Source organism: Triplophysa rosa, linkage group LG6 (genome assembly GCF_024868665.1).
Source record: "Triplophysa rosa linkage group LG6, Trosa_1v2, whole genome shotgun sequence".
Lineage (NCBI taxonomy): Eukaryota > Metazoa > Chordata > Actinopteri > Cypriniformes > Nemacheilidae > Triplophysa > Triplophysa rosa.
In genome coordinates this window covers 26461237-26527444 of record NC_079895.1, presented here as the reverse complement: position 1 = coordinate 26527444, position 66208 = coordinate 26461237, and the positions used below count along the sequence as shown (strand labels likewise).

The window sequence follows — 66208 nt, the reverse complement described above, 5'->3', positions numbered from 1 at the left end:
TCTCTCTCTCTCTCTGTCTCTCTCTCTCTCTCTCTCTCTCTCTCTCTCTCTCATGCCATCAGAAAGTAGGGCAGGGAAATCTGTGCTCTGACAAGCTTTCTGCTCTCTATCGCTTTTTGTCTGAGTGTGTGTGTGCGCATTTGGGCAGCTGCCAGCGTGCTAGTCCCAGTTCCCGGGCATGTTATGCCACATTGCCTCATGAGAGGATAACCCCCCCCTCCCCAGCCAAGTCCATCATGGCAGAGACTGAAAACAAAGCTGGCATGTCTTTATAATGAGAGGAGCCGCTGAGAGCTCACATTAAGATTCACAGCTCATAGCGGCACTGGGTCACACAGAAAGGGGAAATTCACGGTACTGCCTCAAAACACTCCCACGGTGATATTCTGTGAAGCCATCATATCGATTTATTATTATAACTAATGGTCTAAAACTGCATTCTATAACACTGACTGTGTATTAAAGTGATTTTAGTGTGTTGCGAGGATGAAGGACGACATGATTCCTGAACAAAGCCCTTAACATCACTGTCACGCATGCTCTCAAGTGGCTTATTGCTTTTATTAAAAGTCAGCATGAGCATATCTGCAGCGTATGTGTGTATACAGGCAAGTGTTTTATGACAAAGAAAGGATATTTTATGTGGTTCAAACGATAGATCTGACAGAGAGATGAGCTGTAGGTTAGATTTGTGTCACCTGAGGGCCGGGGGTCACCTCTACTGAACAAGACCCCAGCAGACCTCAGCTGACAGACACAATGCATTGGAGATGTGCCCTCTATTAGCGTCTGTCTCCTCAGCTTATCTGATGCCTCGCTCTTCTTCTTCAGAAATAATTACAGTTCTGCATGGCTGAAGTCTCAGGAGAGCACCGGTCGCTCAAGGGGCCATTTTTAATCACCCGGCATGAAATCTTTACCATAAGTGTCAGCAGATAAATCTGTATTTGCATTGAATGGTTTAGGTTACACTAGGTGCACAAGACAAAAAGAAAAGAATGCGTAATATGCATCGTTTCGAGCTGAGGAAAACCAGCCACCGGCAATAGATATATGCGGTGTATGTGATTTTTGGGTCAGTGATGTGACGCTTCATTTTTGTGTGTTGATCTTGCGTTACATATATTTATGATAATGTGATTTTAATTTCTGATTTTAGGATTTAAAATAAAAAACGGTGTAACTCTCCAGTTATTGTATTGAAAGTACAAAGACTGAAATTCGTACCAGAGTAGCTTGTCATAATCTTGATTAATATGTTTTTATCAATCATTTTATTATATTTTTATTAACATTATATTCTTTTTTAAGTACTGCTATAGATGGTTTCATCTTAACAACATAAACAAACGTTACTGCGCATGCGCACTTTTGTGACCCCAACTGAACTTCCGGTACACATTCACAAACAATAGAGCGCCTGTAGGTTATTTCTGATAACAGTCAAAAGAAACCGTTACTTGGCTAAACTTGTCTCTCCAATATTTTGAATTTAGACTGCGATACCAAGCTCAACCACCACAGTGTACCATACGGTTTCTTTAAATGCGTCCGAACTACAGTACCCATTCAACAAACTGTTTATGGAATAAAATGAACATACAACAAAATTCAGCAACTCGTTTATTTAATACAATTATTGTACAGTTAAATAATAATACAAATTAATATTTACATAAATTAATAACATATAAATAGTTATATTATTAGACACTAGCCTAACACAAACCGGAAGTTAACTGCGGGCATTTTCCAAACGGCATTCATGCGCCCTTGAAGGGCCCTTGGCGGACGCCATTTGTAGGGTCGTTCCAAATGAAAGTGAACACCTGAATCCCTTCGCGAATGGCCGGACTTTCAGAAGTCCGTTAACGAAGGGTACATGCCATGGTCACTTCAAGGAAGAAAGTTTCATTCACGTGATCTTGGATTACGAGTTTTTTGTTTTTTATTACGAGTTCTCGCGACGCATTTTGAAGCACATATGGTGCGGGATTTTAACGTTACCTAAATGTAAGTACAATCATTTAGTTTGTATATGTTTTACACAATTTTTGTCAGTGATAAATATGGTTAAAAATGGTTAAAATATAGTATAAGATCATTTAGTTTATTGGAAAGTATGTTTAATATGTTTAAAAATGGCTACTTGTTTATAGGTTTCCTTTATCATATAACGTAATTTCCTTTATAAATACCAAGTGGAGTGAAAAGCAAGGTGAAATATATTAGACATGAAGTATAAAAAATGTATTTTCAACAAACGAGCGCTGGATTCAGAGTGCACGTGCGTCGTTGTCAAGGTAACATTTGGCCAGTCGTTCCCTTTGTGAAGTGAGTTCCAAACACATACACGCCCTACACCCTTCAAAGAGTTCACTTCAAGGGCTCAGCCCTTCGAAGGGAGTAGGGCATAGGGATGCTCACTTCCGTTTGGAAAATGCCCAGTTTAAACAAAGTATTTAAAGAAAGCGTACGGTACACTGACATCTAGCGGCTGAGCTTGGTATCGCAGTCTAAATTCAAAATATTGCAGAGACAAGTTTAGCCAAGTATCGGTCGGTTTCTTTTGCCTGTTATCGGAAATAACCTACAGGCGCTCTATTGTTTGTGAATGTGTACCGGAAGTTAAGGTGGGGTCACAAACGTGCGCATGCGCAGTAACGTTTGTTTACGTTGTTAAGATGAAACCGTGTACAAGACAAGAAGTAAAGTCAAAAAGAATTGAATCTGATAATATGATTTTGAAACTGAATATAAAACACTTAAAGGTTTTAATAGAGAAGTCTTAAGGATTCAAATCTTCAAGGAAGCCTTAAAGAAGAGTAAAGTTAAGCCATTGGCCTATTTAATGTGGAGAATGAGGTCAGGTGTAACCCTCAGGACATGCGTGTCCACTCCACCGTCTCTCTCTCTCGACTGGCTCATCTCTCTTTATTTGTTCAGTTTTTTCTTGAATGTCACCGTGTTTTTCAGTCTTTCACTGTTCATTATTCCTCTGACACATGCTTTAAAGCAGTCAGCTGGTTTTGAGGTGACATTATATATGAATGAGCTCATTTGCCTACATTAGCATAATCTGTGAGAGCTCTGTGTCTGTCTGGACCGGTTGGGTTGACTCAAGGCTGGGTTACTGTTTTAAAGGATAGAAATGAGATGTTTTCAAGTTAAAGTTGTTGTGTCATTATTTTGTGTTTCTATCCGTCTTGTTGGTGTTTATAGATGCATTTGAACATTTAAGTGTTTTGCTAAATCTGTTCTTGCCATTCTTATGTTACTTGTTCAGCCCCAGAGAAAATGTAGCGTTGAAGACGATTTCTGCATTGTGTTTTAAGTATGAAAGTAGTATAAAATGGGCCTCTTATAATTGCTTAAGAGACATTGAGAGGATTGTTGAAACCCATGAAGATGGAGGTGTAAACTGAATGTATATTGTAGAAGTAAAAGAATCTGGATTTGGTTGAATTTGATGAGAAATGTTTTGAGATCTTTAATAATATTGACTTTTGATTGCAGACTTGACTAATCTCAGTCTGCATTGTTGAGATCTCTTGTGAAACTCTAATGACGGAGACATTTGCGATGTGAGATATTTTTGAGATCTTAAAGGGATACTTCACCCAAAAATGAAAATTCTGTCATCATTTCCTCGCCTTCGAGTCGTTCCAAATCTGTATACATGTCTTTGTTTAGGATGAACACAGAGAAAGATATTTGGAAGAATGCTTATAACCAAACAGATCTCGACCCCCATTGACTCACATAGTAGGAAAAAAAACAATGGCCCAGAACTGTTTGCTGTCCTACATTCTTCAAAATATCTTCTTTTGTGTTCAACAGAATAAAAAAATGTAAAAGTATTTTTCCTACTATGGGAGTCAATGGGGGGCAAGATCTGTTTGGTTATTAACATTCTTCCAAATATCTTCCTCTGTGTTCATCAGAACAAAGACATTTTGGAAGGGTGAAGTATCCCTTTAAAGACATCTCATCTGTGATTTGTCTTCTGAAGCATCCCGTATGAGTAACGCACGTTTATTTTCGAGGGTTATGAAGCTATAAGGTGCCTGAAATTGCTCATGCATTTTTTATCAGGAGCCATTTGTAGTCCTGCCTTGTTCAGTCATCGCCAAGGTGAAAGCCGTCAGCCAATCAGAGTCTGAAATCACTGATCAGAGGTCAGCTGAGGTCATCGATTAAGCTCGGCATGCTGGGAAAAATGACCAGGATCTAATTAAAGCAGAACATTTCAATCTCAGGATCGATAGTATCTGCTGTAAAACTGCTGCTGTCGACACACGGGACATTAATTCTGTGACTAATGTCACACACGTGACTGAACAGTGCTGGATTTATTGCTCGGTTTGCAGTTCATTGTGTCAGGAATAATGAAATCATGACATGAATCAGCTGTGTTGCCAGTGATGTGACGCGAAGCGGAATGTTTTCTTTGTTTTCAGATTGTGGATTGAATGTTCATAAGCAGTGCTCTAAGATGGTTCCCAACGACTGTAAACCGGATCTGAAGCACGTGAAGAAGGTGTACAGCTGTGATCTCACAACACTGGTCAAAGCTCATAACTCCAAGCGACCCATGGTGGTGGACATGTGCATACGAGAGATCGAGTCACGGGGTGAGCAAACAGCTCATCGAATGTGTCCTTCAGATTTAGACCTGAATGTAAACATTTTGGCGCGATATCTTGAAGGGATGATTCACCCACAAATGAGAATCAAGTCATCGTTTACTCACCCTCAGATTGTTCCAAACCTGTATACATTTTTCTGTTTTGGAAGATATTTAGAAGAAAGTCAGATCTCTGTATTTATTTTCCCTACTATGGGAGTCAATGGGGGGGGGGGCGAGATCTGACATTTTTCCAAATTTCTTCCTGTGTGTTCAGCATAACAACGAAGCGTATACAGATTTGGACCAATCAGAGGGTGAGTAAACGATGACAGAATCTTCATTTTTGGTTGAAGTATCCCTTTAAAATGACTACATTTCTCGCTCTCCAAAATGATTGTTGGTGTATCATACATGTGCTATTAACTCATCTGATTGTTTTATTTATTGTAAAATTGTGTTCGTCATGATCTTCTGTGTCAGGTCTGAATTCAGAGGGTCTGTATCGAGTCTCTGGATTCAGTGAGTTAATTGAAGATGTGAAGTTGACGTTTGACAGAGGTGAGTGGCTTTATATTCTTTTATGTTCAAGATAGGGCCGTCAAGCGATTAATCGCATCCAGAATAAAAGTTTGTGTTTACATAGTATATGTCTGTGTAATGTGCATATTAACTTTGTATTTATAAACACATACACAAATCAATTTAAGAAAAATATAAAATCGTTTATATGCAAATTCATCTGAATTTTTTATTAAATACATATACATTTCTGTGTATGTTTTTGTATTTATAAATACAAAATGAATATGCACAATACATATAATACAATACACAGTACACATATTATGTAAACACAAACTTTTATTCTGGATGCTGTTCATTGCGATTAATCGTTTGACAGCCCTAGTTCAACACATGCTTTACCAGTGTGTGTCACGCTGATGAATCACACACGTACACAATGATGCTTTTTTAGGTCACTCAGATGTAGAGCTCGAGGGTTTATGTAATGTGAAATGAGCTGCTTTAAACGTTCAAGTTGCACATTTGTGAGAGGATTTACGCCCATCTGTTCACATTCCCACACAATACTGTTTCATAATGACGCTCGAGTGCCATCACTATCAAACATACCGGGAAAGAGAAGATGAGCTAGAGAGAACAACAGACGATGGGGGCGGTAATGAAGGAGGTATAGAGAGAACAGACTGAAAAGTGGCTGTGGAACATGATGACATCGAAAGATGAGATTTAAAGGGCCGGTTCATCCAAAAATGAAAAATCTTTCATTTATTCACCTTCATGTCATTTCAAACCTGTACGACTAGCTTTTTTCTGCAGAACATATGTTGAAGAATATTTGTAACCAAACAACATTTAACCCCATTGACTTCCATTATATGAAGGCAAAACCACATTACTCAAAATATCTTCTTTTGTGTTCCACTGAAGAAAGAGTCATATCCAGGGTTTGAACCATGTGAGGGTTATCATACAATAAGTTATCAGACTCCAAATATAAAGTTGCGATAGGAATTTTTTGGACTACATTTTAAAGCTCAACAGCAGATTTTGATCCAAACGCTGAAATACTGTCAACACATCAGCATCACAATACAGAAATACTCACATGGCCTCCGAATAATCCAAAGTTCTGCTCTAGGGTTCATTCAGTTGTCATGATGTACAGTAAAGGCTGCGATCTCTCTGGAGCTCAGCGTTTCTTTGGTCTGCGGATTTCTAAGTGTGTGTGTTTGAATGGTTTGTGTTCAGACGGTGAGAAAGCCGATATCTCTGTGAACGTGTATGAAGACATCAACATCATCACAGGTGCTCTTAAACTCTACTTCAGGGACTTGCCCATCCCCGTCATCACATACGACGCTTATCCACGCTTCATCGAGGCTTCCAGTGAGTCACACACACACCATCTCTGTGTCTGCCTGACAGTGTTGTGCATCACAGATGTAGTTTCTGCTTTAATGTTTCCTCACAAACACGTCTTCTTCGTGATGTGTACACTCTCGCAGAAGTTTGACGTTGATTCTGTACGTGCGAGTGTTGATGTGGTCGATGTGTTTCTCACCGGTCACACGTGTTCGTGTGTTTCAGAGGTCACAGACCCTGATGAGCGTTTGGAAGCTCTTCATGAAGCTCTGAAGCAGCTTCCGCCCTCACACTGCGAAACTCTGCGCTATCTTATGGCACATTTAAAAAGGTAAGAAACAATTCAGCACAGTTCTGTAATATTTCAACGATAAGTAATTATTTAAACAAAAGTATTATTCGCTATTGACTATTAACTATTACTTTCTTTTCATTCTTTATGATTTTGGGACATTTGGATATTATTTATATTTTATATCAAAAATGTTGTATCTTATTTTTTCGATTTTTACTTTGAATACATGTTCATTGTTAAAGTGTCCTGAATTCACTTGTATCGCTTGAATTTGAGCGATTTCGATTCTTAGCGATTCCCAGTTTCGAAGTAAAAAGTTAGCCTGGTTATTGACTGCTTTGCAAATATATATATATATATATATATATATGAGCAGAGTTTTGTGTTTGTAGCAACCATGTTTTGTCTGATTTATTACAATTTGTATTACCGTAGTTTAACTACATCATGATTAAATTGTTACTATAATGAAACTATGGTAAATTTGTGGTTGCTGTGCTTTACTGCAAATACTATAGTTAAACCATGATTACTATAGTAAAATATGGTTCATTTAAAAAAAAAAATTCCAATCTGATTCCTGACCTTTCGATTCCGAATTGGAATTGATGGAATTGATTTTCGATTGCCAACCCTATGTACTGTATGCTGACTTTTCTTTTTTTTTTGTATCTTAGTAAAACATACACAACATATTTAAAGCAACTTACAAAAGAGGGAACATTCAATATTTTGATTTATGAGCCGGTAAATCCAGACAAAACCTCCCACCTCTCTCACGTGTTTTGAATCTCCACTGTAACATATTTGATGTCCTATAGCACACTTACTGTAAATACTGTATGTGTGTGTGTGCAGGGTAACGCAGAATGAGAAAGATAACCTGATGAACGCTGAGAATCTGGGGATCGTATTCGGGCCGACCCTGATGCGAGCACCCGATCTGGACGCCATGACGTCTCTGAACGACATCCGCTATCAGAGGCAGGTGGTGGAGTTACTCATCAAGAATGAAGACATCTTCTTCTAGCTTCTTCTAGCAGCTGCTCTTCTCTTTTACTCCGTCTGGACTTGAACATGAAGGACTCTTGTAATATATCACTTTTTTTGGACCAGTACTTACTAACCCCCCCGTTCCTCGTCTGATGGATAATGTTCCTGTATCTTGCATGTCTTCCTCCCCATTTTTGTCGGGGTTTGTTAAAGCTGACGGTGGGCGCGCTGTGCTTCAGCATTGCTCTTCTGCTGGAGTCTGAAGGATCGTGCTTCTGTTGTTCTTGCCGTACTACAAACAGGCGTTTTGTTTCTTTTTTGTAAAACGTCGTGCATTTGGATAAGATACAGTCGTTTTTGGAAACACTTTATTTGAAGAGCCGTAAATAAGGATGATGTCAAATTGTGCGGCGTAATAACCCTATTCATATGATCTGTATAGTCATTTATAACGCTCAATCAACCTGAGGTTGTGTACTTGAATATGAGGTTAGTTTTGTCATAATCCAGTGTGTATGGGTCAGCGGATAAAGTGTTGGCAGTGATTTTTCAGAATCTGAATGGGTTTTATTTTCTGGTTGTTTTTTATTTCTTCCGTCAGGTTTATCCGACTCTGCCTTCACACGCCAGACCTCCAAATGAGAGTCAAAAGACTTCTGCAGTAAACACATTCAAACACAATATTTACAGTCCGTGTTCATTTCAGAATTCATGATCTTTAAACCTGCCTTTAGAAAAACCTCTTGCACTCTTAATGTGACTTCTTGATGTTTTTGGTTCTGTTTTTGTAATTGATTTGAGCATGAAGACATTAATTTATTAAAATGTACTTTTAGAACTGTGTTCTGGCTTCATCAGTTTATTAAACACAAAACAAAAATGTTATTTTCAAGCCGCAATCCATGACTTTTATGGTTAAGAAAACAAAAATATGTACATAAGAACATAAAAATGCAAAATTGTCCTCTTACCTTACCACCTTATCTTCTTACCATGATTCACATCACGATAAACTTGATGATTTATAATTTGATCCGTCGGGTCACGGGAAATAATGTTTTAACCCACTTAAAGATACAGGAAGTTAAGTTGCCTCTTATATTAGTGAGGCACACGTAAATTATTTTTTAATAGATTTATGAATATTTTGGACATAATTTGGAATTTTTTAGTATATAGATTGTGGGACTTTATTTTATATGTTGTTTTAAATTCTATATACTTAATCACATGAAATACATTTTATCCATATCACATAATCTCATACTACTATACAAGACTTTAGTATTGAGTGCAATTGTCCACCTCAACCATTAAACCCAAAAGAAAATTAGAAAAATGGCTAAACAAAAGTTCTTTTTAATAGGGAATCTGTTGTCAAAAGTTACAAACCGACATGTATCTTAACAAGCCAGCCCCAAATATGCTTACTATCTAAAAATAATTAAAATCTGCAAATCCGTTTTAACATTTACACATTTTCTAAATGTTTTGTGTAGTTAGTTTGATTAAAAGTTTTGAAATATGTAATCAATTATAAAGATGAGGTAACACACGCAGTTTCTGCCAATCTCATATTAATCTTGAGTACCTATACAGTGGTACTGCATACGTCGTATCTTCGAAAAGTATTTAGTTTGATCAAATTTATTAAAGACAGACACAGCTGTACGATTATTTCTGGAAAAAGACGAGCTGCTGGAGGCGGGGAGAGGGGACGTCTGGTTTTCATGTCATACTGCGTAAACATTTTTTTTAAATCTTTAAATATTGCACAAAATTAACAGAAAATAAAACTGCCCATATAATACTAAGTTTGACCTCCGGTCTACTGTATGGTCGACATTTAATGAAGGTAAAGGACATCCTACTGATTCTCATTAGAAAAAGAAGCACTATTTGCTAATGAAACGCTTTGTGTCTGTAGTCATGAAACATGACTTTAAATAAAGCAGAACTGTATGTTTAATATTTCATATTTAAAGTGACACTTTAGCTGAGGTCCACCGAGCCCCGGGGTCTGTCTCCATCATCCTGATTTATTTAAAGATGAACAGAGACATGAGTGGTCCTGAGGCGGCCCCTCCTCCCACTCACAGCTGTTGTAATTGCTGAATGTACATGCAAACACATCAGATGAGATTTACATATTAATCCTGAATGACTGCAGTGACTGAAATATTTCCAGCCTTTATATCACCACCCGTACGTCATTACGAGTCAAGCGCGTCCCTTCCACAGAGCTGTGGTGCATTGTGTCTGGGCTGTTTCAGATGTTTCACATCAGATCTTCTGTAGAGATTGCATTGTTTTCTGGACACACGGCTCTCCCTCATTTATGACCCTTCTGTCAGCTGCCCGCTCTTCATTTTCCATGAAATCCCATTAAATTAACCTCCTTTGTTCAGGCTGGTAACCGTGAAATGACCGTCACAGATCCTGTCGTAAAAAGACATGATGCTTGACAAACCTCCATCGGTCTGTTTTTTCTTTTTGTGTAGCTTGCTGCTTTATCACATAGTGCTGTGAGATTAAAAACTCACAATTCCTCTGGAAATTTTACAGATGCACACAAATGCAATATAGAAATCCCGATAAAATATCAAATCAGTCTAAACGTCGCTTACAAATAAAGCTAGGCTATCATGTTATTCCAAACCTACAGGACTTTCTTTCTTCGGTACAACACAAAAAAAGATATTTTGAAGAACCAAACAACACTGGCCCACAACTTCCATTGTTTGAACACAAAACCACTGAGACATTTCTCAAAAGATCTTCTTTTGTCTTGTGCTCATATACAGTACATGTTTTGGACAACATCACAATGAAGAAAGTTATTTTTGGATGAATTATCCTTTCAAAACAGGCGGCCTTCAAGAATGTTTACAGCCGCGGAAAAAATTAAGAGACCATTCCGAATTTTAATTGAATCAACATTTCTAGATCTATTGTGTTCGTTCCAGTTCAGTGTCTGTTGAATTTCAATAAAATCAAACCTCAGGAGTGACATGAAATCATCCAACAGCAATGTGAAAGACTGACAGCATGACAAGACGCATGAAACTGTGATCAAAAAATCCAGATTATCACTTAAAATAATAACTTTTGACCTTTACATGTAGAAATATGACTGTTGTGTTGCTTAAAAGGGAATATGAACTTGTTTTCTTTGCAGTAGGCTATTTGAGGTCTGAAAAAATACAGAGCATCGTTTCTGTTATTTTCACCTGTTTCTCTCGTTTTCATTTTCAGCAAATAGATGCACGTATATAGAAACAATATTTTTTATTAGAAATTTGGGATAAATATTGTTCGTAGTTCACAGAAGGGAACAAAAATACGAATTTTACCTAAACACATATTTGAAAAGAATTTAGAACATTTTTCCACGGCTGTAAGCTATATCAGTAATCTGACTCATATCTTAAAATAGCCCATTTCATTTTCAGTCTCCAGTGTGAATGGATTACTGTATATCTCCAGCTCAGATTCACAGCAGTGCCTTGAGACAAAATACACCAAAAGACAATCATTTATTGAGAGAGTTCCTGTAGGAATGAGTGATTCATCTCTGTTAGTAAAGAGTCGGGCACAAAATGTGCTTTCCACATGCACACACACACGACTGGAGCACAATAATAAATCACAATTTCACAGGCTATGTATTCGTGTTTGACCTGTGAAATAAGTGACCTATGTGGGCCGATTTCCACACGGCGCTCTCTCTCAAAAGACATAAATATTGAAATGACCTCAAACACTCTCATCCGTCGACTCTCGCATCTATGGGTCCATTCTCAGGAAATACTGCCGGTTGGGAAAAACAATGAAAAATCTTTTGTGAGATTAAACAGTTAAATAACGAATTATCATCGTGACGTATCTGTACCCTTAATGCCAGAAAAGCAAACAACAAAGTAATGTAATTCACTTCGGCGTCCACAGACTGAGCTGAAGCTGATGTTTGGAAGATCAAACTCTCCCAGCACGTCGGTAGCAGATGTTCAGCATGGTCCCGTGTTTCCACAGAGCTGTTGAAAGGCCGGTAATCAAGTGGAAGAAGCAGATTAGGAGAAGGGCAGTCTGTTTGCTCCTGCTGGGATGTAAAGGGCTCTTGTGGAAAGCTGCATGTTTGACTCTTTCAGTGGGGGTCTCCTGTCCTCAGTCAAGGTCGAATAGCTGTAATATTTGCAGGGGTGGCGATCGGGGGGCTGGATTTCAGGCGGGGGCGGGCGGGGTACTGATGTCTCTTAATTCAGAGCTTGCCAAATGTGACACTCCGGCCCTAAGTAAGATGAATGGACGATGGGAGGACCGCGGTCGGCTCGCTCCAGCAGCAGCTCAGCCGGATGGGGGAGGATGTTACACCGCACAGGGGTGGGGGTTGATCTTCCAGATTTTGGGTTTGGCAGGTAATTTTACTGTGTAGGGTGGGCCGGTGTTATTGTGGTTTCGGAAGGTGTGGGATCAAGGGCAGTGGGTGTGTGGAGCTGGTAGGAGGCGAGCAGCTGTGAAATCTGCGAAACCAAATCTAAATCAATGCAGTCAATGTGGAGTAATGGAATAGGACACACGATTTTCCACCCTGTGTGTGTACCCGCATTTATATTCCGCACGTGTCTTTGCAGATACATGTACCCATAAGAAACCTTACGATGGGAAAACTAAATCCTTGTACAGTAAGGGTAATAGATGGCTTTGTCATTATTAGTTTACTAAAAAACGCTGCAATTGTTTGTTCTTTCAGCCTCGGACAATCACATTTATTCAATGTAAAATTGTTATTTTTTCACCCACATCATAGAAACAGTTCCTTTTACAAAATATAAATATGATTTAACTCATAAAATGTGTGCGTCTAATTTTATTGCTTGTAATTGGGATGAAGTAAACATCTGTATATTTACATACATATTGATTTACGATAGGCCTATACATTTTAGTTCGCTATAAAATATACTGTAAATTTGCTCATGCAAAATAATGTCAAACGCAGGTTTTGAAGGTAAAGGTATGAATAGTTACGGTGAATATCTCCATAATATTATATTACAATGTTGTAATTTTATAGTAAAATACAATAAAAAAATGTTTTAGTAAGTCAAAAATACAAATCACAGTGTAATACAGTAAAAATATGTTTCCTATAACTCCCAGATTTGAGCATGTTGCATATAATGTTTCGATCACTACAAACAGTATTTTGTCACAAGTGTCATTTTAACAATATTATAATGAGAAACAAACATTTACAGCACATTACGGATATAGTTGCTAGTATCACAGAGAGATTTAACAGCACTGACCTCAGCTCACAAACTAAAAGAATGATCAACAACAAAACAAAAACGTGAACTCTCATCATTTGTGAATTCTGGTGGTAATCGAACATTTGCTTGTCATACAACTCCCCGCCACCAGAGGTCACTGTCTTCAGATGTTTGTAATCCCCATTTACTGGATGTCTCTCAACTGCGCAAGACACTTAGACAATGAGTGACAGTTGATGGTTAATGTGAATCATCCCTTCTATTTAACAGTAATGACCTTTTGAAAAATGAATTTATTTTTTATATTTTGTATCCTTCAATTCGTCTATTTTGTTTGCCAAATTGATAGCCTATATGGCCTAAGAACAACTAATTATTTTGATCTTCTAAAAACATGTTGTATTGTACTCTGAAACCATTTGTAATGTTTTTTGATGACGAAAGAGCAAATTTTTTCATGAACCTAGTGTAAATTCTCTCTCCTTAAATGTAAATGTATGTAAGGTTTTTATCATTAAGTTGTATAAAGGATAATCAGACTGTTAAAGTCGCTGAAATGATAAAATAGCTAGAGTATATGGTCTACTGAAAGATGAATGAAAAAGACTACTGTTTATACATTTATCATTTCCCCCCAAATTATGCTTTGCTTTGCTGTTTTTACACCTATGAATGCCATTGTAAATGTACAATGTATGTTTTAATAATAACAGAGAATATAGGCCATCTTTCGTTTAAATACTGTATAGTCACAGTAATGATATGTGTTCTGTGGCTTCACGGAAGGATTGTATTGTTGTAATGCAGATGATTCTGTATTATGCTCTTTGTATAATCCAGGTCTTTCTGTCAACATGCACACACATACCCAAGGCTTTTCTCCCTGACGACGGGTCGTGTGTCTGTGGGCTGTGGTAAATCTCTGGTTGGCTGGCACCAGTTCCAGGATGTTGGTGGGGGGGTGATGCCAGGCTCCTGGCAGAGATGTGTGGGTTTACATTGTCCTCATTTTGTCTCCCTTCTCCTTGTCATCTTTTCTCTTCTTCTGAATGCTAGTGTAGTACAGTATAGGTCTATAGGCCTACAGTAAATGCTGCCAGCATGTATTACGCAACAGTAAACGTTTCAAACAATAGTAGGCGACATATAACTTTGTACTGTTATTCAGGAAGTGGCATCTGGTTGCCAGTTAACATCTAAGATATGTTTATTGTTAATCTGATGACGATTTAATATAGTTTTTAAATAAATGTATGAGATGTTGAATTTGAAGTGTATTAGTCATGTAGGCCTAATGAATGAAAAGCATGAGGCAAAATTGCGACGTTTACACCATCAGCAGATACATTAAACAGTCTTACAGAAAACTGATTGTGTGAATGTTATAATTCTTTTAACAGCAGACGTGATCTTTCACACCGCACAAAGCAGAAACACCATCTCACTCACTGCTGCCCCCTGCTGTTTCACCTCTGAACAAATTCAATCAATTAGTGATTTATAAAACCGACAGATGTTTCATTTCGAACCTCAGAGCTGACAGACCGGACAAACACTGTTCTGCTACTACCAGAGGCATTTTATAAATACCATAATACCAAGTTTTCCTATTATTACATTTCTATTGAAATCTTGGAAACTGGTTTCATGGAGTATTTCAAAGTACTGTACAGCTGATTGTATTCATGCTGTGTTTAGCTTTAGTCTTCTGATGGATTTTTGTTGTTTGTTATATTTTAGAATGTGAAAAAGAGGAACTGCATACTGTTTGAGAATTCTCTAAGAAAAACCGCACAAACATTTTGCACATCATTAAAGACTTTCTCGTGATACATCTGAAGCGCACATTTACCTCTGCTTTTCATCTCAGTTACTCATTTATTTTTACCAAACGAAGTACACAAAGGTTTGGGGTCACTTGACTTGTTTCTATTGAGACTGAAGGCCTTTTAATCTGAAGGTGTATGCTTAAATGTCGCAAAATATGTTTGTAGACAAACATATCATTTTGCCCGCATGTTAATTTCTATGTTTAGAAAGCTTCAACTTAAAAAAATAAAATAAAATGCAGGACGTTAAATAACAAAGAAAAACAGCTAATGACATGATAGCATTTCTGCAAATTCTAGACAAAGTTTAATGACACTGAAGAGGATAACATCATTCACAACATAATCCCAAAGTTTTGTGACATTTGTGTCATTCTATAGTTTTAATGAGTTTATGATTATTCTTGAAAGTGACCCTAATTCTTTTGATAGTATAGTAGATGGAGTGGCTCAGCGGCTGAGGCGGATGGGTTTGAACCGGATGTTTGCTGGTTCAGAGCTGTCAACACTGGTGTGCCCTTTAAACACCTGCTCCTGTGACACACGTCAAAACTACTGTATAGCCACATATGTAACACTGGGGGGACCATGGCCCGATATATCACAAACAAGACTTAGATTAAGCCAGGACTAGTTAAATGATTATATTTAAACTGTAAAACAATAAAATGCATTATAAAATAACATCACTTGAGAAAAAACAATGGCACTGACGTATGAAGATACGTTTAAAGAGACAAGATATCTGCACAAGTTACTTTCTTATTAAAGGGATAGTTCACACCAAAATGTAAATTCTGTCATCATTTACTCACCCGTAATATATCATTTCAACCGTGTATGGCTTTCTTTCTTCTGCAGAACACAAAAGAAGATATTTTGAAGAAAGTTGATAACTAAATCCCGTTGGTCCCCATTGACTTATACTGTATAGACACAAAACCAAATTAAGGTCAATGGGGACCAACGGGATTCTGCTATCAACTTTCTTCTTTGTGTTCTGAAGAAGAAAGAGAGTCCTTGCAGGTTTGAAATGTCAAGAGGGTGAGTAAATGATGACAGAATTTTCATTTGGGGTGAACTATCCCTTGAAGTGTGTATTAAATCCATTATTGTTACTTACGTAAATATATTTGCACTTAAATAACTGAGGGCTGGTCTGTACATGACCACGGACCAGAGGCCGGTGTCAGATCTATTTTTCTCAAGATGAGTCATTTAGTTCCTGTTCTGCTTAAGTTCATAACACCTCCTGACTGACTAATTTCACTCTTTCACATGTGCATGAGGAAACGTGCGTGGTCGCATTCGCTGTGCAGCTCAACTGAGTTTCATGACAAGCCGTTTGAAGCAACAGTCAGATCTCTGATTGGTCTGCAGCTGGAGACAGGAAGTGCAGTTCATCGCCGTGCAGAACTTTGGCTCCGGTGCCTTTAGATGATCAGACACAGGTATGTGAGTCTCTCTTCTGTCTGTGTAAATGATGGAGTGAAGCTTCCGAGGGAATGAGGAGAGAGATGTTCTGTTGAAGGCCTGTGAACGTAAAGTTGGTGTTTGTTGTTTAATGTACTTTGTGCTTGATGTACTTCATGTTTTTGACAGCGTTTCACCACAGTAGGAAACTCAACTCAATAGAGGAAATGCAACGGAATCTTGGTTTTCACACGGCTTCTGAACAAGACAGAAATAAACGCTTGTTTTAGTGTATTTAGGTATTGTTTTAGCATTTTATCTATAAGAAAGAAACATGCTTTTAATGCACATTAATAATTACAGCTGTCCCGGAGAACTGGATAATCATATCTGAATGCAAATATTTGAAGTAAAACAAAGAATAAAGTCCTAATAATAGGCAAGGCAAGTTTATTTATATAGCACATTTCATACACAAGGGCAATTCAAAGTGCTTTACATAAAATGATTTACAAGGAAAATAAGACGTATCTTTAAAATGCAAATGATTTAAGATCACAAACTTTAGATTTTAAGAAAGAATAAAACAGCAATAAAATTGATTTAAAAAATGTACTAATACAGCATATATAAGTTATAATTGAATTGCAATGATATCTGTGCAAGAATTGAAATTGAAAATGAAAATGAAGTGACACTGGACAATTTATAGCCCCGGTTAGTCCCAGACTAAAATGAATTTGGAGCTGTCTTAACTGAAAATAACCCTCCCGACATATCTTAAAATATGTCAGTGCCATTGTTTTATTTCAAGATGCACATCTGTAATGTTTTTTTCTACAGCGTTTTAATAAATGCGACTTAAGTAGCCTAAATTAACTAGGGCATAGTCCTGGCTAAGCCTTGTATGTGAAACCGGGCCATAAACTCTACATAAACAAAATGGCATTTTCTTCATTACTGCACTCGTCAGAATGAATTATAGAGCTATTTGTGCACTATACATGTATTCAACAGCTGTAATGTGTCACACATCATCATGTTCATAGTTTAAAGGTCTTTGCATGATTTTACAGTGATGGAACAGCAGGGCTGGACTAGGAAGAAAAATCGGCCCCTCTTTTTTGGTCCCTCACCATTTCTGTCGACCGGGGGGGGGGAGTGGTTTGTGGAGGGGGATGTGCATGGTCGGGTCTGTCGACTGGGGGGGGCAAGGTTAAGTCTGTCCAGGAGGGCTGGCATGCATACGTGTCTTCTGCATTCGCATTGCATGCTTTCGCATTAATAATACGCCCATCTGAGCGGCCCAAGTGTCCGAACAGTCAGATGAGGCGCCTTTTTAATTTAAAGTAAACTACCGCTGACAGGCGTGCTTTGTTTTGTTTATGCTCGGAAGGCTGTATCACGGAGCGCACCTTTGAGTGTTGCCATGTTCATTTATTTTTAAGCGCTTTTTAGCTTATAAAGCTCGGCACTTTATTTGTAAAAAAAAAGCGTTTTTGTGGTCTTTTTTTGTTTATTTTCGGTTAGTCTTTGTTGGTTGTTTTAATCTAAGAAGATCTGGCAACATGTTACTTTAACAGATCGTGAGAACGGCTAACCATACACACATTTGATTTTACAACATACACACTATTTATTTTATTTATTTACTCTCATTATCTCTTGCTTTCTCAATATGTCATGAGTGTACACAGATTACTAATCCATTTTAAATACTATTTAAATATTTAAACATATAAATAAAATTATAACCAGCGCCCTCTTATGGTACGCGCAGTGCGTGCAGCCGTACGGCTGCAGGCGCCCACTCAGATCATGCCTATACACCCAAATGAAGCTGTATATGTTGATATATTTACTGTATCTTCATAATTTTCAGGAAGTTATCAGGCTAAGTGTGACCAGCTGAAAGGCAGATAAGATCTCTTGACACTTTACAACAGTACAGTCTGTGCATTGTATCATTGTAGTTCTATGGTATTTTTTAAACATTTTAAAGTACTTCTGAAAAAGCAATGGTGCTACAAATAATACACATCAGAAAAACTAAATTGCTCTATGTCCAAAATACAATGGCAGCCCTGTATAAAGCGATATGGAATATGTGGTATTAGCATCTTAATGTCACTGGAGCGACTGCTCTGTGAGGCTTGTGTGGTTTTTCAGAAGCTGTTCAGGAAGTTTGTGAAAGAATGTCAGTATCCGTCTAAAACTGCTCTGAAACCAAAAGACACGAGAAACACACCATGCTGTGATTTGACCGCCTAGGCCTATAACATCCACAGTCATGAACATCAGCATTCAGGTCCTGAAAACACTGACGCTCGCTGGGATTTTACATGATAAAACTAATACTTCTGGCCCTTGATTCTGGTTGGCTGAGCTGTGAGCGAAGGTGTTCTAAATAACTCTGGAAACACACCTGTGACCTCATTACATCATCACATTTACTGCTCTACAAAACACTCTGTTTTTTTTAAAAAAAAGTGTATGTATCATGTCATTTATTGTAATGTACTGTACTGTCTATTAGCAGCATATAGGAAATGATCAAATTAAATTAGACATTGCACTGAGGTAAAGTATCTCCAGTAGATGTCTTCAACAGGTTAGTTATTGTTCGATTTGTTGTTAACAGGTTTGTTTCTATGTGCACTCAGTCTTGTAGGTGCAAAGTAAAATAAGAAACAACAATAAAGAAGAGATGCCTGGACCTCCTCCTCCACCACCTCCCGGACCTCCTCCAACCTTCGCAGTGGTATGAGACACTTACTCATCCGTCTTTCTCTCTCACACACGTCATTTGTTCCATAGACAAAATGACTTTGGTACTATTACAAACCATAGAGTGTAAAAAAGATAGACAGCAGCGTGATTTCATTTAATGAAATGAGCGTAAAAGGTCCGACGATGGGAGCTGACAGGTTACGCAAAAACGTCAGTTTGGAGCGTGGGCATGCGCAGAAGGGAAGGAATCGTCAGCGGAGCCAGAGGCTGCGTCCGAAATCGCCTACTTCCATACTATACAGTTGGCGAAAAGGAGTAGAGTCATGAACAGGATGTCTGAAACCTCAGTATGCAAAAAACAGTAGGCGAGAAAACTAACTTAAACCAAACTTTCAAAAAACGAACACTTGGACATATATCAACGTGATTAAAAACGGACTAAAATAACAAAAAACATCTTTGGAAAAAATGTATTTGAAGTGTAACTGGATTTTACAGTTTGGCTCCTGTACCATTTGTTTACACGAAGAGGGCGGGGTTTATGACCTGTACTGCAGCCAGCCACCAGGGGGCGATCAAAGAGCCGCAGCTTCACTTTTCAGGACGTGAGAGGGGTTTTGACTAGAAGGGATACAGATACCTCCACTGGGCAATTTTTGTCACGCTGAAAACGGTTTATTAATATTTTTTTATTATTGTAAGGTTAGGTTTAGTGTTGGGGTAAGTGGAGGCGTTAGTTAATGTAATTTATTGTAATTATATGGCGAGATTTTGCACTACTTCCGGCCGTAGCTGTATCCCTTCTAGCAACAACCGGTGTGAGGCACCCGTTACAAATGATCTAATATCTCAACCCTTCCCCTACCCCATAGGAACTGTTTTGTCTTTTTACACTTTGAAGTAAAATAATTTGGTTTATTAATCCGCTTTCATCGCGGGCTCTGCTGACCGGTCCCCACAATGTCTGTGGTTCAGACTTCTACAATGGGACACATTCCTGTCTTTAGGTGGTCTACATATTTCTATATATTTTATAGAACTGCTTGATAGTTGATAAAAGAAATTAAGTCGTTTTGAAAAATATTATAACCAGAAAAAGTACGGAGTACAAAACTTTGCACTGTAAAAAAACGGGACTTTTCCGGCAGCTTGGGCACCAGTAAAATAACAGTTTTGCCACGAACATTACACGTTTTTCTTGTAAATTTGCAGTCTTTCTATCATTTTGCCTTTCTAAAAATCTGTGAAAATTCTGTAAAAAAATAACAGTACAATTCAGTGTGGGAATTGCAATCAGTCACAAACCAAACAATATAATTAATAAAACACTAATGACCCATGTGATGAATCTTTTATAACTTGATTTGTGCAAAATGTTTTAAGGTTGAATTTTAGGAAGGGGTTGAAGTTTAGGTTCACATTCACCATTTATATTCACTGTTTATAATAATGTGTAAAATAGAAATGTATAATTGTGTTTTTCTAATGATAGAGTTAAAAAATTGACCATGACAGGCCCAGTATAGGTGTATTATATTTCATTTTTCCTCAAAATAAGCCTACACATGTTGACATGTATTTCCACAGGCAAACACAGAGAAGCCGTCTCTGAACCGATCTCAGCAGCAGGGGAGAAATGCTTTACTTTCTGACATCGGCAAAGGAGCTCGGCTGAAGAAAACAGTCACTAATGATCGCAGCGCACCGTCACTGGACAGTGCGTTTTCATTTCTTTTCACATAACAGTACACTTTTTAAGCCACAATAGGTGCAAATCTTTACTTGGAATTAACTTTTGGGAGCCAGTTATATGCAATTGTAATAATGATGATTGTCTTAAGTTTATTGATGTTTTATGATATTTTTGTTTATACAGAGCCCAAAGGGGAAGGAGGTGGAGGTGGAGGTGGAGGTGGAGGAGGGGGTGGAGCTCCAGGTGGACTGGGCGGTCTGTTTCAGGGTGGAATGCCGCGGCTAAAATCAGGGAGCAGAGACAGCAATGGTAATCATTCAAATCATATAAACATTATAGAAATTAGTGTACATAAAGAACTGTTAATGTATATAAGAAAGATAGTTTAGATGTTTCAAAAAATCTGTTTCAGGACTTTTCATTAATGTAATAGAAATAGACATATAATAACATTTTGAAGTATTTATACATCACAGTAGCATTAATTGTATTGAATGTGGATTACAATGTCAAAAATATTGTTCATACCATAACACGGTATTACACATTTAACATTACAGTAATGACCAGGACTAGCTTAATTTTCTTAAAGACAATGTTAAAACATACAAAATAATATCAATCCTGAAAAGTGGGCTTTATTTTAAAGAAAAAATCGTATTCTTTATAAAAAAAGTATGACTCTTAATATTTCTTCATGTGATTAACCTAAAAGCAGAAATCCAAATGTGTTCAATTAAAAATACAACCTGCCTTGTTTTTTTTTTACTGTCTACACAGTAAGACCCCCGATGCCTCCCACAGGCGGCAGATTCCCATCACCCAGTAACTCAGGTGGAAGCAGACCCCCGGTCCCAACCTCTGGACGACCTTCACCTGGGAGAACCGGCGCCCCACCTGTACCTCCTTCTACTCGCCCACCACAGCACAGCTCTCCTGGTGGCCCCCCACCCCTGCCTGGAGGAGGTCGACCGCCTTCCACACAGCCCCCCAGCCAGCCGGGCAGACGTCCCAGCCTTCCTCCAGCCCCGAGGGAAGCTTCCTTTCCCCCACCACCTATGCCCGCAAGTGCCCGGCCACCATTACCCACAATCCCCAGCAGGTCCTCAGATGACTTCCCTCCTCCTCCACCCACAGGCGGTCACAGACCATCTTTCTCTCGGGATGGACCACCGCTGCCGCCACCACCTTCGACAGACAACAAACCACAGAGACCTTCGGGTAATCCACCTCCAGCTCTACCTCCAGGAAGAGGGGGCCTGCCACCCGTCCCCCCATCATCCAGAGATGAGCCGAGCTCTAGAACCCCTTCACGAAACAACCTCCCTCCTCCGCCACCGCCTGGACGCTCCAACCCATTGCCCCCGCCGCCCAATGACTCGCGCCCGCCGCCTCCTCCAACAGGCCGGAGTCCATCTGTACGGTCAGGTGTGTGGGGGGTCATTCCTGTAATGCAGTAACTTATGAAATCTGTAACTTTTAAATATGAGTCTTTTTTGTTGTTGTTCGTTCATGCTGTCCATGCTGTGGCTCTCCAGGTCCTGTTCCACCTCCACCAGGAAACAGAGGCGGGGTTCCTCCTCCAGCACCTCCTCCGGGGCGACCCGGTGGATCCGGCAGACCCCCTCCACCCCCGGACCGTCCCGGAGCATCCGGCTTTCCTTCTGCACCTCCCCCTGACATGCTGAATGGTTTTCAGTGTCCTCCGCCTCCTGCCACAGGTAGAACTGCCACTGAAGTCCTTATTCACCGACTCACGAAACATTTACATTACATTTTATAGTTCATTTGCATTGTCTGACTATTTTGATCATTTTCGAGAATATTTCTTTACTGACAGTGTTTTACTGGACATTAAAGTATTCTCTTGTTTTCTTGTCATACAGATGAATGGGGGATGAGGTTTTCGTTCCATCCCCTGTCTGAATTACCTCCTCCAGAGCCATATTTGCCCTTCCTTAAGTCTTACCCCAGCAAGGCCGGAGGCAAAGGTGAGTGTATTTCATGTAGCGTTGTAATATATCATGACTTTTTAATTTCCCCATTCATTTTAATACACTTGTCACATGAAAGACCAAAGACGGCCATTTGTTAGAAGTATATTTTATGTGCTGTTTCAAATGTATGTGCTGTTCATAATAAGCACAAGGTATTGAGGAGATATTTCCAACTTTTACAGTAGATAAGATGAACAACAACAGATTGCTTACAATCAGTTGAATCTTCTAATTTCAGAATGATCCACATCATTGATATTTGTTTGTTTGTGTTTTCAGTTCAGAGAGACAGAGGTGCACCCCCCTTACCCCCAATTCCTAGATGAACGTCGCTTGGATGAAAGTGTCATGTTGTACACTATGTGAAACTTGGGTTCTTGGAGTGCATTATTATTTGTTTGGAAGGGTGTTTAGGTGGTTTCTTATCAGCTCAGGTCAAAAGAGTTAAAGTCTCTACTATTCAGAATATTTTTTTAAGATGCTGTGTGACAACGTGTGACTATTGTCTGTAAATGTAAAATTGATAAAATACCACAGCATGATCTTATACAAATTACACACTGTATATTAAAGTCCCAGTGAAATTAAAAATGACAATTCTTATTTTTTCATGAAATATTGCATCGTCTATTGTAAATAGCTTATCAATGTGGGTCACTTTAAAGTCCCCGGAAGTTGCGATCGTTTTTACTTCCGTATTCTGACACATTTCCGAGTGAAAAGGAATTTCAAAGGAGAAAAGTAGTGGGTGTGGCTTGCGTTTTTCACTGAGAATTGATTGGATGTTGCACTGATTTTGAAATTAAGTTGAAGATGAGGAGTTAACGGATGCTCCGGCCATGCTGTCTAATTAACGTCATTTTAGATGGGTAGTCATTTCAGGGCCGAAGTGCATTTTCAGATTTTAACTGAAGATTATGAGTGTACATGGATTTTAAAAAGAAAATGACCCACATTGATAAGCTTTTTTTTTTTACCATAAACGCTGCAATATTTCATGATAAATAAGAATTGTCATTTTTAATTTCACTGGGACTTTAAGGATTCATTCATGTTTGTAGCAAAAATTCAGGACGATTATGCACCAATGATCTCTTTTTAGATAAAAAAAATGAGTAACACAGTAGTAATAGTCATACTTGACTAACACCACAAACAAATTTTAGGTCTAGATTTTTTAAAACATAATTGTGACCTGTGATAAAAAAAATGTGGATTGGTAAAATTATAATGATTATGTATGTTTCTTTTTCAACTGTGATCTGTGGACAGGATACTTACATTGTGCCAGTCACACCTTGTGTTTTATACCTGTGAACAACATGTGTAGTTCAATGAAGATTAATTTCATTATGTGTGAAAACACCATATAGGAAAAAAATAAAAAAGTGTTGTAGACTTTTAAAAGAGAAAGCACAGATCCACATCCCGTATTATGCGCAGCACTATACTGCCCTCTACTTGTGTTTTGGTTCATTGCCACTGTCGCCTTTGACTCGCTCACTGGGAAACTGCTGATGTTGGTTGGGGTTTTATACTTTAAGCTTTTAATATAATAAATTGTATTTAATGTATACATCTTACAGGCCTTTTATGGTATTTTTTCAACATTATCATGCATATGGTTGTTTTTCCATTTTACAATAACCGTGCTATTAATAACTGTAATTACTGATATTGTGTTATGCAATTCTATGCAAACCTTACCATGAAAAAATTAAGATTTTAGTTTAGCCAATATGACGATATCCCAAATTTAAAATTTAAAGCATTTTTTTTGTCAGGTAAGTGCTTTCAGAAATCTCACATTCACAACGGTACAAATATGTTCCTTAAAAAGGGGCAAATGCGAATTTAAATATAACAACTATTTGATGTTCTATGAAGAACCATCCTCTCTACATTTGTTAGGAATGGTTGTTTCTGGTGTGTGCGTTCAATTCACAGAAATCCTCATGCGTAAAATGAATGTAGTAGCCTAGATGTCTTTTTAAACAGAAAATGTTTACAGACTGGCATTTTTTCTGACGTATAATCAAAATGTTGAACGAATATCTTAAAGATTTTGTTATATGTGTTACAATATGTGTTAAAATGATTAAATAACTAGTCTACATTAAATTAACTTTGGCTGAGACGTCATACCTCGATCGGTCTGCGCAGCTCGGTTATGTGCGCACTGCGCAGCTCAGTTTGGCTTTGGCCAAAGAGTTTAGATACCAAGAGGCGAAACTCAATCGATCGTTCCATGGAAAAACACCAACGCCCTGCGCTTCCGCCATTTTGGGGTGAAAGCGACTCGGCTTTTTGCTATCGCGATAGCAATATCAGCTGCATTGATAAAAAAAACAATAAAGCTGAAATTCAACCTGAATGATGATAATGCATGATGACAAAGACTTGGCTCCCTAGAAACCACATCAGTTATCTGGCATTTTCACCCCAAAATGGCGGCCGCGCTGTTTACCACAAAGCACCAGAGTGTCGCCTCTTGGTATCCAATACTCTTTGCTTTGGCTCAGAGCACCACGTGAAAAGTCAATGAAGTGCGCATGCGCAGAGTCTTCGCGACGCGTGATTGGTGAAATAAACTTGCGTGGGATGATGCGATCACATTATGACAGCAGCGCGTGTGTGTGCTGTGAGATAACATGCAGAGCACATGTTTGGACAGGATACAGACAGAGCAGAAGACAGAAGTGAGTAGACATGGATCTGACATGACGGATCAAGGTCAGCTAAACCTGTGCGTTTGTGAGTTTTACACACACTGGGTCGGATCAGTGCCCCAGTAGTGCAGCTGGATGGGATTTACAGGAATCAGCTGATCCGGTGAGTCAGTCAACAACTCCCAAACAAAAACACATCACGGAAAAAGAGCTAAACGTTAAGATAAACGGATATGGTATATATTCTGTAACGTTACATATAGACATACAGTACATACCAGTTACTTACTATGCCTGAGCTCACACACACGTGCTGTGCGTTACAAAAATATTACATATACATACAGTACATTTAAGTGCATCTTAACTTAACTAATAAATATTTTTAATTCACTTGGCTCTCATGTCATTCCACATTTCTGCAGAACACAAATATATTTTGACTGAACAACATTGGCCTCCAATTGACTTCCAGTGGATTGACACAAACTGTCTCAAAATATCTTTTGCGCCCCACAGAAGAAAGAGTCATATGCAGATTTTGAACGACAAGAGGGTGAATGGATGATTACGCAGTTTTTATTTTTAGGTGAACTATCCCTTTAATTCTTCTGTAACTAGCTTTTGTGTCCCATTAACATGCCAAAGATATTCAAAAAGAAATGACTAATGGGCACGTTTTCTTGATTCTTTTAGAGTTTTGAGCTGCTATAAGGGGCTTGTAGTTTGCGGTCCGACAGAATGGAGGATTTGTCTGTGGGCAGCAGGAATGGATCGGTCCCGCCTGTCCCACCCAGCATGTCTATAGATAAACTCTTCCCGGCTCTGCTTGAATGTTTCGGCATCATTCTGTGCGGATATGTGGCCGGTCGTACGAACATCATCTCGGCCACACAAGCCAAAGGACTGGGCAACTTCGTGTCTAAGTTTGCCCTGCCAGCTCTGCTGTTTAAGAACATGGTGCTTCTGGACTTTGGAGACGTCATCTGGCCGTTTTTCTTCAGTATTCTGGTGGCGAAAGCGACCGTGTTCTTTTTTGTGTGTGCACTCACGCTGCTGGTGGCAAACAGAGAGAGGCGCTTCTCAAAGGCCGGCCTGTTCTCTATATTTGCCACACAGAGTAATGACTTTGCTCTGGGATTCCCCATAGGTGAGTAGAAAGACAACACGCTTCATGTCAACGCATGCAGTCAAGTGTCACCAACCAGCGTCCAAATGAATTTTAGCATGAAGTCTCAGAGCGTTTGGGTGTATCAGTTACATGATTCTTTCGCTTTCTCAAAAATGTGATCCATATGTTGCACAGCCTGTTAGTTAAGTTTGAGATTAAAGTCTTGAATGCGTGGCTAGAACTGCATAATGCCTTCTTTCAGTTGTCCAGCCGTCTTTTTAATGCTCCCTTGTTTGCATGACAGGTTTTTTTGTAAACAAATGTCGATTTCTTTTTGCCACTTCCACAGTTGAAGCTCTTTACCGAAACACTCATCCCGAGTATCTGCAGTACATCTACCTGGTTGCTCCCGTCTCCCTCATGATCCTGAACCCGTTGGGCTTTGCCTTCTGTGAGGTTCAGAGATGGAGGACGGGCGAACATCAGCCGCAGCGCAAACTGAAGGTGCTGGGTCTGGTGGTTCTTCAGGTGGTCAGGAACCCCATCGTCTTTATGGTGGTGATCGGGGTGATTTCTCACTTTCTGTTGCGACAGAAGATCCCAGCCTTCATGGAGGAGTTCGTGGACGGTCTGGCGAACTCGTTCGGGGGGACAGCGTTGTTTTATCTGGGTCTGTCTATGGTTGGGCAGCTGAAGAAACTCACACGCTCTACAGTCGTGGCCCTTATTCTGCTCATCACTGCCAAACTGTGAGCGTTACACGTTAATAGATAATGTTCTGTATGAGTATCTGTATGTTCTGTATTGTGTATATATACATGAGAATATAAATGTGTTCAACCTACAGTGACGTGTTAATTTGGTACATTTTTTGGGCCGTGCAAACAATACATTATAATAAAATAAATAAAGACTAAATTATAAAAAGATTGCGTAGGCACACATATAGTTATTGTTATAATTCAATTTATAACTTAAGCATGTCTTTATATTTTCATATATCTTCATAAATTCATTTTAAGGTCATTTTATTCTATTCTGAAGAGTATGCGTGGCACATTTAAGATTCGGGCTCCGGATTCACGAAACTGTTCTTAAGAGAAGTTATAGGAATGTTTCTTCTTAAGAAGCCATTGAACAACGCGACATCATCAGTGGACCTTGCTTGACAGTTTCGAGATGAGATGTAAGAGTGCAAAGATGAGGTTTCTGATGGTTTCTCTCCCTGCTTTCTTTCTTTAGGCTGGTGATGCCTTTGATGTGCAGAGAGATGCTTGAGGTTCTGGACCGTGCAAACAGCAGCTCTCTGAATCACAGCAGTCTGTCAAACTATGCCTTTCTGTATGGAGTCTTTCCTACGGCACCCAGCGTGGCCATTTATGCATCCCACTACAACATGGAGCTGGAGGTGGTATGTGCCTGTTTAAAATATCACCCAAAATATCGAACCAAAGGACACTTGGTCTCGCGTAGCTGGATCTCTGAACACAACAAACGGCGTCCCACACGTTTAATGCGGGGACTTTGGAGGACACTTGGATGAGACAAGATTTGCACATACACAAGACGACATAGCACAGCACACTAACGCGCATCAAGCAGAATGTTTCACTTGGATAAGATGATAAAGCAACAGATAACAAATGAGGACTTTGTACACTTTCTGAATGTCATTACCAAAAAACGGCTCGGAAAAGCAAAGTTCTGTATAAGCATTTGTTTGCAGATGCCTCTTGGTTTGTTTTTTCTATCGAGACGTTTTTAAGTGTTGTGCTTTCAGAGCCTCTGTGCATGGTTTTATAATGCTGATTTTTAGTGATCCATCCTCAGGTGACCTCAGGGATGGTGATCAGCACGTTCCTCTCCGCGCCCATCATGTATGTGTCCGCCTGGCTGCTGACCATTCCCTGGATGGACCCGACGGTGCTGGCCTTAGCGCTCCAGAACGTCAGCTTCAACATCAGCATCGTCAGTCTCTTCACGTTGGTGAGCGCACAGATCACTTCCCCTTCTTTCACGTCAGGTTTCTCTTGTTCCGCCTTTTCTCAAAAGCATGTGGATGAACAGTGCGCGGGGGGGGTGAAGGCACATGTTTGTGTTGCCACGGCTGTAACGCAGATGATTATTATGGGATGAAGGCAAATCTGTGTTCTTATCAGTATTACAGCAGGTGTCCGGGATCCCGTGAGTAAGTGAACTCTTTGATTTACGCTCAGGGAAAGTACCAGCAGTTCATGAAATCGGGTTCATCTACAGTAATTGGAATTGTCATGTTTGGATGGCGTCACAATAAAAGTCAAACGCTTGAGTGTGAGTTTTAGTCTCGAATGCTGAACACAGATGTTGAGTCTCGACACGCTGACTTCCTCTTGTGGCTCTGATCTCTAAAGATAAACCAGAAATGTCTTGATCCAAGTTCAAGGCGATGCAATATTCAGTTGTGTAGAGCTGTTAAACTGGATCGGACACCTGCACGGTGTTATTTTTGTCACCGCAGGTGTGGAGCGTTGCAGTCATGCTGTTGAGCCGCAAGTTTGGCAGAGTTCCCCACATGTTCACTATAAACTTGTTTGTGGCACAGGTGAGCGTTCAGAACGTGAAGGTAATACAGAAGCTAGAGTGTTGTGTGAAATTGCAGACAGATTTTCTTTTTGTCTTTGTGTCTTGTGCGCAGTTATTGGCGTGTGTGGGTATGATATCATGGAACTTTGTGGTGAAGGGCGAGAACTTCCTGGGTCGCGTCTTGAGCTTTACACTACTGTACTCTTCTCTCTACAGCACGTATGTTTGGCCGGGTGAGTCATGAGAACATCACCTGTCTCACTGCATGATGTCAACAAAAAAAATTAAACACTACCTGTGTCACAACATACTATTATAATATAAACATCCGGGCTGTGACGACTGTTAACACAAACACAGATTGTACATGTAACAGTGGCTATCATACAAGTCAAATCAGTGACATTTTATTATTGTATTACGTTTCACAGTGTCCATTGATGCCATCCCTAAACTTAAACCCTAAACTTGTATGCACAAAATAGTCCTGTCAGATCCATTACCCACAATTAATTATTTCCTAAATAAACGTGTGTGTGTGTTGTGTATATTTATATACAAATGCACATGCATACATTTATGCATATTTAACAAACATTTACATAAATAAAATACCTATCATACTGTATAATATAATTGACATTATGTTTACATAGTAATATATATTATACATATTTTATAAACCCACACGCTGCTTCTAAACTACACACAATCGTCGTTCAGACACAAATGACAGCTTTTATGATGTTTATTAAAACACAAGTTTGTATATACGGTATTTCTTTGGATCATTTCACTGCCAGTTGTTGTGCAATAATTCATTTAATTGAACTATTTAAGTAAATTTATATCCCTAATTTTTGTGAGTGCACCCCACCCAATAGAGACCGTTCTTCATTTAGCTAACTAAAAGCAAAGCACATTTTCTATATTACTTCATGCACACAAAATCAAGAAGTTGCGCTTTCCCGTTGTTAAACATTGACATTACAAATTAACTTTTTTTTTACCATTACCATGAGGTTTCAATAATTGTATTTGTTTGCGTTGTGAAGGTCTGATCAGTCTGTCCATGCTCCTCACGAGGGGAAGTGAGGAGGTGAAGGTCAGACCAGGACTGGCTCTCCTCGCTGGCTGGGGGTGAGCGCCACGTTTACTTGACATTACTGAGAGCTTACTTTTCTCTCTCTTTAAATTAAATGTCTGTGTCCTGCAGTCTGCCTGTGTTGGTCGTGAGCGTCGTTCTCCTATCAGGAGAGAGAATGCCAGACACCATAGACTCTGCGTTCTTCTACGGGAAGACACAGGTACTTCACACAAAAACCTTCTTCACACGGATCAACACGTTGACCTCTAAAGAGTTTATGAGATAAACTTGACCTTTCTGTCAGTTGTGTTGTAATTTTCCTGCAGTTGCTATAGTGGTGTTGTAATGCTTTTGTGAATGTGTGTGTGTTGCAGGTCATCTGCACGTCTGTGGTGTTGTGTGTGAGCATCGCTGTGTGTGGCGTCTCTCTCGCTTTACTCAGCAGACAGACGCAGGATCATCAGACGCTGGAGCGCGGCTCGCGGTCTGACAGTGAAGAGGATCTGATCGCCGCCTGTGACACAAACGCACAGAACACTGTTGAGCAGCCCTCGACAGCAGGCAGCATCAACGCCGGTACGACTGACACCGCGGCTGATTCCACAACTGTAACACTGCTCCTCAAATAACGTACGTGTGTGTGTGTGTGTGTGTGTGTGTGTGTGTGTGTGTTTCAGACTGTCAGATGTGTGAATGCGAGTGTGCTCGAGTGCGGCCCATGCCGGACATGATCACCAGCACTGGCACAAGAGAGCGTTCCTCTACATCATCAGGTAAAACATGCGTCCACTTTGATATTCCTCCAGTTATTTCATCACCGTGCGCGAGACTGATCCATTTGTTATATAGTTTTCACTTCGGTGTTGTTTGTTGGTGTAAATCACTGTAAATCTTTTGTTGTCTGATGTTTAGGGGTGTCCTCGACTAAGGATTTACATAGTCGAATCAGAATTGTCACGTCTTGCGCATAAGTCGACTGATCGTGCATGTGTGTTTGCGTGCATGTGGGGATGACACCAGGTGGTTAATGGTGGATTCACACGGTACGCGGCAGTCGCGTTTGTCCAGTTAATTTTCAAAGGGAAACATGCCAAACACTCAGTAATGGAGAAATGTTTGGAAACGGGTGCGTGCGGAACGTGCTGCTTCTCTTTACCGCTCTCACAGCGCAGAAGACGCGGAGAGACGTGATCCTGCGCCGGGGGTTTCGGTACCCATCCCTAAAAATGTCCCTTTTCTTTACATCATAAATAATATCTTTGCCAGCGCGGTTCGTGCCCGTCTGCTACGCCACTGCCCATATAACCAAAATGGCATGATCCCCATTGCATAACACCTCTGCCAAGATTCCACTGTGAGAATCAGGCTCCTCCTATCGAAGCATCCAATCTTCGACTATTCGGGGTCACCCCCTTACTGCTGTTTATTGTTAACTGCTGTTCTCAGGTCAGTGCGGTCAGAGATGTGCATCCGCTGGCTGTTTGCTGGTGGAAGAGGAACAGAAAGAAGCAGACAGACAGAACACAGACATACAGACAACCAGACATGTGCTGATGTGTCTGTTACTCACTGTCAGTCTGCTCGCTGTGAGTACACACTCACTTCTATATGAAATGTTTAAAAGAACTAATTATACTCGCTGGCATTAACAGTACTCTTTAGAAATACTGTTTTTACCATACACTTACTATGTGGTTAAAACTTGATGGTAATAGATGTTGGTAAAACATGTTAAAAGTTGACCAACTAACAGCGTTTCTAAACAATGGTAAACTATGATACTGGTAGTTACAGTAAATTATAATGAAATCCTTCCTCCTAGGCTCACATTCTGTTTTTGTGTTTGTTGCAGAATCTCTTCAGTTGTCTGTGGTGGCTCTTTAATAAAGTTCCAGGTCGGCTTTATCTAGAGCTGCAGTTCTTCTGTGTTGTGGCTAATTATGGTCAGGTAATGTGTTATGTGTTATACTACAGCCAGACGGCATACAGAAACTGCATACTTCTGTCTGATGCATACTTCTCTCTGTCTTTTTCAACGTAGGGTTTGATGTCGTTTGCATTTTTTGGCCTTGACAAGCACCTGATAATCTCTCCATTCAAAAAGAGGTAAAGATTTCCCTCATTTGTCAATATATAATCAATGTACATATACATATATATATACAGTATATTTTCAACGTTAAAAGACATTAAAAAAGCCCATCGCAAATTAGCATAATAAACAGAAAACTATAGATTTTGTGTCTAGATTTCTTTCAAGTTTTATTAAAGTTCGGGTGAAACACTCAGATAATCAGCCTAATGTACCACAGGTGATACTCATTCAGTGACCATCCAATCAGGGCTATAAATACACAGCATCTTACCTCCATTCCTGGACAGTATTCTAGCATCCCTCCAGCATCCCTTTTTTATAGATTGAGACGTGACTGACCCTGAATCACTTTGACACATTTGGTTCTTCGTTCTTCCACAAAATGTATTTCAACCCCATGAAGTTACATCAGTTTAGCCAGTCAGATCAGAGTTTATTTATGTTTTTACAGCTTAAAGGGATCGTTCACCCAAAAATGAAAAGGGTCACTTCGAACCTCTATGACTTTCTTCCATCCGCAGAAGACGAGCAGATATTTTGAAGAATGTTGATAACCGAACAGCGGTGTGGCACCCATTGACTTCTATTGTATGGACACAGAACCAATGCAAGTGAATGGGTGCCATCGCTGTTGTATGGCTAGCAGCTAGCCGAGTGTACATTGTTTGTACACTCGTTATTGCAATGCATCATGGGATTAAAGTCACTCAATTATTTATTGACTCAACTCAGTTATTACATAACTGTAAAGTTCATGAAGTTGTGTGTATGTTGGTAAAGGTTAGTGAGCCTGTGGCAGAGCTGGAGTCCGGAGGTCACGGGCTCCGCCGCGTCTGAGGAGATCAGACTGACCTGCAGTCAGTTCCTCACATATCACAGAGAACAGTGCATCAAAGATGTTGTCAACAAGAAGAGGTAAAGACCCTCACGGCTGTTTTCTCCACAACCTCTGAAAACTTCAGTTTGGCATGAATTTACTGTACGTGTTAGGTGTGTTTTTTGGTGTGTATCGAGAATGATTTTGTCTAATTCGGATGATTCACTTGTCTCGTTCGCTCGTACGTGTTTGCATGAATCCGCTTTATGCATGACTCTTGTTGTGTTTTGTGGTTCAAATGTCTTCCTTTTGCTTTGCTGTCCGTCTGCCGCCTGCTTCTGTCTTTCTGTGGGGGTTTGGGCGCAGTGGGTGACCCGTGCTCTGCTCTGCAGGTGTGGAGAGAGAAGCAGCACAGAGACGTGTCTGGGCAGCGATCTGGTTCGCTGGCTGAAGAGCGTTGGATTGGCCAGCGACAGCGGGGAGGCGGTTGCGTACGGCTCACGTCTTCTAGAGGGCGGAGTCATTCAGCACATCACCAATGAGCACGGCTTTCAGGACGAAGCCTTGCACTACCGTTTCACGTAGCGGAGACGATGTGGATGGTTCAGGCATGTCTTTTAGTGAACCGTTTATCTTACAGTACTAATGGCAATAACGATATGTGAATGAGTTTGGTCTCAAGACGGCACGGCCTTGCCTACCTCACACATACAGAACAACACAGGGTTGATGGAGAAGCAGTTACATTTCATAAAAATGTGATGTTGAAATACATTTGGCTCATTTGATCCTGCTGAATCTACCTAACATAATGTAAATGTTAAGACACTGTCGTTTTTTTGTTTTCAATTGTTGTTAATGTACAACAACAGTTATGATTGTAATAGCAACACTGTATTATTTTCCTTCGGGAAAGGTCTTATTGGACAAGTATATGGAATCGTATGCTGACTCGAGGTCAGATGTTTCTGAAACTGAATTTATCAAAAGTATCAAACTACTTTTCCAGACCACAGATGCTGTTTGAATTAAATGTAAAGGTAAGAATGTTTCGCCATGATCTAACCAGGTTCATTAATGTTGAAAACCTGGAGAAGTTGTTTTCTTGAAAAATAATTGATAATCTTTTGTACTTTTCATAAAACGTTTTGTTGCAGATTCGCTCTCCCAATAGAATGTGGCGGATGTCTATGTTTGCATAATGTTTGATTTACTGTATGCCCTTAAATCGAACCGGCCAGTATGTATGCAGATTATTTTGTTATTTGTGTTTGAGGGAGAAGCGAAATAATGCATGATTTTGTGTTTCATATTTTAAGTCCTGCCAACTTTGTTCACGCAATAAAATATTTCTGCAAATGGATACAGACACGATCTGAATTGAAAGTTTATTCGTTTTTGACAGGTAGTCCACAATGATGAATCTGTTGTGTGTTCTGTTCAGTGTGAATGGTTTAAACATTAAACCCATATAATCTTTTTAATGACATGTATAACTGACACCCTGTAGTTAGTTCCAGCTCTCACTTGTGTTGGGAAACAATAATAATACTTTAATGACATTCTCAGGCTTTACTGTAAATGTTCAACTCCTCGGTTACAGTGTCTGTGAAGAGATGAACCGGTAGTGTTTTGTCCTCAATTCCCAAAGTCAGATATTTCTGCATCTCTGCCAGCTTCTGCTTCTCCAGATCTCTCATTTTCTCAACGATCTTCTGTCCTCTCTCCTGAACAAACACAAAACACAGAAAATATCATTTAATTGACGAATGGGGAAAATGTGAAATCATTCATATTAAAGGCACATTCTATATTCTATACTGGTTTATTTAGAGCACGTGCAACGTTTGTCAGTGTTTCCTAAAATCAGAGTTTAGATTTTAATAATGGAAAAACTTGTACATTGGCACCGTCAAATCATTGAGCATCCTGATAAGGCAAGTTTGGAGTTTACTGATCGATGGAAGATGGGTGGAATGTTTGAGAAAACCGCCTGAAAATATTTTATTTGGTGGTGCTAATAGACTCTGTTTCCAACTCTGTCCAATTTCCATTTAAACACTACTGGTCAAAGGTTTTTGGGGACTTGCTCACTTATGTGTTCATATTTTTGATATATCTTAGAATGATAATAAACTCATCAAAATTATGAAATACAACAAAGGGAACTATGGGAATTATGTTGTAACTTAAAAAAAAATTAAAACGTGTTATGTTTCATCAAATTCAGTGTAGTCACCTTTTGACTAGAATTTGCAGAAATGTTTTCTTGTCATTTTATCAAGCAGCTTTGATGCTTTTTAAACGATATTAAAGGACTTCCCATCTATTCTGTGCTCTTATTGGCTGCGCTTTCTTCATTATTCAGTCCAAATCATCCATTTCAAAAACATTTTTTATTAAATAAAATGTTAGTTTTGTCATGAAAAAAACATGTTTGTTTGTAAAATTATATTTTTGTCTACTAAACTAATTTCATACATTTAAGCATACGCTTGCAGATCAAACGTTTTTTTAAAAAACAAGAAACATTTCCCTCAAGTGTCCCAAAACTTTCGACCGGTAGTGTACATTCTTTGAGTTGTTGTTTTACATGGAACATTGCAGCTTATCGAATATTTAATGGCTCACCCTGGTGCTGTCGATGATGGCTGCGACCACCGCGTGTTTCAGGAACAGCGGGTGCTTGCGGTTCGGTTTGCTCTGAAAACGAGGTTTCTTCTTCACGGGATCCTCTTCTCCATAACACGGAGAACGTGTGTGCTTCAGCTGCTTGATGTCTGGCACGAATACAAACGGCTTAAAAACAGACCTGTCAACCAAACACATAAATCTCGGCAGCATTAATAAAAATACAATCATTGTAACGGTTTTATTTTACATTTTAAGAAGAAAACGTGCATGTTGTTATGTAGCTGCTAGGGTATTCTGTGGTTTCTTACTTTTCAAAATGAAAAGAGCCCACCTCAAGTCTCTAAGACATCCTGGTCTCTGTATACTGTATGGGTTTTGTCTAAATGCTGATCAATTCAAATAGATTTAGATTTAGATTCAACTTTATTGTCATTGCACATGTACAAGTACAAGGCAACGAAATGTGACCTCTGCATTTAACCCATCCAGAGAGTAGTGAACACACGTACACCCGGAGCTGTCAATAGTCAAAGCTGTACTTACAAATGTCATTCACAAATCCAGCCAAATTTCTGCATAAGTCAAAATAACCCTGTAGTACATTTTAGTATCAACTACCCCAGTCTGTACCTGTCTGGGTCTGGAGTCGCAGTGAAGAAGTGAACGCCGGGCAGATCGGGGTCTGTAGGGACCACTGACACCATACTGCCGGTGGTCATAAACATGCCCTCCATGTTGATTCCACTCTCCTTATCCCTCAAAATATCCATCATGGTCTCTGCTGTGATGTGACCTGTTTGCAAAATGTTATATTATTAAAGTTGCAACAGATGCACACTAAATATCTTTTTTCACACACAAAAAATATTTTTTTACTTTTTTGTTAACATAACATGACTTTACTGTTATTCTTAAGTGCAGAACCGTAAAAATAAAGAATGAGCATGTGTGTTCACGTTCAACTTTTACTGTGTAATATGATGGCATACAGTGAAGTACTAGACATTTAACTAAACCTACTACACACTTGGGAACGTGAGAGCAGATGTGATCATTTTTGGCATGTTTTCCCGGCGCTCACCTTTGCTCTTCTCCAGAAGTTTGCGTCCCTCACAGTAGCGGCCACCTGCGGCCTCGATTCGGGCTGTAGTTTGGAAGGAATAAACGTCTGCGAAACTGAACTGAGCCTGTCCGTCCCACCAGCCCTTCTCTCGTGCGTAGTCCTTTAACCTCGGGTGTTCCTTATCTATCTTAGTAGTGATGGAGTACTGATTGGACATGTTACGATACCCTTCTATAAAACAGAGAAAGACAAACATCAAAGTTCAGTTCAATCCAACAGCTAACAAAGTTTAAGACTGTTTAGCTTCCAAGATCAGACACACTCAGGCTGGAACTATAAACATTTGCAGCATGCCACATGATGATGTATTTACCCTTTACTCTCTCTGCTGCCCAGTATTTCCCAGCTGTCTCCAGCACCCAGGCCTCAGTACGATCTGATATAAGGAAGCTGTTGTGGTACGTGAACCCGGACTCATCTTCCATGCAATTCCCTCCTTGGCCGTATTTTTCCAGCAGCTCTGTTATAACATCTAGAGCCTTTTCGGCTGTGTCGGCCCTCTCCAGTGCCAGCCTAAATACAAATGAAAAGTGCAGGTATTTGATACTTTTGGCCTGAGATACCTTAACTTGTTAGTAGAACTAGTACGCGATTATTTGCTCACCTAACAAGATCCATGCCCAAGAGAGCTTCATCCCCATCCGCGTTCTCCTTCCCCCAGACCGCCTCGTTTCCGATGCACACCTGATGCTCATTTGCCCCCATCTCTGCCCCCCACAGCCAGGCGGGTCGGCTCAGCACCACTGCGTATGTGTGCGCTGCCTGCTCGATCTCTATATATGTACACTATACGTTTTTGAGTTGAAAAATAACAAAAATTCCAGACAATTACGCCAGATCCATTAAGGTGAAACTTAAAGTCAGTCTGCGACAACATTCAGGAGTATTTTGAACTGTAATCAGATGTATATAAAAAATATCCTAGATATTTTTCAAAACAAACCTCAACTTTTTCTCCATCCTCATGGCTCTTGGAGGGGAAGTACACCACTTCTTGTACTTCATCGCAGGGTCTGTCCGAGTTCTTTCCGAAGACTGTATTCTGGCCTTCTGTTGATGGAGGCAGGGCTACAAATGTGTCACAAGAGTTTGGGAGCATCCTGTACAAACATGCAAACAGACCATCAGAATTCTCTTCATTATAATCTGTAGGTCACTATCAATATAAAATGAACTTGAAATGGTTCCCCAACAATCCCTATAAATCTGTTCAATAATGATCACTAATAAATAGCACTTAGTTCATGTATTCAACCTAATGTAGTTATTCAGTAAACACGCTAACACGTCTTTGATTCATGAATATTGAAAATAAAACATGTCAAATATTAAGGCTTGATTAACAATATTTATTAAATCTTTGTCCTATGTATAACATATTTTAGCCCTGGGTAAACTAAAACGGTCACTAATATTTTAAGCACAGTTAAATCCAGTAAGTCATAACATTAAAATGTCAAGGTTCATAAAAATAAGTCAACATTAGCAGTAGCACATTCGCACAATATATGATGCATTGAAAATATGATTTACCTCGTCCAACTTAACAAATGCCAGACCTTAAGAGAAATCACGTACTATTCGGTGAGATTTCACATATGTATACTTTCCTTTTCCTAGTAAACAAAGCTGACTGCAGACTTCGGCATGGGTGTTTCTCTGATCTCTAATGACATAACAGCGCTGAGCGACAGTCAGACACTGGACTCTTGTCAATCTACATGAGTGTAAAATCTGCGGCGAAGTCCACGTGGGCGGAGTCAGAGGACGAAAGAGTCGCTTATTGGATAACGCAGCACGTCCTCCCGAGTCAGGTGTGAGTGACTTTTGTTTACGCACTCATATCAAAATGAATGTGTCCATTAATATTGTATTTATACGTTCATTTGAAATGCATTTATATTGTATTTATGCATTAAGATAAAACATTGTAAATACGTTTGGCTCTGAATGTGTTTACATTTTCAAGCAAGCCCGAAAATAAAATGCATCAGTTATATATATATTTATTATTTAAAATGCATTCTTTTGATTATTAGAAATATAATAATTCATTTTATTTTATCATTTTATTTTATACAGCCGGGACTCTTAACCGGGAAACGCGTCGACGTTGTTGTCATAAAAAGGCGACGCTGTGCTTGACGTTGCTGTTGATCGACGTCGAGCGGTGGCGTTTGTTTTAAATTATATTTAGAGCGTTAACACCGGTAGTCAGACATGGGGAAATCTTTTGCAAATTTCATGTGCAAGAAGGATTTTCATCCTGCCTCCAAATCTAACATAAAAAAGGCAAGCGGGACGATTTAAGACCTGTTTTTTAACGCTGCTATTAGGCAAAGCTAACGTTACTTGTGCTCTGCTGTAAACATTAGCTCGCCGCTGTCAGTCAGCTTTAATCTTTTATTTACCAACGAGTTTGAACAAATATGCACAAGCATGTATTTCATCACGAACGCTTTTTTTTTGTCATTCGTTTGTTCTGGTGTGTAAAAGGTTGTTAAACGTATCAAGCTCTTTCTTGTGGTTCTCAGGTGTGGATGGCAGAGCAGAAATTAACCTTCGATAAGAAGAAGCAGGAGGACCTGATGCAGGCTTACGTAAAGGAGCAGGACACCTACAACAACAGGTGAGAGCTGCCTGAAAACCCACAGTTCAGTAAACGCCAGGCATTAATGTGTGTTTGTGTGCTTCGACATGATCATTGATGTTGAAGTGATCTGCAGTTTACCTGCTGCTCATATTCTTTTCCAGGGTGCTGATGGGTGATGATCGCGTGAAGAATGGCCTTAATTTCATGTATGAAGCTCCTCCGGGAGCATCCAAAGGTATTTGTTAAAGTTTCAGAAGAATGCCATCTTTTCAGGATGTTGTGGACCTAAGAATGATGTACGTTTAAACGGCAGATTTGATCAGGGTTGAATGGTGTAATGTTTAACACCACACCAGCTTTTATCACTGCTAAACATTTTTCATCATTATCATTTGAGAACCTACAGTAATGGCAGACAATGTGGTTAACGAAACATTTTGTTCACTCATTTTGTTTTAATCATATCTTCTTTATCTCCTGTTCATTCATATTCCTGACTTTGAGCAGAAGAGACTAAAGAGAATGAGGTAATGTTCATCTGCATATTACATTTGGCTAGTGACCTGACAGCATCAAACTTGGAAAACTGCTTTAGCACTCATTGTGTCAGTCTTCACTGCTGATGGTTGCTTTTTCTTTAGGAAGGAGAATCTGATTACAAGTTTGAGTGGCAGAAAGTGGCACCTCGTGAAAAGTATGTTCTCTTATTAACAATTTTATGGTTTCAATGTGGAAAACTCCTTTACAAATGTATTGTGCTTATAGCTTTCTCTCTAATGTTGTATCTTCAATGCAGATATGCCAAGGATGACATGAATATTCGCGATCAGCCTTTTGGGATTCAGGTGAGTGGTTTTGAATCTCTAGCCTATGTATGCATATATTAGCAGTTAAAGCTTACCCGTTGATATGTGCTTATGCGGTAAATGTTTGGGCTCTGTGGTTGTTGTTTGATTGTTTTAGGTTCGGAATGTGAGGTGCATTAAGTGTCATAAATGGGGTCATGTGAACACAGATCGTGAGTGTCCCCTCTTTGGCCTGTCAGGGATTAATGCCAGCTCTATGGCCAATGATGAAGCAGGTATGTCTTAACACAGCCTCTCCACTTGTATGGGTGTTTCTTCAACTAAATCCTTGTGGATAGTTTATTTATTTATTTTGTTTATTTATTTCATGTCTACTAATACTGACCAACAGTGGTATAAATGCATAATAAAAGAATTCCTAAAATTCAAACGATTTGGTCTCGCTAATATGCATATTACATGGATTTGAAGTACTTTAAATCTAGTTAAAGACTAAATATTTTACACTTGCTGCATAATTTGTCAATTACATCTAAAATGATATATGAAGCAAAGTCATTTTTTAAACAACGCTTTTAAGGGCAAATAGCCACAATTTTTGGAAAATCCTAAAATAAAAAAATACGTTGAAAATTACGACAAGATAAAGTTTTTATAAAGTAGAAAAGTTTGTGACATATTCAACAGCACAAGTTTGAAAAACAAAGCATCAATGTAATGTTTTGCTCATTGCTTGTTTACTGTACTTCTGTCAGAGCTGAATGATTTTTTTATACCTGTAGGTGGCGGTCTTGTGTTAGAATGCGTCATAGCGTTCTTTCTGAACATTTGCATCTTGATTTAATCAGTAAATGTATATATTTTTGAAAGTCTCAACGTTTATGCTTCTAGAGGTGTCTAAAATGCTACTAAACGTGTTATGCCTCTTTATGGACCAAATTGAATATGAAATATTCATTGCTCGGGAGATTTTCTCTGTTGCTTTGTCTGAATTGTGTGTTTGACCATTTGTTTGTGGTTTTGTGTAGCAGTACAGTAAAACTGTGTGTATTCCAGCGCAGTTCATATAGGTGTCACTCCTGCAGAAAATGTCTATCATTGTGTGTTCTAATTGATTGAAACGTCTGCTTTCGCAAACAGTATTGCACACTTAACCCAGCGGTGTTACGAGAGAGTTGATTTGTTGCGTCTTTTTGTTAACAAAACTGCTAGTGTACATCTCTCAGAGGGGGAGAACATTATTTGTTCTGAAAGAGTGATTTGTCCTAACAGGTCCGTCAATGCACCCCTCCGAGTTAATGGCAGAGATGCGAAACAGCGGCTTTGCGCTAAAGAAATGTGTTCTTGAGAGGAGCAACACCATGAGTGATCAAACACAGGTAATGTCCTGCTTCTTTCCCATATAAGACCAACAATATCCATGTCTGGAGCTCAGCGTGTCATCGCAGAAAAACGCGGCCAAATGATCAGATGGCCGGTTCACATGCATTTCCTGTCAGTTTGAGAGTACGGCTACAACTGATGAGACCAACAGCGGCAATTACAAGAGACAAACCTGTGTTTCTGTACTGTTCACCTGTTCTGTGTGTAGTCTTTGAATGGACCTATTGATTGTGTGTGGCAGGAATTTGTGGCGAGTGAGGAGGAAGATGATCCCGAGGTGGTGTTTCTAAAGTCTCTATCTACCAAACAAAAGCAGAAATTGCTTAGGTATTTATAACACCATCACAATTCATATGAATAATTAATTCACTGAATTATTTATACAAATAACGTGATACAATTATTGACTCAAGTAACACATTCATCACATGTTTTATATTTATTTATAATACTATGATTTAATACATAATTATATGTAATATAATCTGTTAATAATATTCATCATAATATAAGAAAAATATAATATTATTGGAAATTGTGGTTCAAAATAACACTGGTTACATATATACATTGTAATGTACAGTACAGTCAGCTGTTTAGTGTAAGCTATATGATATTTTAATTTGAAATCGAATATAATTTACTTATATTTATGGATTTAAAAATTTAAAGTTGTTTTTAAATGGTCAAAAATGGACCTTCAGATGTTAGGTTAGGTTGTTACGGCTAAAGTGCAAATGATTTTAATCTCATCCTCTTGTAATGGCCAGAAAACTTGATCGTCTTGAAAAGAAGAAAGAAAAGAAAAAGAAGGGTAAAAAGGAAAAGAAGAAGAGCAAAAAGAAGCAGAAAAAGAAACGAGCCAAGGGTGAAAGTTCATCCAGCAGCTCTTCGGAAGACAGCAGCAGCGATTCTGAGCCGGAGGAACGTTCTGGAAAGAAAGCCAAAAATAAAAGCAAGAAAAAGAGAGACTCCTCCAGTGACAGCGGCTCCGAGAGAGAGCGTGATGACCACAAACAGTCACGCAGTCTGTCAAAACAGCGCTCTCCAACACGCAATGAGCGGGACGGCAGAGGAGAGAAAACTCACAGATCACCAGAGGACAAAACCAGACGGGATGGCCGAGAGAGATGCAGGGAGGAGAACGAGAGAAGTAAAGAGAAACACAGAGAGGGAGGGAGAGCTAAACGAGATGAGAGCCGAGGGAGATATAAACAAGACGAGAGCCGAGGGAGATATAAACGAGATGGAAGCAGCAGCCCTCAGAGATGGAGGAATGAGAAACGCAGAGAGAATGAGAGACGCAGGAGTGCCAGCAGGGAGAGAGGGAGGGAGAAAATGGACAGAAGTCGAGAGAGAGAAAGAGCTGGGGGGAGAGGTGTAGACGGGAGCAGAAGAAAAAGGCGCAGAAGTGATAGCTGGGATTCGGGGTGGAGAAAAGAAAAAGGGTAGTTGAAAGTCTACACTACCATTACTCGCATTATGGCAAAACTTATGTGACTGTTGTCTTCGATACACAAATGCTGTTTTTAAAGAACCTTCTGACCACCCTTTTCTGTATAGTGGTGTTAAATCTGGACATAAAAATGACCAAAATGTGCTATATATGTGGTCTGTTTCAAGTCTTCTAAAGATATGTGATCATTTTTGTTGAGAAACACCAACATTTAGGTGGTTCACTGACAACCTTCGCCTTTCTTGGGACTCCAAAGTGTAATTTGTATTTGTGCTTTTAAATTGATGTTGCTTCCAAACTTTTTGAATGAAAGAGTGTCAGTTTAGTGTAGAGTCTGGGGTTTTCAGATCGTTCCCTTTTTACGCACTGTGCCAGGACTTTGCCAGCAGAGGGCGCTGAAAGAATGCAGAAACTGCAGATTATAAACGGGATTAAAATGTTTCAATCTTTTTTGAATCGTTGATACTTTTTATTTGTATGGTGTAGTTTAAATGTAGTTAATGTTCTCCCCTAAGCGTTTAATCTTTCAAAGTGTAAAGTTTATATGTGATTTACAGGAGGATATGTATATCCTCATGTAATATATATATATATATCTCAATCAGTTTAAATGGTTTATTTTATTACATTATGTACACCTGTTGATGTGCAATGGGCGAAGTTTATGCAAATATGAAAATGAGATTTAATATCTTAGGCATTTATAAAGCTTAATAATGCATAATGTTTTCATTTGACTCCTTTACATTAAACCCAGATTAAATGTTGTCGAAATTAGGGCCTACTGCTTAAATTACATGGTTTTACATAATTACATTTCCACAAAACTTAATTTCAACCCTCTTCCTTATTAGAAATAAATAAATAGAAAATAGATTTTCTTTAAATGGAGTTTGTGGTCTAACAGTTGTAACATTATGGTTTCAAATGTGGGAGGACGAGACGCTTAATGACGAATTTAGTATTTTATATTAGCTATAGAACGAGGTTTCAATATATTTTCCAGTTTTACTAACGTCAACAAACTAAATAAAAAATTAATGTTTCCACAACCCTTTTACAACTTTAGGCCTAAATTAATATTGTGCAACTGCAAACAAAAATGTTCTATTTTTTCTTTTGACTTGCAAAACTTAAATCCAACTCTACTGGCGCTCTCGCCGACCACGAAATCACAACATCCAATTCCTGAGAAATATCCCCGTTCGTTCCACAATAAGGAAAAAAGTATTTAGCAATCTGCAAATAAATCCAAGGGTGGAGCCGAAGTATCAAAAAGCGTAAATAAACGAGCCTATTTGTATAGTGTTTTGTTTTTTAAGAACATGCGAATAACGTAAATATACATAAAGTGACATTAAAGCATGTTTTTAAAATGATTGATTTTTTAAAGAATTTTACTTAAAGACCATAAACTAACTCGACTGATCTTCGGACACGCAGAAATATAACATGATCAAAAAGGAGCGCGGGAAACTCGCAGACTCGTCACGGCTGAGTTTCCCGCGCTGTGGCGGAGCGGCGCTTCTCTTTGATCTCTCTTTTATTGCCGCGCGGAAACAAAGCTGACTTCTGCCTCGCGCGCAGTCAGAGGGCATTCCGGGAAAGCGCGAACAAAAGGTCGTGAGTGACAGCGCTACTGTCCGCCACCCCAGGCGCAAAGACTGAAAAGCACTTAGATCTTGTCCATGTATAAGCTCCCGTTTGTAAATCTTAATAGGACCATATAATTGTAAAGCGTGCTCGTGAATGCCTTCACGCCCAAATAGCGCTCATTTCCGTAACACAAATTTTGAATTGTGTGCAATAAAATCGTTGCATCCAACATTAATTTTTAAAAGACTTATTGCTTTTCTGTTCACCTGCTATTTAGAGAAAACAACTGCCTACATTTATTGTTTCAAGACGGAAACTACATGTTGTTTTTTAGTAGGCTAATTTGTTATTCCGACTTATTTGACAACTGCACTTTACAATTGTATTACTTATAGACAATAAATGTTTATTTATTTGTTCATCCGTTATTTACCAAACGTTGCAAGTTTTTCACGAGGTCGTTAAATTTTAATGGACTTTATATTTTGTATAGGCCTATTTGTGTAGTTTTTTCCCTGAAAGGCCACTGGTTGTTCGGCACCTCACAAAAGGAAATGAAAATAATTTTAGTCTATTGCCTTCTGGTCAATTTACCTTGAACCCCCCCCAAAAAGGCGTCTGGCTCTAACGAGTTCCCAGGCTGTGGCTCGGGCTGTAATTATTCCGCCGGGTTTTTCTGTGGGATCGGACGCTGCGCTGGATAAACACAAAGAAGTCAGAGAGCATCCTTGAACCTTTTCAGTACAGGGCCACTGATATTCAAATAACAGCCAGAGACCATTTGACTGCGAGAGCATTTTAAAATTCAACATTTGCATAAGGCCTCTCCCCATCTCCCCTTTCAAAAGTGGCTTCCAGAAAAGGCAAGAAAGAAAGAAAAAAAACTGTTCCCATAACACCAAATCAAGTGTAGCGTTTTATAAAAGCTAAACGATGCTTTATGCCTTCAGCTCTCTCTTGGATGGACATTTTCCGTTTGACATGCAAATTTAAGCAGTTAATTTGAGCGATTCAAATAAATATTCAGAGGTCCTTTGTCACCAAGTCCCATCGGAAAATGTGCGATAAAGAGCCGCTGAACAAATGATTGTCGCGGAGAGTAATTAGATATTTGATAAGACACGAATCCCTAATCGCAAATACAAGACACATGGGGCTGCGATGTGCTCCAAGTCATAATTAATACTATTTAACAAGGTTTTCATTTGGACAAAAAAGCCTTTTCGGGGCATTAACTATTGATTTATCCCACTGGGAACACGAATTCAAATCATGGCCGAATTATTGATATTTTGTGAATATACTTATTTTTCGTTTTTCTAAAATATAAATAAATGCAATGGTTATTTTGACGTTTTCTAGATTCGACTAGCAGTAAGAAAATATTCCATATTCAATCAAATAATTTCGATCAGACAAGCCAAGCTTTAGATTTTAAATCCCTTTAATTACAAAATGAAAGCCTTAAGCGTGACTTTATACAATTAAACATTTATATATTTTTAGCAATGTAAAGGAAAGGTTAAATGAATTTTAAATAGCTGTGTAACATACATACTGACATCCACAAAGTGCGCCGAAAGGAAAGAAAATTCCCTGAATTTCAGGATCCACCACAAAACAATCATAAGTAACATTTACAGGGAAAAATAACATATTTTTGTGGATATATGTACAGAATTATCTCACGCCGGCAGCCGTGGTTATCTAGCTCCCACATTTGCGCATTGATCCAAACCAAATGTCCAAACACTGAGCCTTGACAAGACTGCATCGCGCTGAAAGGTGAGGCGTTTGTCTGTGCTTGAGTAGAAATAACCAGTGTTGCACTGATTTTGTTTCCTCGTGAGCCACGAATCGCCTCGTTTTTCGAAGAAATGCAGAACACTAAAAGTTTTCGTACACGCGTACTCCAGACCCGTTTGCTTTTCTCGATTCAGCGGCGAGGAAAATGGAGTCGAGGTCATTTGTTCAGGACTCGTGGTGCGGAGACTGATCTTTGACCGTGACCCGGGGGTTTACACCCTCTAAAATCAGTTCCGGCGACTCGGACCTGGGGGTCTCCAGGTTACTCGTGTCGGTGTCACTGTCGCTGCCCTTTTTGCCTCCACCTCCGGCGGTGTGTGTTTTGATGTGTTTGCTCAAGTGGTCGCTCCTCATGAAGCGCTTGTTGCATACCGGGCAAGCTAATCGTTTCTCCCCCGTGTGCGTGCGCAGGTGCCTCTGGAGCTCGTCTGACCGGGTGAACCTTTTGCCGCAAAAAAGCCAGTTGCACACGAAGGGCCTCTCGCCTGTGTGCCACCTCAGGTGCGCTTTGAGATGAGAGGTCTTGCCGTAGACTTTGCCACAGCCCGGGATGTGACAGCTATGGAGTCCTTTCCTCCGCAGGCTGGCACCCGCAGGCCCGAGGCGCTCTGCCTCCTGACAGTTCGGGCAGTCGCACGTGGCTCGCCCGGAGTATCTCCTGGACGACCTGGACGAGGTGCCTATGCCAGAGCTGGCACCTGATATCATTGCGTTCGTGGCCGATGCGTCCGTGTACGTGGGGATCACCGTTTTGAATCCCTCCTGCGTCAACAGGTGTTGGCTCGTTGACAGTAGGTGGGACGCCGTGGGACTGATGCCAGTGGAGCTAAACGCGGAGTGCGTGAGGCTGGAGAAATCCGGCTGGTAGCCGCTGAGCTGGGAGTGGATGGCTTGTGGCGATCCCGAGTGCAGCGAAGTTTGCAAAGTGCTCGCCGGATTTTGAACCTCGAGCCACGAGCCCGGATTCGTGTGAACGTCCCACCACGCGGACGCGCCGTTGGCCACCTCACCCGAGATGGTGGAGTGAAAGCCTGACTTGTACCACGATTCGTAGGGGTGCGCCATGCCGACCCGCGGGTATAAAGTCTCTGCCGACGAGTGAACTTTGGAAATGAACGCAGACTGTCCCGACTCCTGCGAGGAAACGCTGGCTGTGTTGGAGAATAAGCTGCTGTATTCGGCGGAGAACGCGGAGGACGTCGGTGAGGTGGAGGCCAGGCAGAAAGCGCTGTTGCCCGTGCCGGTGGCGGTCGTTAATCCCGAGGTGCTGCGGCTCGTCGCCATCGTGAATCCCGGCAGGCTGGAGCCCAAGTTGCAGCTCGACGAGGATCTTTTCCAGGGATGAAATCCGCCTTTGGAGAACGCGCTGGAGTCAGGTAAAGTCGTGAGGGGGCTGGTGTTGCCGATTTTGTTGCAGGTTGCGGCCAGCATGGCTAAAGGGGTAGTTCCAAACCGCGGCTCTTCCTGTTTGGATAAAAAGTTGAAGCTTTTTACTACACCATAAAGCAGACTTGGCGTGTTTAGAAAAGCAAGCGCATATAGCCAGTCTATTGCCGAAATGCAAAACTCGTGGACACTTTCTGCAAACTTTAAACAGAGTTGCAAGGGTTGTCATGTGCGTCATAAAGAAATGTCTGTTTGGACTGTGACAAGCGCGAGTTAGACCAACTTTATAGTAACTTAGTTTTAGGCAATATTGTTTACAGCGCAATAACGTTTTTTGAGTTCTTAATGATACATTGTCAGATTGCAGTTATGCTGACTTCCCTCTAATCTCCAATAATGCACCAGTGCACGTGGTTTTGTAAAAAACGATTAGACAAAAAAGTTTTTGGGTAAGCTAGAGTGTCTCGTCCTTTATTGGTTGCAGTTAGAAGAATGTAAACAAAAGTCATTGAAAAGTTTGATGACGCGTAACACTGAAAATCAACGATAGTGCTAAAGAAGAGAGAAAATGCAAACGTCCTCTTTGTCCAAAGTAAAATTAAACAGCGCTTACCCCAAGTATAGACGTAGCCATATCCAGGCCCTTTCCAAGAGCAACTCTTTGCAGCCTTGCAGGGAACAATGAGTCAGTGTTGCAGTGTGACTGAGGGACAGTGCGCTCGAGCTTTCTCTCTCTACTCGAGATGTATAGTGAGCGCGTGCTTTGAAGTACAGCTGGCTGCAATGCGCAGCCAATCTGAGGGCGCGCAGCGACGCGGCCGACCAATAAGCGACGCGACCATGACAGAAATACTAAAGCTGTACGTCAATCAACGACTGGCGTACTGATCCTACTGTCAAGCAATAAGCATCAGCTATTTTTCAACGTTTTTATATATATATGGCCATCAAGGCGCAGTATCTGCACAGACTATAGTGCGCAGCTTATATTGCTATTTAATACGTGCATCTTGCGGCGGTAAGCTTCTCATCTCGATTTTATGCATGGTATCATATAACATGTTTTTTTTTTTTGTTTGTTTGTCGACGCAGACGCGCATGCTTTAAATGAAAGATTCACACGCGTAACCATTCGCGGTTTTAACTTGAATGTAATCCGCTTTATTATTATTTTTACTATCGTGAAGAAGGTCATTGGGTTTGATAAAAGTATGGAAACATTTTGTTTGGATTCGTTATGAGGTAATATTTAGCGGCTTTATGTTTTCCTCGTAACACGAGCCATTACTCTCATACAGTGAGAGTGTTGTTATTTTGAATGTACAAGTTTCTAAAAATATTTTTGTGTATAAGTAACATTAAAGCTAAAATATGTCTAATTTTCAAATTAGAAGAAGTCACCGAAATACGAGATTATTATTTGGATGAAGAGGATGAAGAGGACTGATCTCCCAACAGGTGTGTTAGACTTTTGTGCGAGACAAGTGTGTGTTTGTGTTTGTGTTTGTGTGTAAGAGAGAGAGAGAGAGAGAGAAAGAGGCAGAAAAGAGGGAGGGATATTGGGGCTATGTACTGTAGGTTAGAGTTTGGGGTGTTAATGCGCGCGTGCGCTCAGCCTAGCGGTTTCTTTAAATACGTTTAGAACCGCGAGTGAGTGCTTGACCCCCCAAAATCAGGAAATTATTTGTAAAGGGTTTACAAATGTTCTTTAAACTTCAGTTTTAGTCCCAAAAGCTCAGGACGAAATAATGGAATAAATAGTCTGCTTTTGGATGCAGAACAAATATGAAGCAATTAGACGATATTTTTTAGTTTCTTGATCATTTCATTTTTTCCTTCCTCAGTATTTTTTTTAAATATAAAAATATCAATGCATTATAGCGGTGTGTTGCGCTGCTTGTTAAAACATTTAAGGGTAATGACATAATGTAAGAATGGCCTGCTTTGGAGTGAATCGCCGTCCTTTTAAAAGTTAAAGCAATTTTCTTGAGAATGGCCCCGCCGAAACGCTGTGCATTACAGTATTCAAAATGACCAAATAATGCTCCATTATAGAGGCTGAACGCTGCCAGTCAGCCTGGATGCAATTTACTCCAGAGCGCTTTGCTTTAAATTCCCTCCTATGGAGAGAGCTGGGGAATATAAAACAATTTATTCAAATACTAGCGGTGGAGTCTCGAAAATCGCTTGATTTCCGCAATCACTGCAAATTGACGGAGGAACAATTAACACTATTAAACGGCTGTTCAGCATAAAGAAATTGGACTCGAGCTCACAGAGGTTTAGGTTACATATTTAGATATGAATGTATGCACACTGCATGTCAATTCAGAGTGCAATGGAAAGAAAATCAAGATTTAAAGTGACATGCATTTCTTGTCAGACCAGGCACAGTGAATGCAAATGCGAATGATAAAGGAATTAATATACAGGTTACACTTTGCCGTTGCGTTGTTTCTGTTGACCTCTGTCAGCATGTATATGTCAGACTAGCTAAATAGCCTACATTTGGTTTCTTCATATAAAATAAATAGCATCAACATTGAATTATAGTATTAAATTGTAAATATAATTTTAACAGTTGTTGAACCTTAATTTCTAAATTAATTAAATACGCATTTCAACATAAAATGGATATCATATTTATGAATTTGGTTTAATTCTTATAACTGTACTGAATAATAGCGTATGGAGCTTTAAAGCTATACAAAATTATTTTAGATTTTTCTAAAAATCAAAACGCATTCCGGCCCGCCAAGCACTTTTCTGGGGTAATTAGGAGCCTATTACAAGTCATTAGATTGATCAATGTACCTTAAACAATGTGAATGATTTATTTGGTAAGAACAAAACGCGGTACATCTATTGTCATGAGTGACGATATACATCCATCACAGCGCTAAACGCCACAAGATGAATGATTAATCCGGACCTATTCATTAAAAGGGTCTGGCCAGCTCCAAAAGCCCTATACACTCGTACAAATGCGGTTTCACGGGAGCATTTTTGTCGCTTGCCGCTGGGATTAATTTGTCTCCACCCTTAAGAGGAAAAGCGCATTTGTGGATAATTAACTAATCTGGATCATTTTAAATCCCTCTCTACTACAGGTCCTTCACTTGATCACCCCAAACAGGCTGCTCCCCCCTAACAATTCCAAGAGAGTCAAAACAAACACGGAGCTCGCATCCTATCCATATAGGATGTCACTCCTCAAGGTTGCTTTTGCGATTAAATGTCTTTTGTTTGTTTGTTTGTAAAAAACAGTGTTACGAGACCAGCAGCATTTTTCCTGCATGTGTGTTTTGTGCACTTCATGATTTTGACAATAAAACAAATGCCTGTTATGTCCGTTGACAGGTTCAAGCATGTTCAATGAGCACAACATGATTCGAGGCTGTAAGCAAAAACTGGCTGCTTGAAGAATACGTCAACATCTATTTGCATGCAGTAGAAGTGTGTTGTGTTGTGTTGTGTTGTTTTATCCTGTATGAAAGGGTTTAGCAGAATGTCTTTATATATTTTGGTGTTACGCACTTTGCGCAAAACAAAGCGCAGTGAAGCAGGTTAACTCCTTTGTGCGTCCTCAATAAAGCAGAACAATTATTGCAGTTTGCTGATGGTGTGTTCGGTTTGCTTTTAGGGTTTAGAAAAAAAATAGAAGACATGTCTTCGATCGAAGGATATATTAGTTCAATGATTTGAGAAAATGGGCTTTTATAAAGCTTTTATGAAGGATTTTCTCTCGGTTTGCTAAATCATTTCTTCATAGCCAAATAATACCTTCATTTTTGATATATGCATTGTTTTTTAGGCCAAAATAAAGGTCATCCAGCTACAAATGTTCGCGCATTATAACGTGGACAATAAACCTGCAATTCCCGAGAAAGTCCAATTTTGCAGGACAGCAATGAATAATTGTTGACATTACGCCATTAAACCACTCAAAAGCCAGTCCCGGATTTAACAACTTTTTTATTTGTTTATTGATTATAATGTGTAAAGTCCATGCAGTGTCAGGGCATTTTAGGGACCCACGAAACGAGTTCATAGGCTCTCCCTTTGCATCATTCAGCGTTATTTAAAACAGGGTTACACAGGCTACCTGTATGATCTTATTCGTGCACATTATGATTTCATTATTTCTAGACATTTGAAGCCCTCTGGTGTTTTTTTCTGACACGCAGCGTGCAGGTCACGGCGAATGATGTCGTGTTTGTTGCTAAGAGGGCCGGTGAATGTTATCTATTATTCTCCGCGTGCGTGATGCTCGTGTCACAATAAAGCAACAGTGACACTGCGCGCATTAATGCATGCCTACTTGTTGGAAATTTGCATGTGCATGTGCATTTGTCCTGTTCGCTGTTGCGTCTTGGCGTAAAACTATAATGCGCATTGTTTTTCATTTAATCTTAAGGGTTCGGATATTATTTCAAACAAGCATTGTTAAACAAAATAAAATAGTTATTTGTTTGAATATTTTCTTTTTATTTATAAAATACCCTTTTAGCTATTTTTATGTTAAATGCACGCTTCGGGTTTTCCAGAGTTAGGCTCTGTCGTGTCTGTGACACGCAGAGGATCCAGCTCAGATAAACACACGGGCCAACAGGTGCTCAGTGAAACATCCCTGGACTCACGGCACAGTCTCGGCTCAAACTCTACACGACGAGCCCCTCTCCTGTAATTTCTGGCGCAGATGTGTGCGGTCCACCACTGCTCATCTCTGCAGAGACCTCGTGACTGACGGATCTGCTCTGTCCAGTCTGAGATTTCAGTGCAGGCTGCATTCACGACCGATATCAAGAATGAAGATTATTATACAGATGATGCATTTTTTCCTTAACCAAAATGCACAATGGGTTTTGCCACACTGCCATGATGGTTTCCCATGGTATGTACATTACATTTTGAATATCACAGTGTTTGTGTGTGAACTGTGATGGTCTGACTAAAAATATACCATTATTGCAATGGAGTTTTATGTCTTGTGTAAGGGAGGTCATGACTCTTTAAGCTTGTTGAGAGAATGCATATGAAACATATACAGAAGGGGCGAAATTGTCATTTCTCGGTCTTTGCCATTAGCAAGTTCAAAGTGCTTGGATGGACCTCGCCCTAATTTATTCGGCTGTTTACAGAGAGGTTCCTGCAGTACTTTAGAGGTCACCCCTAAAGTGCCCTTGAATTATATTCTGCTGTCAGATTGGATGCGTTATTGTGGGCAGCGAAAGGCCTCGAGCCCTGTGTCATCAATCTAAAGCAATTTCAGCCCTATTGGTTTTTTGAGTTTCGACCAGGCAGTCATTCACATTCCCAGCAGCAGGTGAGGTGGAGACAGCTGCTCTCGCGGTCACCCGTTCCAGAGTGAAGGACTCTTCAGCTGCCGCGCAAATCGTTCATTCAGCTCGGCATGCGGTCGCGGTCTCACACCCCCACTGCACCCGCACAAACAATCTACCCCCGAATCCCAAACCCAACAGAACAATTATGGGATTAAAGGCCTTGTTATCAGGCTTTGTGTTGGAATAGTAGCAGGGCATCCTTTACATTCAAAGCATAATGTATATGATTTCCCTTTGTCTTTCGTTGTTTAGAGGAAATGAGATTCATGGTCTGTAATGTTTCGGTCACGTTTTGGTCTGTGTGTGCTCCGTGTCTCTATTTGCAGGAAGTCAGCTCGACACAACGGCGCGCTGCATCTCCAGGTTTCCTCTTCCGCATGGCTGAGCCAGACGAAAACACTGAATTCAGGCACCACCAACGCTGCCGTTCGCCCGCGCAAACACACGCACACCTGCCAGGTACGGCGTTCGTCTGTCTCACGCTCTGCGTCTGTCTGTCTGTATTCTGTTGAGAGTAAATAGACATATTGTTCCTGCACCTGACGCAGTTTACGGTGCTTTGAGAAGATATTTCAGTCTATGTTCTTACTTGATATACATGTTACAAGGTTGTAAGCGCGATTAAAAACATTCTTTCCTTTTGGTCACCCGATGGCCCACTCCTCTACACCTAGCTACTGGATACTTCATCCAAAAATGAAAATCCTGTACTCATTTACTCACCCTCAGATTGTTCCAAACCGGTATACATTTCTTTGTTCTGCTCAACACACAGGAAGATATCTGGAAGATGTCAAATCTCACCCCCCGTTGACTCCCATTGTATTTATTTTCCCTACTATGGTAGTAAATGGTGGGTGCAAAGTAAAATCGCCAGTGTTATAAAAGGTCAAATTAATACTCGCAGTGTATATATAATACACACTCTCAAAGTGTGAATTACAGTATATAAACTCTGTGAGAGTTAATTTGACCATTCTTAACACTGGCGATTTTGCTGTGTGAGATCTGACATTTTTCCAGATTCCTTCCTGTAAAGTATCCCTTTAAACCTAGACTAAAATGCATGTTTGAGCTGTCCAACTGAAAAATAACTTGCACTGACCCATCTTAATATACACCAGTGCCATTGTTTTGTCTCAAGATGTTCACCAGTACTGTATTGCATGTTTGTAAAAGCTACTTAAACGTCTTAATCTAACTAAGGCCTAGTCTCGACTTAATCTGTTCCCGAAACCACCCCATAGCACGTGAATGTCATTGCATTAGATGTAGTTCTTTGAACTATGTTGTCGAGTGTGTAGGATGTATGCAATGTATGTTTTTTCTATGGGGGGTGTGTGTGGTATGTAAAGGCTTTCAGTCACGCAACAGTTTTCGGTTCTGCGTTGAGTCATGTACGAGAGCGTCTGTCTGGCCAGGTCGGGATGGGACCGCACCTGTTCCCTCTCACACACATTTATCACAGCAACCGTGAGCAATGCTGTGACTCTCTAAAGTTTTATTGCTTCATCGTCGTGATCACAGCGGCATGCAGGAAACATGTCTGAAAAATGAGCAACCGCACGCTGGCATGTTACTTAACACAAAATCACAAGACCTGGAGTCATTCTGAGAGAGTAGGTTAAGCTTGTTTGGTCAATGTTAAAGAGTAAGAGCACATCTGGGGCTTGGAGAACTTTTTTTACCCCGTATGCAGTACTGAAGTGCACCACTAGCGTTACAAAAATTGTGCTAAAATAATAACCATCTGTGATGCTGATTAGATGTATTTCCAAAATATAAAGATACCTCAAAATATTACGTCAGAAACAGAGGTATTTTTTGAAAGACGAGAAATGTGTATTATATGCGCAATCTGTAACCTTTAGTTAAAAATAAACATTGAGTTATTGAGGATATGAAATTGTTAAAACATTCTCCTTGCCTTAGCCCGATTATAATGGCGAGTCTATAATAATGATTTATAAGTTGAGCTGTTGGGAACGTTTTTGTGGGAAATGTCATTTTGACGTCATTCGACTTGTGACGTTGTCACCTTGGAATTAAAAGGTTCAATCTGCATTCTGACCAGTTTGGAGAACTTGAGCTTCAAAGTTTTTCCAATAAACATTGTAGATAGAACCCCTTTTGTTTTTCTAAACAAATCACACAATGTAAATAAGTTGTCACCGAATAAGAATGTGTGAATAACTTAACCTTATAATTCCAAAGCTCCGATGTGTAAAAATGTTTTGCAGTTTCGTTGATTTAATGTTTTTTTCATATTTCCCCAACTTGCAATTTGTTCCTTTAACTTAACAGTTACAGTGCATGTAAAGTCAGTTGCAATTTTATGTGTCAAACAGAGATGGCGTTAGAGAGGCAAATCTTAAATATAAAAACTTTTCCCACTTTAAAAACAGCATAATAAGCACATAATAAGATGTATTTCTTTTTTAAATAAAAGCTGAAAGTTAGGCCAGGACATACCACAAGGCCCTCTTTTCTACACAACAAAAGCCTTTAGTTTACATAACAGCCATGAACCAAGATTTTCTATTCACTAGAAGGCGTAAAACTGCGTTGCTTCAGAACTACAGTTTTGTCATCTTTCAGCAGTACACAAACATACAGATGGTCTCCAAGCTTGTAGAGACGGGCCACAAAGCCCCTTTAAGATTTCATATGTCACTACCAACAGCATAATAAATAGACAATTCCAACATTCTCATATAAAAGAGTTGATTAGAAAGGTCTCTCCGGACAATCAATATCTTTGAAAGCCGACCCACGATGTTCAAACGCTGAACATGAAACTGTCAGTGATGAAATCCAACAGGAGTATTTGTCACGTCCCGACTTTGATATGCCCCTAACGGCATTTCTTTATCTTCATTAAGAGGCTGACATTCACAACAGCTTAAAGACAAACTGTTTGTCTCAGCCTTATTATGGCGACTAACTACAAACTGTCATTGGGTATCGGCGGAGCGGTCGGCGCTGAATGCTTATCACATGTCATCTCTGCGTGGCAGCACAGAAATTACGCTCCTCTCATGTCTCTTTTGTGCTCTCGACATCGTCTTTGTCTTATACAATTAAGGTGTTACACGGTAGAATAATTTAAATTGCCGGCACTAAAATGGAGACGGAGGCTCTTTTTAAAAATAGCATAATTTGTTTACTGATTGTATGCAGCTATTGACTTTCCCATTACTGCAGAAGGGCTCTGATTAGTGGATGTGCCGCGAGCGAGAGGGGCATGAGACACGGTTACAATACACAGCCTTTATTCTTATTGTGTCTCTCTGGTCAACATTATCGCTGGATGCCGGAATGAAGGTGTCACAGAGACGGGCTGAACCGTGTTCTTCACAATCCTTACTATAGACATATAAACCGCGATGAACTGCAGCTTTTCACTACATACAGCCACAGGAAAAATTAATGGAGCACTCCAGTTTTGCATTTATTTAACATTTCTGCATGTATTGTGGTCATTTCAGTCCAGTCTCTGTTGAATTTCAGCAGAAACAAAGGAAGGACATAGGTTACAGTCACAGTCATGTGAAAGACTGACAGAATGCGAAGATGCCTCAAAGTTGTGAAAAGCAGGCAGGTTTAATCATATTTTCATTTTTGAACTAATCCTAAAATACGTGTGAAAACGTTTGCATTGCGTTGTTTAAACGTCTTTGCAGATGCGTTTTCAAGATCTGCAAACAATGCATAGTCCATTTTGGGGTTTTTTTGACCAGTTTGCAAAGTAATTCAAATAAAAACTATAATTTGGGAGTTTGGGAGAAATATTGTCACAGAATTCAACAAAAATGATAATTTTACTTATTTTTGTCATTTGTATGATTTGTAAAATTAACATAAATAGAGTTTAGGAGTCAAAACCACATAATCGCATAGATTATCACTGGAAATTTTGTAACTTCTTACTGGAAAAGTTGTAGCATCGCTACTTTAAGTTGGTAACGCGACTATAAACCTGTATTAAGATTGAATGGCTCAGCCCCGAGCAGGCCTATCAGAGGTGGCTGTCATGCAGCTGTGCATCTGTGTAAATGACATTAGCCCATCAGATTTTGTCGTTGTCATGGCAATCTGCAGACGTGTTGCTTTATGTCGGCTGTGCGCAATAATCAACAATCTTTCGAGCATGTGATGCGTATTTTCTGTAGTTGTCAAGTACCAATCCATAACATGTCTTTATAAACTCTAAATATCAATGTATGAAGATAATATCGAATGAAATCAATCAAATGAGCCCTGTCTCGGTTTACTCAAGACATTTCAACACTCATCCGTTGTGTCATCTGATGGCAAGTAAATTCCTCACACACTACAAATCACTGTTGAAGCTTCCCTGCAGGCAATATGCAAAGACATAAACTGTGTCACTGTTAAAAGTGTTAAATGAAGATGTTTCACAGGATGCAGCAGAATGCATGAATATGTGGCCGCACGTATAGTTCTGTTTGGGAATGATCTTTATTTGTATCACCAACACAATTTAACCCCAATTCGTGCAATCTCATTCGTATGCTTTAGTAGGATTTCCTTCGGGTTTAGTGCATGATTTAGTACGGTTAGGTTTAGGGTGGGGTTAAGGTAGGGGCTACAGAATGGCTTTTTTCGAATAATCGTCCATTTTTATATGATTCACAACCTACGAATTCATACGAATTTGCCACAAAATCCTGTGAGATCGGGCTGGTTGTACTTTAAAAGGTAAAGTACTTAAAGTTTGTTTTTAACTCGGCATATTACTTGTATTACACTCTTAAATATAAAGGTGCTTTACGATGCCATAGAAGAACCTTTTTTGGTTCCATAAAGAACCTTTGGCATGCGAAGTACCTTTCTGGTTCACAAAAGGTTGTGGCGAAAAAAGATTCTTCAGATTATAAAAAGATAAGAAAGAGATGGTTCTTTCAAAAACCTTTGACTAAATTGTTCTTTGTGGAACCAAAACTGGTTCTTCTATATGGCATCGCTGTGAATCCCCTTGTCTTTTAAGAGTGGACATCTGTGTTTACCCTTACGCGAGAAAATTTACCATGGTCTTACTACAAATTTAATAAAAAAAAACATGGTTACTATAGTTAAACCACGGTAACCACAAATGAACCATGGTTTTGCCATAACAACAGTTTAACTCTGGTATTTGTAGTAAAACCATGGTTTCGCAAATGGTAATCAATCAAACTCCACAGAATGTCATAGAGACACTTAGCAATGCCACAGGACACTTGTTTAACCGCGTAGCAACACCCTGGCAACAACCCAGTGAGTTTTGCAAGAGGCAGCCCTTATTTTTCAGACTCTAGTTAGTCTATAGTTTAGATTTGTCTACAATACTCGTGTTGCATATTAAAGAGATGAAATGCTCTAATTACGATATTGCTGTATTTTATGGCTGCGTGTATGTTTCGCCATATCCCGTTCCTTTTTTTATCTCTGTCATAAACAAAGCCTGTGAATGGAAGTGGAAAACCAGCCCATAAAACAGACACTTTTCTTTTATGAATTTACGGCTCACTGTTTTCACTCGCCATTGTTTTCCTTGAACAGATTCCACTGAGAATAAATGGCTCCTCCACCACTTAACCATTAACAATTTCTGTCTTTGTTTTGTAATTATAGAAATGTTTTATCCAGTGTCAGCAGGGACATGTTTCAACATCCAGGGCTCTTCTTTTTATCTCCTGATTATATGGTAGTGGGGACACGCTTTTTCTTGCATCGAGATGAACGTTTGCCAAAACGTGTCGAGTGTTCTACATATAACTGCACAAAAACCATGCGGATTGTGAACGGGCATTTTCACAGCTTCACGTTTCACGCCATAGCCATATTGATTTTGGGCACAGTGTAGATGCTTACTGGGGTCTGGCGAGGGTCAGAGAGGGCATGGCAGGGCATTGAGAGGGGTCAAAGGTCATGATGAAGTTTGGCTCGGTTTTGTGGTTTCCTGGAAAAAAGTCTGCATTTACACTGCATTCATTTGAAGTCTTTTACAACAACAACCATTCTCCCTGATCCCGATCCCGGTATTTGTAGTAAACGTGGAAGTGTTTTACCAACTAGACATGACCATGTTACTGTAGGTTATGTTGGGTTTATCTTCTCATTGAGCTTGTTGCAATACATCCAATCCAAGATTGTCGTGTCCAAGACTCCTTCTTTTAGAAACAGCCTTTGAGTCAGCAGCACAGCAGACGCCCTAAAATTCTTCCTCTGAAGGCAGCTCACTAGGTTTTGGAACAGAGCAATTGAGTCTCGCTATGATAGCTGATGTTGTTTCATGGGTTGAACCGCTGCTGGAAGCGTGGCTGTAACCAGACATAGCGCAGCTTTATCAGCGAGCGATTGGAGCCAGGCAGCGGTCGGACTGGAATTTCCACCTCTCGCAGAGACTTTTGAAGTACAAGGAAATGTTGCTCAACCTTCTACCCAGCGTGTGTGCGTGAGCTCTTCAGATATATTTTCTGCTCCTCTAATGATTTCCAAAAAAACCTGTGTAAACAGTGGATTCACTTTCACTGCAAGCTTCCAAAAACTATTTGAGTGGAGTTTGGGGATCTGAAGGTTGAAAACCGAAGCCTCAGCGTGCCTCGTGTTCCGAAAGAGGTTCACGCTACCTAACCAATGGAATACTTCAGCCGAAAGACCTGCGGTTCTCCTCCTCTCCGTTCTTCTCAGTCGCTTTAGTCTGGTACACATTATGAGCTTCTTTCCATCCCACACTGTTTTTCTTACTCAACTGCTATTAGCAGCTCAACGTTTTCTCATGCGCTGCATGCGGCTGATCATTTGGTCTGCCGCTGTTGTGCTTGGCCTCTTCAAACCGTCACCTTCTTTAATCACTGGCGGCTCCGGCACCTGCACGCGGCAATTCAGCACAACGCTCACTGGAAAATGCCAGACTGTGGATGATGGCTGATATGTAGTAGAGAAATCCTTTTCTGTTTACATAGGGCTGGTATTAAGCCAAACAACGAGCGCATTTGATTTCCTATAGCTTGATGTGCAAACTGGCACGGAGACACACCCTGACCTGATTCTTGCAGTAAATTACCACAAATTCTTGAATTTCAGCATCCGACACCTTAGAGCTTCTGGAGGTTACCCATATTTCATAAAACGCTATGTGAGATGCTCTGTGATGTGGCGGGATAATTAACAGAGATTTTTGTCCTATAACGATCTGTGCATCAGCAACCGTATCCATGTATCTCTTTGCAGTTTTTACATCATTCAGCTCGTTTTTATCTCCCAAGAGCAGTTTGAGAAGTGCATGGTGCATGTATGTCGGTCAACTAGCAAGGTCTCTTTGGTGAAGAAGCTCTTGCTGAGTGGGCTATTTAACAAAAACAGGTGTGGACACCAGCAAACTTCCATCCAAAACACAAAAGGAAACTTAACAACTTAACATCAAGGTTTCTTGGTAAGGTTAGCATCATTGTTAGCACTGCTATTTTTTCTCTATAACTGATTTAACTTTAGCATGGATTTTGATTAAAACATACAAACATCCATACAAAAACAATTCCTTAAACTTACGTTAAAGAAGGGCCCAGGGCGACCTAGAGAGCAGAATACCATAGAGACTTGTGGATGGGCTCTTTAATCCTAAATCAAAAAAAGAACCACCAAGAGCACCCTACAGCAGCCACATAATGTCCTGCCCACCATCCATAACATACAAGCATTGTGACAGTGAATTTTCATGGACAAGCATCCCTCACAAAACATCTAGTGTAGTACTTTTCTTTAGGGTTACGTCACCCAAACGTTGTCCGTTATGAGAATTTTTCAAACAACACATTGGAGATATCGCTAATATGCATTATATAGACTTCCTAAAATGCGTCAACTATAGGCACTGAGAATGTGTGCTGAGAGAAGGCACAGGTTGTAACTTTTACAAAATAATGGATTATCCAAACCCATTCACATGTACTTGGAGTATTTGGCACGAGTCTCTGTTTCGGTTCCAACTCGTTTCTCTAATTGTTAGCATTATGTTATGATGCACATGATAGAGAAACTGTAAGTACTCATTCGTTTTTGTGCACACAGGTGAAGCATTTAGCTTACACACCGATGTCACAGCACAACATCAAGGAGAAATCCTCTCGCCGTACAGTACACACGCCAACGTTTACACACTCCATCACCCTGATGAATTACTTGATTGCAGTCGGTGAGAAAATCTACTGTATTCGGAGCGGCGTTTCTAGGTAGCGGCGGAGAGGAGGGGTCCTCGATCCAGCGGCGTGTGTTTACGGCCCGCACGGAGAGACTGTCACCGTTTAAAGCGAGCATTTTGATTAGGCTGCGATTGAGTTTCTCTCTGTCTTCGCTCGTCCTGGGTGATTAGACTAAAATGGTCAGCCGTCTTGACTTGAGATCGCGGCGGTTCCGCGTAACACGCTCCGTGATTGAAGGTCGAAATATTTTGAATTCTAATGGAGGCTGGCTGGCTGGATGAATTGCCTGAAATAGACTGTAGAATTTCAGAGCAGCTTCAACAAGCCCCCCGCCACCCCCTCACCACCACAGCCGCCCGTGTCCACTGTGAAAAGAAACGGTTGGGAAAGGCTGTGCTTGATGATCATAGAATTACTGGATGGTGATTCTAAACCCCTCAAAGAGGAGTTGCTATGGAGATCTCGTTCCAAACTTCGAAATGATTCCCCTCAGAAGGCCCGGAGCGCGGAGGGCTGAACACATCATTGTTCAGGTGGTGGTTGGTTAGGAAATTGCCGGCGACTGAGCAATCACAGCGGCGGCTATAGTTAAGGATCTAAAACGGTTTGCTCTCGGAATGGTGTGGGACAACACGGATGTGCATATGATGGCTCCTTTCAATCAAGCCACACTCGAACGTGCCAGGGCAGGGAAATGACAGAGAGAGCTCGCGTGAAAGACGAATGAAAACCATTATTGTCTCTCCAAGCTAATGAAATCTGGGACTCTCCTGATATATCTATTCTTTGACTGCGTGAATCTCAGGGACGGTTTGAAAGGTTATCTTGTCCGTCGAGTGAAACCTCTCAATGTCTCATCTGTGCCCCTATAATATTATGTTAATTAAGTATTTCGACAAAGATCGGTGGTGGCTTTGTGAGAACGAAAATATTTTGCCTTCGCTCAGCCCGTTACAAATTTTGGCTGTTGGATATCTGAAAGGCGGCGTCGCAGTTCGTCCCCTCGAATGAATTCGCGAGACGACGACTCTGTGTCTGTCAAAACGTCCCGTAAACACGGCAGAATCCCGGCGAGCGTATTATACTTGCGCATATAAGCGGATTATTTTGCCGTTGTGAAGAGACGATGGGCTTCTTTTGACACGCTCGTAAAATAGCTTTTACGGCCTTGAATACCAGGGCAATTGCAGAAGCACATTCGTGTAGAACATCTTAACAGCAAGCCAAGGAATGCAAGTGATCTCGATTTGCTCTTCCCCTTTCACGTGTGAGAACACGCACAGGAAGCGGACTGCCGCTGAGTACTGTAATTTGAGTGAATGATGTCGATCACATGATCTCGCAGCCATCAACAACAAAAGATACAGTCAAAGCACGATCACAGTCTGTCTCCAATGTCTTATATACAGAGTGTGTGCGTGTGTGTGTTTTTACATGTCTCTGCTTCGGAACAGTCACTGAATAACTGTAATGAAAAATCAAATCTTTATCACAAATCTTTATTATGACATGTACATTTCCTTTACATTTTGACAATGTTTATGCAACATGTAGGTTACATACGAATGTTGCACTAAAAGGCTACAATGACACATTTTCAGTAACTACAAAAATATACTGTGCTGTGAAATCTAAATCTATCATAATATGTATAAAATATAAGTCTAATATACTAGGTCACACACATGTTGTGCTGACAGATATTACAAATATTTATTAAAACTTACAATAATGCAATACCATTTACATTCATATTCATTGATGGAAAATACCTCTGCAACCTACATAAGATCCTAGACATATTTTGGTTGCACTTTATTTTACACTAAGTGTACCTATATTGTACTTACAGTGTACTTACCTAAGAAAGTACCGGGTAGTATATGGTAACTAATTGCTAAAGTTTAGATTTAGAGGTAGGTTCAGGTTTATTACCTTGTTATTACCCAGCTATTATACAGTATATAATGTAATAAGTAGACAGTATGTACATGGGAAACAGGACTGTAAAATAAAGTGCTACCCATATTTTTAACATTGATTGTTTAAGGTCCAGTTGCATTTACTTACATAAACCTTCATAGCTGTTTGGTAAAAAAGGTAAATCTGTTCATAGTTCAGAAATAAATGACCTGTAATGTTGTTTTCTTTTGTGTTGTTTGCACACTCGTGGTCCTACACATCTCTTGTCAGTTTGACTCTTTTAAAGATGAAGGCTTGTGTCGGGTCACACAGCCCAGGCACACCTGCTAATGGCCCCTCCATACATACAGTAACTAAAGAACAGCAGTAAAATGGTAATTGGCAGATAGACTGGACTTCAGAGGCGCTCTCGCTCTCTCCCTCCTCCAGAGATCTTTTTTTACGGTTCTTCTTGCGGCTGGCTCTGGCGCCGTACCCTTATAAGTGCAGTCTTCTCTGAGATCTCTACCCAACCTGTTGTTAAAGGACTAATTGTGGAGATTTCCCCTCGGCTTGCTGTGTGAAATGATCTTTGTTGATTCCAACATCAACCAGATGCTTTCACTGCCGGTGAAATATTTATTTTTATAAAACGGTCAGTTCTGGTCCTTGATTCTGATTGGCTGAGAGGAGTTCTAAGCCGTTATAAAATACCCCAGTAACCCACTGCTTCTTGGGGCTTATTGCTTTAGTGTAAAATACACGGCGTAAGATGCAGGACTGAATTAATAATAACTTTTTGTTGGTTTATGGCACACCTTTTTGCATTCATTTAATTTTGTGTTTTTCAAAATCTGTAATCCATCATTTTTGAATGTTTAAATATAAGCAAAAATCAGTTGTTACCAGGGGAGGGTCTGGGGGGGGCTAGGGGGCATTTCCCCCCCCCAGATTTTTCTTGAGCCCCTCCAAAAATATCCAGCTGACAATTAAAATAGTTAAAAATCGAATACTTCTCATTAAATACTTACTAAATACTTATTTGTATGATCTATTAAAAACAATCTGTCAATTTAATCACAGAAAAATGTCAAAATTATGCATGCAATGAACTTTGCTTATATCAGCCCAACCAGAATTGCCAGATTTTGGACATGTTTTAATCAATTTCTTTTGTCAGATGATTAAAAAGAAATAGTAGCTAGGACTTATCAGAAATGCATTATGCAAATAAAGTGTTTAAATGAGCAGATATATTTTAATGTACATACATCCGTATATCCAAGATCGACTCGTGTCATTTTTTTCTGAAAGTTCAAGCATTAACGCAGAGAACAATAGCACATTTTCTTCCCAATCACCGCAGAACTGGGAGCCGGCAAATTGAAGCAGGAAAACAATAATTCCCTTGATTAGCCCCTTTCTGTGTGGGGTAAGTGAACTGTTTATACTGTGGAGTACCTCAGAGAGAGCAGAGCAACCAAAACAGCCTCATTAGCTGCACTGTAATTGAATAACTTCATTTCTACAGGACAGCCAGGACATGTCATGACAGCTTCACAGGCAAAGTAACAATATAAATATCACGAAAATATGGAAACACTTCACATAAATAAAATGAGAAAACATTAATATTGTATACAATTTAAATAGATCGTTATTTGATTACACTTGGTTGTATTTGTGAACATTAGTAAATGCATTAGCTACCAATGAGCAGTACTGTTTTTTTGTCATTGTTAATCTCTGTTGATGTTTGTATTGACATTAACAATGTTCATGTTTGTTCATTCATTGTGCATTAACTAATGATACCAGTTAACTTTAAAAATGGATTCATCGTTAGTTCATGCTAATGCATTAACTAATGTTAACAAATACAACATTATTGTAAAGTGTTACCTTTTATTTACAGTTATATGCATTCAAACAATCTGAAATGTCATGATATACATTGTGATATATTTGAATTAGCTTATTAGTTTACATTTAATTCCTAATTATATTTTATTACGACTCACTTAAAATGATCTTTAAAAAAATATTAAAAGTAAATAATTTGTCTTAAAAATATGTCAACTGGCAAAAAGGTTTAGCCTACAATAAGGTGCTATTTGTTTACAATTAGTTTATGCATTAGCTAGCATAAACTAACAACAAAAATACTTCTAATGCATTTATTAATATGAATTCATGTTAATTTTAGCGTTTACTAATACATTATTAAAATCAAATGTTGTCACTGTTAACATTAGTTAATGCACCATGAACTAACATGAATAACCGTATTGACATGAACTAACATTGACAAAGTTGAATAAATTCTGATAAACGAAATTGTTCATTGCTATAATGTTAGCTACTGCATTTACTAATGTTAACTGATACCTTATTGTGAAGTGTTACCAAAGGTCTTTTAAAGAATCATGTTGAAAGTGAAGCTTAGTTGTTTTACAATTGATGTGTGGTGAGAAATCGATCAGAATTTTACTAAAACCGTCAGCAGTTGTGTATCATTGTTTAGGTAAGTGAATCATCAATATTTTCCAGCTCAAACTTGTTCGACATTATAAGTGACATTTAAGATGAATAGTACGGATAATTGTCATGACGTATTGCTGTCATCAGACGGCTCCAGGGAGGTGTCAGTTCAAATGCCTTCAGGCCATTCGCAAAATGCCGATCATAGCACGCCCCCCCCCTCACAATTCGGAAATAGTCATCTGTGATTTGTGAATGACGAGGTTAATGAATTCAGGCAGTCCTCAATAAGTATCTTTAGTATTTTAACCAAATTTTCTTTTTAAATGCATACACGTAGCAACTGGCACGTAGCTCTCTCTCTCTCTCTCTCTCTCTCTCTCTCTCTCTCTCTCTCTCTCTCTCTCTC

General features: G+C 39.7%; 6 protein-coding genes and 1 long non-coding RNA gene across 13 annotated transcripts in view; 4 read left to right on the top strand and 3 right to left on the bottom strand.

Moving 5' to 3' along the window:
* LOC130555484 (uncharacterized) overlaps window positions 1-6397 on the bottom strand; it is an 18181-nt gene extending 11784 nt beyond the window's left edge. The window contains exon 1 of the long non-coding RNA XR_008963127.1: window positions 6261-6397. This is a non-coding gene — a long non-coding RNA (uncharacterized LOC130555484). The remainder of the gene's footprint in view (window positions 1-6260) is intronic.
* The window catches only part of chn1 (chimerin 1), a 38757-nt gene extending 30109 nt beyond the window's left edge, over window positions 1-8648 (top strand). The window contains exons 9-13 of the mRNA XM_057335732.1: window positions 4461-4634; window positions 5111-5188; window positions 6404-6541; window positions 6743-6848; window positions 7671-8648. Of these exons, the coding sequence (XP_057191715.1) occupies window positions 4461-4634; window positions 5111-5188; window positions 6404-6541; window positions 6743-6848; window positions 7671-7842 (668 nt within the window). The 3' untranslated portion in view covers window positions 7843-8648. The remainder of the gene's footprint in view (window positions 1-4460; window positions 4635-5110; window positions 5189-6403; window positions 6542-6742; window positions 6849-7670) is intronic.
* A 7538-nt stretch (window positions 8649-16186) lies between these two features.
* On the top strand, window positions 16187-24343 carry wipf1a (WAS/WASL interacting protein family, member 1a). 4 transcript variants are annotated; one of them, XM_057336834.1, is made up of 8 exons: window positions 16187-16358; window positions 18984-19081; window positions 20638-20767; window positions 20927-21052; window positions 21524-22171; window positions 22282-22464; window positions 22630-22734; window positions 23020-24343. In XM_057336834.1, exons 2-8 carry the CDS (start codon window positions 19028-19030, stop codon window positions 23064-23066), a joined length of 1293 nt encoding a protein of 430 aa, XP_057192817.1. In that variant the 5' UTR covers window positions 16187-16358; window positions 18984-19027; the 3' UTR covers window positions 23067-24343. The 4 variants fall into 4 exon arrangements, with proteins under 4 accessions (XP_057192817.1, XP_057192819.1, XP_057192821.1 ...); XM_057336836.1 differs by lacking the exon at window positions 16187-16358 and adding an exon at window positions 16361-16453; XM_057336838.1 differs by lacking the exon at window positions 16187-16358 and adding an exon at window positions 16373-16448.
* Window positions 24344-25318: 975 nt separating this feature from the next.
* gpr155a (G protein-coupled receptor 155a) lies at window positions 25319-33675 on the top strand. Of its 4 annotated transcripts, none has more exons than XM_057336256.1 (17): window positions 25319-25572; window positions 25835-25998; window positions 26106-26559; window positions 26870-27269; window positions 27763-27931; window positions 28351-28506; window positions 29018-29101; window positions 29195-29315; window positions 30138-30222; window positions 30299-30389; window positions 30544-30745; window positions 30847-30942; window positions 31616-31755; window positions 32022-32117; window positions 32211-32275; window positions 33045-33179; window positions 33448-33591. In XM_057336256.1, exons 3-17 carry the CDS (start codon window positions 26151-26153, stop codon window positions 33452-33454), a joined length of 2256 nt encoding a protein of 751 aa, XP_057192239.1. In that variant the 5' UTR covers window positions 25319-25572; window positions 25835-25998; window positions 26106-26150; the 3' UTR covers window positions 33455-33591. The 4 variants fall into 4 exon arrangements, with proteins under 4 accessions (XP_057192239.1, XP_057192236.1, XP_057192235.1 ...); XM_057336253.1 differs by having other exon boundaries at window positions 25320-25572; window positions 25929-25998; window positions 33474-33675; XM_057336252.1 differs by having other exon boundaries at window positions 25320-25572; window positions 33474-33675.
* On the bottom strand, window positions 33632-38504 carry scrn3 (secernin 3). The gene is made up of 8 exons (XM_057336257.1): window positions 38372-38504; window positions 37782-37938; window positions 37443-37624; window positions 37152-37351; window positions 36797-37009; window positions 36346-36508; window positions 35713-35893; window positions 33632-34808 (listed from the first exon to the last, which is right to left on the bottom strand). The coding sequence occupies exons 2-8, from the start codon at window positions 37935-37937 to the stop codon at window positions 34647-34649; spliced, it is 1257 nt and encodes a 418-aa protein (XP_057192240.1). The 5' UTR covers window position 37938; window positions 38372-38504; the 3' UTR covers window positions 33632-34646.
* A 468-nt stretch (window positions 38505-38972) lies between these two features.
* Window positions 38973-44073, top strand: cir1 (corepressor interacting with RBPJ, CIR1). The gene is made up of 10 exons (XM_057335996.1): window positions 38973-39130; window positions 39373-39467; window positions 39593-39666; window positions 39939-39958; window positions 40073-40125; window positions 40228-40276; window positions 40395-40512; window positions 41510-41616; window positions 41862-41947; window positions 42391-44073. The coding sequence occupies exons 1-10, from the start codon at window positions 39059-39061 to the stop codon at window positions 43070-43072; spliced, it is 1356 nt and encodes a 451-aa protein (XP_057191979.1). The 5' UTR covers window positions 38973-39058; the 3' UTR covers window positions 43073-44073.
* Window positions 44074-46104: 2031 nt separating this feature from the next.
* Window positions 46105-48587, bottom strand: sp9 (sp9 transcription factor). Its single transcript, XM_057336415.1, has 2 exons — window positions 48478-48587; window positions 46105-47942 (listed from the first exon to the last, which is right to left on the bottom strand). The coding sequence occupies exons 1-2, from the start codon at window positions 48496-48498 to the stop codon at window positions 46644-46646; spliced, it is 1320 nt and encodes a 439-aa protein (XP_057192398.1). The 5' UTR covers window positions 48499-48587; the 3' UTR covers window positions 46105-46643.
* Between the last annotated feature and the right edge of the window lie 17621 nt (window positions 48588-66208).

Bases quoted from the DNA above. Each gene is read 5' to 3' on its own strand.
- scrn3 (XM_057336257.1), bottom strand. From the start codon at position 37,937: ATGCTCCCAAACTCTTGTGACACATTTGTAGCCCTGCCTCCATCAACA. The intron at 37,352-37,442 runs GTGAGCAAATAA...ATTTGTATTTAG, and splicing joins TTGGGCATGGATCTTGTTAG to GCTGGCACTGGAGAGGGCCG. The intron at 35,894-36,345 runs GTACAGACTGGG...TTTGGTTGACAG, and splicing joins GCGACTCCAGACCCAGACAG to GTCTGTTTTTAAGCCGTTTG.
- gpr155a (XM_057336254.1), top strand. From the start codon at position 26,151: ATGGAGGATTTGTCTGTGGGCAGCAGGAATGGATCGGTCCCGCCTGTC. The intron at 30,390-30,543 runs GTACTTCACACA...TGTGTGTTGCAG, and splicing joins TCTTCTACGGGAAGACACAG to GTCATCTGCACGTCTGTGGT. The intron at 30,746-30,846 runs GTACGACTGACA...TGTGTGTTTCAG, and splicing joins AGCAGGCAGCATCAACGCCG to ACTGTCAGATGTGTGAATGC.
- cir1 (XM_057335996.1), top strand. From the start codon at position 39,059: ATGGGGAAATCTTTTGCAAATTTCATGTGCAAGAAGGATTTTCATCCT. The intron at 39,468-39,592 runs GTGAGAGCTGCC...ATTCTTTTCCAG, and splicing joins CAGGACACCTACAACAACAG to GGTGCTGATGGGTGATGATC. The intron at 40,513-41,509 runs GTATGTCTTAAC...TTGTCCTAACAG, and splicing joins TATGGCCAATGATGAAGCAG to GTCCGTCAATGCACCCCTCC.
- wipf1a (XM_057336834.1), top strand. From the start codon at position 19,028: ATGCCTGGACCTCCTCCTCCACCACCTCCCGGACCTCCTCCAACCTTC. The intron at 21,053-21,523 runs GTAATCATTCAA...CTGTCTACACAG, and splicing joins AGGGAGCAGAGACAGCAATG to TAAGACCCCCGATGCCTCCC. The intron at 22,735-23,019 runs GTGAGTGTATTT...TTGTGTTTTCAG, and splicing joins CAGCAAGGCCGGAGGCAAAG to TTCAGAGAGACAGAGGTGCA.
- sp9 (XM_057336415.1), bottom strand. From the start codon at position 48,498: ATGGCTACGTCTATACTTGGG. The intron at 47,943-48,477 runs GTAAGCGCTGTT...TTATCCAAACAG, and splicing joins TGGCTACGTCTATACTTGGG to GAAGAGCCGCGGTTTGGAAC.